General features: G+C 42.1%; 1 long non-coding RNA gene and 1 pseudogene across 1 annotated transcript; both read right to left on the minus strand.

Moving 5' to 3' along the window:
- Positions 1-30,818: 30,818 nt before the first annotated feature.
- LOC118148745 (small nucleolar RNA U3) lies at positions 30,819-30,928 on the minus strand (annotated as a pseudogene).
- Positions 30,929-34,819: 3,891 nt separating this feature from the next.
- On the minus strand, positions 34,820-43,539 carry LOC144579829 (uncharacterized). Its single transcript, XR_013528257.1, has 2 exons — positions 42,242-43,539; positions 34,820-35,388 (listed from the first exon to the last, which is right to left on the minus strand). It is a non-coding gene; the product is annotated as an uncharacterized LOC144579829 (long non-coding RNA).
- Between the last annotated feature and the right edge of the window lie 28,550 nt (positions 43,540-72,089).

Raw genomic sequence — 72,089 nt, forward strand, 5'->3', positions numbered from 1 at the left:
GGAGGTCACAGTGATGCCATTTCCAACTTTGAAGATGAAAGGGAGCCACCAGCCAAGGAATGGGGCAGCCTCTGGAAGCTAGAAAGGCAAGGAAATGGATTCTCCACTACAGCTCACCCAAGGCAGGAAGCCTTGCTCACACCTTGATATTAAGTCAGTGAGACTTATTTTGGACTCTGACCTCAAAAGCTGTAACATAATAAATCTGAGTTGTTTGAAGCTACTAACTTTGTGGTAATTTGTCACAACAGCAATAGAAAACTACTACAAATCCAAGAGGCAAAAGAAGAGATTGAGAGGGTGACAAAGAAAGATAAATTTTAGGAGCCAAAATACGTTATTCCACAACCCTGCATAAATCTCCATAAGCATTTTCTCCCCATTACATCATTTTGTGCAAAATCCTTGAAGTCAGGAACTGACAACATCATTTGCAGTCTTAAAGCCTTATTGGAGCACTCTGCATATCAATACATGATTGCAGGAGGAGAGAGAAAGAGAACAAAAAAGATCCAGAATATAATATTTAGTCAGGTATTCCATAGACTCCACGGAATACATTTCTAAGAACTAGTGCACACTATTTCATTTTATTATCTAAATGCAATAAACTCAATTTTACTATGCACACACATATAACCACGCTAGAAAACGGATGGTATGTGAGATGTTTAATCACTTTTAACCCTGAATGCATTTCTCCATTCTGAATCTTGATTTGGCAACTCCTGATACACAAAAGTACTGAGTGATGGAATTCAAAGGTAATACACATAATATCTTTAAGAAATCTCGCAACTTTAATTCGCCAGATGGAATTCAGGAGATAATGTGCAAGTGATATAATGTTATTAACAGACTTTTATCTTCCAGTAATGTCCTAATATGCAGAATAATGTATTTTAAGTAAATGCAGATATCTTTTTTAAGTATAGAGCATGTTGAGATTTTAGTAATAACAGTTGAGTATTAGAGAATCAGAGAAGTTAAAACTTGCTGCCAGATTTGGACATTTGGCTGCCGCACAGACATTACAGGCAACAGATAAATAATCCGTCAGTATAATTAAGTTAAATATGCTTCAACTCATTGAACTATCATTAAAAATATAACTTGTGAGAGTTGATGACTGGGGAAAATGTACAACACAAATTCAATGGCAGGAGACCAGAGTAACCATCTCATTTAATTTTAATTTTATTGTATTGTATTGTACCAAAGTTATGCTTAGTTCCGGATCTGTGAGACAATATTTTTAATATGGAAAACAGAACATCAACAAAAAAAAAACAAGAAAATGACTTGCAGCCTTGAAGTATGATCAGGGCAAGGTAGTGTGAGTAACCATCCAATTAAAGAAGCTAAGAGAGCCAGAACATGCTTCATGCTTTAAGTATAAAAATCAACAAGTCAGAATCACGGGATTAAACTTCTCAGGCAGTTGCTTCATCATGATGTTCATTTCTGCAAAGGTCACAAGGTGTGACCTTTTTCAGGTTGGAAGTAGAAATTCTTGAAGGTCTGACTAATATGCAAAAACAATTCTGAAGACTTTAATTGAAGAAGCACCTTCATACAGCGTTCTCAGATTCAAGGAGTTTTAAAAGGGGCTTGGATTTGGAGGAATGCAGAAGACAGAAAGATGGATGGGGAGAAAAGAGGATGGTAAAACAGGCAGAGCCTTGACTATGAGGATCAACCTTACTAATTTTACAAAGTTGGATTTCACATGAGTTATCTTTAAGTCTTCAAAGAAAGTATTTGCTTACTTTAAACAGAAAGTCCAAAAATCACTGTCCTAAAGAATGGATATATTTTGTTACAAAAGTGAGGCAATAAGAAATTTGTGGTATAATGATGTTAAGGAAGAAAACTGCCTTCTAAGCTATTGCCTACATGTCTGTTTATTTAATTCCATTATCTCTGAGCCATCCTGGTGCCTCCTGGTTATGAGAACACCCCCTTATCTTACACCATCAAGCAATCAGAATCCTGTAATTCCTGTGGTAGATTTGGGATTCTGGTTTACATAACTATTGGCTATGGCAGATGCTGTCTCAGTGTGTTTACATGATTCCTTTTGATTCTAGATTTAGATCGTGCCTTTTTGCTTCCTATGCTTGTTACTTGTATGGAAAGCAGTTTTACAAGCTAAGACCTTCTTGACTGTGGTACTATTCCATGCAGAAACTAGCTCAGCTCCTCCTGGTCACTAAGAGACCAATGCTGTAGCAATTCTGTCTCCCTATCACCTCTCTGGATTTCTATGTGGTCCATGCCTCCTGTAAGACTAATTTCAACCTAAAAACTGTGTCTCCTAATTCTGCCCTGAATGTGTCCTGAAATATGTGTCAATCTTTTCCCATCTCTCCACGGTCCTTCTCATTTCGTGCGAGGCTCTGTCTCCTGTTGACATGCCCAAGACACGGCTCAACACACTGCACCACCCGTTTTGCCTTATGTGAACTTTATTTCTGAACTCAGCAGTCTTCACAAGTCTGGAAAAGACTGACCATAGTCACACTGAGAATATGAGTTAATAGTAGTAATGTTTATAAATATTTCATAGAAGAAATGGAAGAACAGGATCAAATCCCACACGGTGAAATTTACTACTTAAGAAGAAATCATCATTAAATGTCTATCTCCAAAGTTCCACCCTCCCACTAGGCCACCTGGGAGCTGATCACCTATGCAGGGCCCAACTTCAGTAGTTTCTGTTTACCTGCTCCTGCATTTATTCCCCAATCTCACGTGCCTCTCCACTTTATTATGTGGAACAAATCATCTTGCCCCGCCTCTGTCTTCTACCTTCAAACATAATCTTCACAGTGCTAAGCAAACAAAGGGCTTTCTAGAGCCCAAAAGCCAGCCCTGTCTACATCCCATAAACTATGTGGATTATACATATTTTTTAAAGTCAGCTTCTAGGGTAGAATATGGCTTTGAATCCCACTATTACATTGTAAGGAAAATTATATGAATATTTATAATGTGTCCAATTCCCACGTAACAGTAAGTATAATTGTAATGAGTTCATACTATATCAAATACAAAAATGTATTCTTATTAAAGATGAACTTATTACAGGTACCTGCGAAGAATTCTTGACAAATTTCAACTATGAAAGGCTTGTATAGTCTAACTATGCGGTTCGCAGCTGGGATTTTAGAGACAATGTTACCTAACTAATAATGTCCCACTGATATCTGATATCAAAAACATTCTCATGGTTTTTTCTTCAAACAACACTTTTAGATTTTTTGTTATTTAAATAATAACGACACATCAGAATTGTTTCACTGTAACAGAGGATTGAAAGAAACCCTGAATGTTACTGAATGACTACACTCTTTACTGTTGGGCAGGTTGTCATTCAAATGGCAAACAGGTATCAGTGCCTTTTCAGGACGGTCTCCCCAGTGTCCTGTAGAGCCATTCACTTAGCTCTGTTGGCATCCAGGTAAATAGTCGGGTGGCCTCTTGTAGAGGAAGCCTGGCTTCCAACAGCTCCCAGCCATGTTGACAAGAAACATGCTCCAGTACAGAAGAGGAGCTCCCCAGCCTTCCAACACTCTAGACTCTGCATCTTGGGAATGGTTAACTAGACAGGACTGCCGTCACCAGAGATGTAAGGATCAAAACAGTAAAAATAAAACCACAAGCATTGCTACTGTCTGAAGATTTTTTGTCTTCCCCTACCCCCCAAAATTCATATTTTGAAAACCTAACTTCCCAAGGTGATAGTTTTAGGACATGGGGCCTTTGGGGAGGTGATTAAGTCATGAGGGTGTTGTTCTCATGGGATTAGTGCCCTTATAAAACAGGCCCACGGATCATGGCAGATGGGAGGCAGGACTAGACTGCAGCTCTGGACAGAGCAGAACGCGGTGGCTTGCATTGTAAATTTCAGCTCCAGATTGAGTGCAGTGGCTCTGTATCCCAGCATCTGGGAGGACAAAGCGGAAGGATCACCTGAGGTCAGGAGTTCAAGGCCAGCCTCGCCAACATGATGAAACCTCACCTCTACAAAAAATGCAAAAATTAGCCAGGTGTGGTGGTGAGTGTCTGTAATTCCAGCTACTTAGGAGGCTGAAGCAGGAGACGTGCTTGAACCTGGGAGGCAGAGGCTGCAGTGAGCCGAGATCATGCCATTGTACTCCAGCCGGGGTGACAGAATGAGACTCTGTCTCAAAAAAAAAAAAAAAATCAGTTCCAGATCAACTGCAAAAGCAAACCAGCAACCCAGAGAGGACCCACAGACACTCTGAAGAAAGCAGACTGCTCTTGCAGGACCTGAGAGACACCCCAAATACTGTGAGTGCCCCAGCTGCAGAAGTGGACAAGAGAGACCCTCCTCTCCAGAACATACCCCCCAACTGGAGAAGCTGAAGGTCTGTTTGCAAAAGTTTTCAACTTTACCTAGAGTTAAGTCAAGCTAGAGAGCCAAGCCTAGTAATTTGAACCAGATGAGAAGCCTTCTGGCCAGAACTCAGGAGAGGGCAGGAATCAGGCAATGGGCATACACATTTCACAGGCAGGGGAAGAATTAAAACCCTTTTCTCTGGAAGCTGGAAGCTGGATAGCCTAGGGAAAATTTTCAAGCCCCTCTCGCCCTCTGCCTGGAAACAGACTCAGGGCTGTTTGGGGGAGGGCATGGTGGGAGTGAGCCCGTTTGTCCCTTCCACCATAGAAGGACACGGTGAGAAGGCACCACCTATTAAAGAAAAAGCAAGCCCTCACCAAATACCAGATCTGCTGGTGCCTTGATCTTGGATTTCCCAGCCTTCAGATTTGGGAGAAATAAATTTATGTTGTTTATGACATTTTGTGAGAAAAGCCCAAATCGACCAAGACGAGCGTTAGTAAACCTAATTACTTTACTAACTGATGGGGGATTGGGACCATCAGAAAACAAATGAGATAATTTAGCAAGAACTTTGATAATGTTAAATGCGATGAATATCTAGTAGATATGCACAACCCCTGCCCATTGCGCTCTATAGTTAAAACTAAAATAATGTGCCAAAATTCTTTATATGGCATCTGGGACTCATTTACAAGTGATTACAAATAAGCAGATAAGTTTTCTAAAAAGTTAATCATCTAGGCCAGGCATGATGGCTCAAGCCTGTAATCCCAACACAGTAGGAGACCAAGGCAGGAAGATCACTTGAGCCCAGGAGTTCAAAACCAGCCTAAGCAACATGGCAAAACCCCAGCAAAAAATAAACAAATACACACACACACACACACACACACACACACACGACCCAGGTTGCAATATCGGGCTGCAATAATTGTAAGGATTCCCTACAGTTTAAATATCACACTGAAAAATAATCTGGCAAATTGATTTACCAAAAACACGTGCCAGAAGCAGGACTGACTACATACTGAGGAACATTGTCATGAGTATGTTTGGCCAATGATGGGCCTGGGTTGCAGGGCCAGAGGTACATCTCAATCGCCCTTAGTGCTTTGAAAGATGGAGCTGCATGCTATTTGTGATTTTTTGTTTGTTTGGTTTTTGTTTCTGGTTTTGAGATAGAGTCTCGCTCTGTCACCCAGGCAAGATCTTGGCTCACAGCAACTTCTGCCTCCCAGATTCAAGCAATGCTCATGCTTCAGCCTCCCCAGTAGCTGGAATTACAAGCATGCGCCAACACACCCAGCTAATTTTTTGTATTTTTCGTGTAGACGAGGTTTCACCATCTTGGCCAGGCTGGTCTCAAGCGCCTGACCTCAAGTGATCCACTTGCCTCGGCCAAAGTGCTGGGATTACAGGCATGCACCACCATGCCCGACTATGCTGTTTTGATTCATGACTGAAACAGGTCCACAGAGATGGGTTTATATTCCTGTAGTTAAAGCTTCAAAGTGAAATGCTAGTTCTCTATCAGGGAGACCTAACTATGGACTTCAAGACATTTCAGAAAATATCTGTGTTTATTCTGACTCTGGTCCTTGGGCAGACTTCATGGAGTAGTATATGAGTCCTTGGAACAAGGGTGAATGCAGAAAAGGCGGAGGGTGGCATGACCCTATGTCTCCGTGGGGCCTCCGGAGCCCTGGATGCATTGTTTTAGCAGTTTCTTGATAAGCATAGCGCTAGGTGTGTGGACTGGGGTGGGACTCTGTGTATGAAGGCAGTGGCGGAGAAGGCACAACTTCAGGAAACTACCTAGGGAACCAGGGTGATGCCAGTGGAAATGGTGGCACCCCCTCAACTTCACAGGCAGGGGGATCTGGATCTCCAATCTCTGTGGAGATGGCCAGTTACAAGGGCACACCTGGGAAAACTGTTCCCACAGCCAGGGTAGATAAAAGAAAGGCTCAGGTTGTGAGTGAAACCCCTCTTGAGGATGGCAGGTGGCCCCAGCACGGCACGGAGGCAGGAAAGAAGTCTGCAGGCTGCAGCTGCTGCCAGTGCTTGTGTGGGCTCTGAAAGTGCTGTCAGTAGCAAATAGTCAATGGGTCTTAGAAACAGGTAAAGAAAAGGCAGTAAAAGTAAAGAAAATGGGGAAGAAGGTAGAGAGGTGAGCCAAGTGAGAATTACTGCCCATAACCAAAGTGAGGTTGAGGCTTTGCTGAAAAATCCTCTGTTCTGCTCTAAAGGCATTTGCTTGTCTCTTCCAGAACCAGACTGCCTCCCACTTTCCTGGCCTAGGCCTTATGTCCCAAACACCTTCCTCTATAGCATGCCTTGTTTCAAACTCCCTCCTTACTGCCTATTGTTAGAGGTAGCCAAATCTCACCATGTGACCTTCACATTTATCTGATCTTCAATGAAAGACTCTTGAAAATACAAAACTTTCATCCTCACGGGTAAGTTTATAACATAGTAAGCCAGTCTTTGTAGCAGGTTGGTGAAGATGGAGTTTCCTTTGAAATCCACCCTGAAGAATTGCTTGCTACATTTCTATATTAAAGCATGTCTCCTTAGGCCAGCCCTATCTGGGATTTAAAATAGAGCTATTCAAACAGTAAGTATGTGTGTGGCTCTCACTCCTCCATCCATCTGCAATTATAGCTCATCCCGTTAGAAAGCATCCCCATCCCCAATTACTTCTGTGAGGTTTTTTGTCAGGGTTCGGGGCTCATATCCTGTCTGTGCCTGTCATTTGATTGCTCTCTTGTTCCTTTTCCCTTTAGTGAGGGACACAGCCTACTGTCTCCAAGCTGCTGATGGCCCTGCCCACTGCCTCGAATGCTGGAGTCACCTCCTACCACTGGGATCGTACTCTGTGGACATTTTAATTGGTTCTAAACCCAAAAAATATAATTAGTTCCGTGCTATTTATTTGTACCTTACCTACTTCCAAAAAGATTTAAAATTTTGAAAATACGTACAAGGAATTTAGATAACAAGTAGGAAGTGAGTTTATAGAAACATAACGTTAGAAGGGTAAAAAATGAAGCTATACCTGAAATTAATGCATAGAGTGCATGCCGTATAATCGCATGCACTTGCTTGAGGTGGCCTGAATATTTGTCTCTGAGTGTCTAGCAGCCACTACAAAAAAAGTGAATCATAAACAAAATCTATTTCATCCTCTGTATCTGAAATCTGAGAGAAACATCTCCTATGGATAGAGCTTTATAAGGAAGTTTCTCTTTAATTTAGCACCCTTAATCTTTACCATTACTCTTATAGTAAAAATAAGAATATTCATAAGGTCATTTGTAATATTGCTTCAAAGTATATTTATGACATGTTATATAAACAGAGTTCAGTAGTTTCACCCAAAAAACTATTTGATTTAAGTTTTAGGCAAAAATAAAAGTGAGTATCTAGAAAATGGCCTCCATATTTTTCAGGCATAATTCCATAAATCCTGTTTCAGAGTGCCCTAGACTCAGGATAACCCTTGACGAGTACTTAGACATGAAGATATTCTGTGTTGCCATTTAAAAGCTGACACATATATGTCAGGCTAGGTCAGCTGAGCCAGGAGTGAGGTTAACAGATTCCTAAAAGTTGCAACGGGTGCCATGGCTCACGCCTGTAATCCTAGCCTTTGGGAGGGCAAGGTGAGTGGATCACAAGGTCAAGAGATCGAGACCATCCTGGTCAACATGGTGAAACCCCGTCTCTACCAAAAATACAAGAAGTAGCTGGGCATGGTGGCCCATGCCTGTAGTCCCAGCTACTCGGGAAGCTGAGGCAGGAGAATTGCCTGAACCCAGGAGGCGGAGTTTGCAGTGAGCCGAGATCGCGCCATTGTACTCCAGCCTGAGTAACGAGAGTGAAACTCCGTCTCAAAAAAAAAAAAAAAAAAAAGAATTAAGAGGTTTTTTTTTTTATTATTTCTGAAGGTGCTCTTTCTGGAAGTGCTTTCAAAGTGAAGCCAGTTGTCAACTAATGACATTCATTGTTCATAAAACTAAACCACATGATTTGCATATAAAAAAATGCTTCGACTTATTTTCAGGGACAAAGGGTGTGAATTGTATTGAGTCCTTTTCAACTTAGGTATATTCAACCGAAAAGTAAGCATTTTTTTCTATCTAAACTTTCCAAAAAATGTAGAACCCTTGCAAGCCCAATAAAAAATAAATACTTCTATTTTAAAGCATATTAATTCTAATGTAAAAACTCTACCTTAAAAGAAAAGCAATAATAAACCCCGTAAGAAGGTGTTGGTAAGATACTGTGGTTTGACTTAGAGCTTAAGAAAATAAAAGAACGAACTTCCAGGGGAAAGAAGGACTGTGTATGTATTTTATTGTTAATTGTTTCGGTAGATGGGAGTGTTTCTTTGGTGACAAGATCATAGCCATGTGAATCTGCAGTTAGACCACTCCCTCACCAATTTCATCAAATTTGTGACCCAAAGTCAGAGACTTGATAATGCCTTCTTGGTGGGAAAAGGGCTTAACCTTTAATCTATGAACCTGCTAAATGGCTTGAGAACAAGATATATCAGCTTTCTGCCATTTGGCCCCATTTCACCATCTATCCGCCTTTACCAATGTAAAACAAAAGAAGTCAATGTATCTTAAATACTATTCCCTGGGAAAATATAAAACAGAAAGATGGAAACTGACCCTCTATTTGTGCTTCCATCTGCAAACTCTTTTCTTCTGATATCAGTTTTGGAGCCAAATTTCTGTTCATCCCAGACATCTCTAAGTCATTTCATTTATTATATGACCTTTTTTTTTTTTTGAGACAGGGTCTCCCTCTGTTTCCCAGGACAGAGTGCAGTGGTGCCATCTTGGCTCACTGCAGCCTTTGCCTCCCGGACTCAGGAAGTCCTTCCACCTCAGCCTCCAAGAGTAGCTGGGACCACAGGTGTGTGCCATCGTGCCAGCTAATTTTTCTATTTTTAGTAGAAAGAGGGTTTCACCACATTGGCCAGGCTGGTCTCGAACTCCTGGCCTCAAGCAATCGACTTGCCTCAGCCTTCCAAAGTGCTAGGATTACAGGAGTGAGCTACCACCCCCAGCCATTTATTATATGACTTTTAAAGCCAGATATTTAAGATTATGAAACTTTGTCTCCATAACAGATGATTTCAACATAATTTGTGGTTTGTAGTTTAGGAGGAGAAAATCACATAATTTAGTCTAAGAACTACAAATATAATTTTATTCTTGCCAGTAAAGAAACTGAAGAGGGAGAAATTCAAGCTCTTTCTCCAGACCCCCAAAGAAGGAAAACATTTTCAAAACAGTCCAGAATAAAGCCACCAAAATGGCTCCAACAAACATTGGAGACACAATGACAAAATAGAAAACAGTATTGTTCCTTAGAAAAGGAACCATCAGACAGCAGCTATTAAATGTGCTCAAGGAGATTAAAAAGAAAAGAAAAGAAAATGAACCCTCAGCTGTAAATATCAAATGAATAGTTTAATTTTTCTACTCTAAATTGTGTATTACAAGATGAAACAAGAATCTTGGTTGAAAATATGGATAAAATCTGGAAATGTAGTGAACACAGTATTTTGTAAAGTCATTGTAGATGAAGGCCTTCAATAATTACAACTTCCAACTCACATGCTGCAGTTAAAAATCCATGGCGGGACTAACATCAGCCATCACTGCCGTAGTTCAGATTGATATGTAAAACCCAAGACTCTCATACTCCCTTCTCAGATACAACGCATGTAGAGAAAAATAAAAGTCAGGAGCGCAGAAGACCTTTCAACTAGATAGAACACTCCATTAGAATGAGAATTATGGGAATTTGATTCTGACATGACCCCATCAAATCCCAAACCTCATTTTGCTGATAGAGATCGAAGAATAAAGCAAAAAGGTTGAATCTACACTTGTGTGCCAGTAAAAATTCCATTGCAAGTTTTACAGAGAGAACAACTGACATTTGGGAACGTATAGAGAACGTGGCTGAAATGCCAACTAGAAGTCTGCAAAATTAAACTGACTTCTGGCAGGTATGTTATAGCCATGAGCAGAGTAAAAACTCACTATTAGGAAATCCTTTGTTCCTATCAGCAGCATATCTCCACCTAAGCCATCACACTTGTTAAATGGGAATATTGTGTTCATCAAAAAATACCTAGAGCAGGTAAAGTTCTGACAGCTGAGGTCCGGTGTTCCCACAAAGACCTTAGTCTTAGTGATTGTGCAAAAGACAGTCTTCAGACTGGGGTAATATGCGGTAAAAAGAGGTCATGAACTTTATGAAAGATTTTCTAAACTAAATCATATTTCTGTTAACAGGCTCTTGGGTCTTAGTTCATTATTATTATTATTATACTTTAAGTTCTGGGGTACATGTACAGAATGTGAAGGTTTGTTACATAGGTATACATGTGCCATGGTGGTTTGGTGCATCCATCACCCCATCATCTGTATAAGGTATTTCTCCTAATTCTATCCCTCCCCTAGGCCCTAGCCCCCGACAGGCCCTGGTGTGTGATGTTCCCCTCCTTGTGTTCTCAGTGTTCAACTATCACTTATGAGTAAGAACATGCAATGTTTGGTTCTCTGTTCTTGTGTTAGTTTGCCAAGAATGAAGCTGGTTTCCAGCTTCATCCATGTCCCTGCAAAGGACATGAACTCATCCTTTTTTATGGCAGCATAGTATTCCATGGTGTATATGTGCCACATTTTCTTTATCCAGTCTATCATTGATGGGCATTTGGTTGGTTTTTTTTTTTTCTTGAGACAGAGTTTTACTCTTGTTGCCCAGGCTAGAGTGCAATGGCATGATCTTGGCTCACTGCGACCTCTGACTCCCAGGCTCAAGCAATTCTCCTGCCTCATCCTCCTGAGTAGCTGGGGTTATAGGCACCTGCCACTACACCCAGCTAATTTTTGTATTTTTAGTAGAGATGGGGTTTCACCATGTTGGCCACACTGGTCTCAAACTCCTGACCTCAAATGATCTGCCCACCTTGGCCTCTCAAAGTACTGGGATTACAGGCATGAGTCACTGCACCTGGCCAAGTTTTTAAAATGTTTCAAGAATGTTCAAAAACTTTCCAGTTTTTTCCATACTGGGTAACTTAAGACAGCAAGTTCACATATACTCAGATTGCTCTTATGGTCCTATCAGGTCCCAATAAGCATGTCAGAGTTAAATAAAGAATTTTACAAGTGAAACTTAACAGAGTCGCTCATAATTAGTATTGTTCTTAAGTAATTAGCCAAAAGAAAGAAGTGGTTGTCAGAGTGTGTTGTGGAAATATTCATTTAGCACCCAACAAACCTTGCTGCATAACTATGTGTTGGCCCCTGGCGCTCTGACAGCGAGCCCCTTCCCTCAATGGCTTAGGAGCTACTTTGCAGACAGACGCTACCCACATTCAGTGGGAATGACAACACAGCTTTGCCTATTTCTTGTAATCAACACAATTCTGTCCCTTATGAACAAAGGAAGAGAGCAAACGCAGTTAAATAGGGATGTCCTAGAAATAACATACAGAAATAGACTTAACATGATTTCCGTAAATAAAACAGGACATTGAGAGCAAAGCGCTTATTCTGGAGTTTTCTAGGAGAAGGATATAAATCTGTGCTTTCAGCCCTTTGCACAACCCCATTACCAGCTAATATTACCCAAGACCCAGAAGTTGAGATATGAAAGAACACCTTAGGAGGTAGGAGGCAGGGAGCTTCAGAAGCCGTTTGCCCAGTCGATAACGAGGAAGAGAGGAGTTAGGTATTACTGACTTCCAGAAAAATCACGGAGAGACATGTTAGTGAAGACATGACAGTCACTAAGCAAACTTATGGCTAAACCCATTTAAAATCCAATAAACACCAAGGAGGGCGATTGCACTGGGTTTTCACAGCTTCTTAGAATCTGTAACTTTTTAGCTAATTGCTTCTTCCTATCTGCTTCCCCAGAAAGGAAGCCCCCAAATGCCCCAGAAAAGACACCTAAGTGAGTGAGAGACTACGCCCCAGAAGGCACTTGGGAATTGTCCCGAATATGCCTGGTATCCAATGCGCACTTAAAATGTGGCTATCGAGTAACATAAAGACGTAACTTAAATGTAAAATATACACCAGATATCAAAGACTTAATATGAAAGAAAAAATAAAAATATAATAGAAAGAACAACAGATAGAGAAGGAAGCAAAGTAATATTTTCCCCCTCAAAGGTACATCTCTTTCGGTGTGGAATAGACAGGCAATAAACAAAAACCAGCCAGGCACAGTGACTCAAGCCTGTAATCCCAGCACTGTGGAGGCCAACGTGGGAGGGTTGCTTGAGGCCAGGAGTTTGAGACCAGTCTGGGGAAAACAGGGACACCCCAAATCTAAAAACAAAATCCCAAAACCTGTGTAGCATAATGCCAGGTGGAGCAAAGTGTAGAAATATAGAGTGGGTAAAGGAGTAGGAAACAGTGGGGTCAGGGGACACCGTTTCAGATAGCAGGGCCCAGGACAGCCTTTCTAGAAAGTTGACACTTGAGCAAAAGCACAAACTGCCCCTACCAAACACCTATACAAGGACAAATACCAAGGAAGGAAGCCTCCGTGCACCCCAGCTCCCAGCCAGAGAGGCACAGAGGTGGCCGTCTCCTTGACACTGGCCAGAAACGCCCCTGAGAAGCAACTCAGCAACTGCCTACAGCCTTCGCACTGCAGTCCTCTGGAGAAAATAACAGAGGAAGCTACAGAAACATCTCACTCTTGAAAGCACTGCCTCGTGGCCAACATTAAAACATTTTCCTGGATTTACTAAAAACAAAAGACTGACCGGAGCTTTTGGAGTCCTCTGTCCCAGAGACATATCTATGTCAAAACATTGTTCTCGGTATTAGAAATCATAAATAATTGTTATAATTTAGCTAGTTAAATTTTTGCCTAAAAAATAAAGGAAATAACCAAGCAATAAGCAAAGTTTAATGTGATATGTTCACTAGCATTATTTTTAAATAGATGTTTTTAAAATCTTGATAAAGCTAATAAATGCTCGAATTTAATAAGATAGAAGAGTTTAAAACGAAGAGCAACAATTCTCCTGCTCAGGCCTCCACAGTCTCAATTCTGTGTGTCAGAGGCACTATATTAACTAGGAAAATTTTTCTGTTTTTAGTTTTTGTGATAGTTACCTGCTCTCTAAATAGCAGGCTTAAACCATTACCATTTGATACATCAAGTCTCAACACCTATGGGCTTCACAGGTGCCCTTCATAACGGCCCGGCAGCCTTCCTCTCTCTTCTCCCCTCCTGCTGCTGAAGGTGGGAATAGCTAGTTCCTCTGTTATCTTTTAACTTAAATACTGCATATAAATATGCAAATATCTCTTGAGCTCTCACGTGGTAAAAAGGGATGATTAGTGGTCTTTTTCTTTCTTCTTTCTTCCCATCTTACCTTATAACTTCCAGAACTACTTTAAGTACCTTGGCTTACTTTTTCTTGTCAGTTTTGATAACGCTTTCTTTTTTTGTGTGTATACGTAATCAAGTCTTCTTTCCCTTGTTGTCTGGTGATCTGAACATTTGAAGATTAGCAAACAGTATTTATGATCTTATGACTATGTAGTATTATTGACTGTGCAGCCAAGTATTACTCCTACGTTCCAAATTTTCATGTTCTTTAAGTTTCTCCACCTCCTTCTCTCTCCTCCTCTCCCTTTTTCTGTCCCTTTTTCTTCCGCTTCGGTTGATTCTTTACATCGCTTGCCTTTATCGAATCTTTACTTTTCCAGTTCCTCAAAGATCCCACAAATCTCCAGTGTCCCAATTTTTCCAGATCGCTCCCTCTTTGTGCCTCCATCTAGTTTGAGGGTCTGCAGATGTGCTCCTTAGCTATGACGCAGGAACCTCGCTTCATTACTCCTCTGAGACAGACCCCATGTCTTCTATTTTCTTGACGTGCTCCCTCCTTAAGCTGGACCGTGTCCTCCGTGTAAGAAACTCTATGGAAGAAATAAACCTAAATCCTACATACGAGATCTGTTCATTTTACCCTCATTCTTGATTTAGAGCTTTGCCAAGTGTAAAATGTGAGATTGAAAATAGTTTTGCCTTGTAACCTAGAAAGTGCATTCCAGTTGGTTGCTGTGGCACACACTTGTAATCCCAGCACCTTGGCCAAGGCAGGCAGATCTCTTGAGGCCAGAAGTTCAAGACCAGCCTGTGCCACACCCAGGAATTTGAGGCTACAGTGAGCTAAGATCACATCACTATTCTCCAGCCTGGGCAACACAGGGAGGCACCAAAAGCATGGGCAACAAAAGCCAAAATAGACAAATAAGATCTAATTAAGCTCCAGAGCTTCTGCACAGCAAAAGAAACAATCAGTAGAGTGAACTGACAAGCAACAGAATGGGAAAAAAAAATTTGCAATCTACCCATCTGACAAAGGGCTAATATCCAGAATCTACAAAGAAAGAAAACAGATTCACAAGAAAAAAAAAACAAACAAACCCATTCAAAAGTGACATATATGAGGCCAACAAACATATGGAAAAATGCTCATCATCACTGGTCGTTAGAGAAATGCAAATCAAAACCACATTGAGATACCATCTCACGCCAGTTAGAATGGCAATCATTAAAAAGTCTGGAGACAACAGATGCTGGAGAAGATGTGGAGAAATAGGAACACTTTTACACTGTTGGTGGGACTGTAAATTAGTTCAACCATTGTGGAAGACAGTGTGGCAATTCTTCAAGGACCTAGAAATAGAAATTCCATTTGACCCAGCAATCCCATTACTGGGTATATATCCAGAGGATTGTAAATCATTCTATTATAAGGACACATGCACACGAATGTTCATTGCAGCACTGTTTACAATAGCAAAGACTTGGAACCAACCCAAATGCCCATTGATGATAGACTGGACAAGGAAAATGTGGCATATATACACCATGGAATACTATGCAGCCATAAAAATGATGAGTTCGTGTCCTTTGTAGGGACATGGATGAATCTGGAAACCATCATTCTCAGCAAACTGACACAAGAACAGAAAATCAAACACTGCATGTTCTCACTCATAGGTGGGTGTTGAACAATGTGAACACATGGACACAGGGAGGGGAGCATCACACATTGTTGGGGGGGACTAGAGGAGGGACAGTGGGGGGTAGGGTGTTGGGGAAGGATAACATGGGGAGAAATGCCAGATATAGGTGACAGAAGGATGGAGGCAGCAAACCACATTGCCATGTAGGTACCTATGCAACAATCCTGCATGTTCTGCACATGTACCTCAGAACTTAAAGTGCAATAAAAATATATATATATATATATATATATATATCCCAAAATAGAAAGATCCATTATCTTAAAAATAATAATAATAAAAATAAAGAAAAGAAAAGAAAAGACACGCCAGTATTTGCTAGTAATCCAGGTTTGCTGAGGGAAAAGTTCAAAGATAGTCTGATTTTTGTTCTTTTGTAAGTGGCCTTGTTTTTTTGCTTATTTATTTTCTCTATCTTTGGAAACTTCTTGTTCTCATTTAATATTTTTCTGAAAGCTTTGCAGTGGTAAGTTGAAATGAGTCTATTATCTAGTCACCATTCTGGGAAACTAGCACCATTCAGCTGTGGGAATCCTCTTTTGTTATTTCTTGAAATATTTCCTTCCATCCATTTTTTTCTGTTCTGTCTTCCGACATTCCTACTACAGGTTGAGCATTCCTAAAATCCTGAAAATCTGAAATCCAAAGTACTCTAAAATCTGAAACCTTTTGAATGCCAACACGATGCCACCAGCGGAAAATTTCACACCTGACATCGTGTGATGGGTCACAGTAAAAACACAGGCACACAACACCAAGTTTATTCAGTATTTCCAGAGGAAAATAAGACCTTCCCAGCTCCCTTGAGCGTCAATATCTTTTCCGCACACTCCCAGAATCCCCCACGCAAGCACGCCCACAGAAGATAAAGCCCTGCCTACCAGGTGGTTCACCACCAAAATACAATTGTGTTTGTTTTTAAATGTGCCAATTTTAGTGGCTATTTTAATTATAAAACTAACATTTTATATACCAGTAAAATAGAAAGGCAACAAATAAAAGGCAAGTCACTTTAAAATACTCTCAAATTAGTTGTTGGTGATTAGCTAGAAAAATTGGTGTGGGAGAGGTTCTAAAACTCTAAAAAGATTCTGCACCTAAATTCCTTTAGAGGTGCACTTATATCCTAAACATTTTAGAAATTATAAGTGAGCCATTATAGATGTATTTTATGCAAAAAAAAAAAACTATGAAACTCCTAATCAATGGACTCATCATCAAAAAAAAGCTCTGGGATTTTATCAAATGAATGACTAATGAATATAGAGTTACATGTTTGGGAATAAAGTAAAACTTTGCCAAGTGATATTTAATTAAAATATGGCAAGCATTTATTATAGTACCTGACACACCTACATTATCTAAATACTGGGCATTATTTTTAGTTAAGGTGGTTTGTTTGTTTTCTTGAGAAAGAGTCTTGCTCTGTCACCCAGGCTGGAATGCAGTGGCATGATCACTGCTACTTTTATTTAAAAAAAATTAAAACCAGCTATTGGTATCTTTTAAAATATATAATTCAAACCATGCCAGGCCCTGGACATACAGTGATGCGATTAGCAAAACAGCCCAGGACCCCTGCCTTTACGGATCTTACCATTGAGAGGGAGAGGCAGACATTGACCAAACCCTCAACTAAATCCTTAATTACAATGTATGAGAAGGACTATGAAGGAAAAGTACAGGAGGTAATGACAGCACACTTCGGGGTCCTGGTCTGCACGGAAGGTCACTAGGAAGTCTCCTTTGAACTGAGTTTTGCATCATGAGTCAGAGTTTACTAAACAAGGAAAGGGCAGGTTCCAGGCAAAAGGAGTAGCAAGTTCCAACAGCCTGCATCAGGGAAGACTGGCCCTAGGGCATCTGGAATATCCTATGACCACCCAGCCACATGCTGAAGTTTGGATCAGTTTGGCAAAACAATGAATGCAGTAGGGTTCATGCCAGCATCTTTATAGACTCTTTGTCCTTCTGACCAAAAATACATGTTTAAGTCTTATCTGCATTCTTCTTCCCGTCCTAATTATAAATCCAAGGAGAAAGTAAGGGAGAAAAAAAGAAGAAAAGACAAAAGCATGCGTATCTTGGATGTTAAAGGGTGAGTCATAATCTGTCTGCTTCCTCCCCAGGTAGAAAGAAGTCCATAGGGTTGACTGTGGTCATGTGATTTAGAGAGGTCAGAAGCATCCATTTTTACTGATTTCTAAATGTCTGTAATTCCAGCGCAGTCTGTAATCTTCCACAGTGGAATAATACTTAAGACTTCATTTGTTTTCCTTCCATTAGTTGCAGCTGTTTTTCTACTGTTCTTTTACGCAAGTAATTAACACACTGATTTATTTTGTCTTGGCAGCCTGGAGCAACAATGCTAAGAGTACACATTTTTACGTCAAACAAACACACAGACCTTTTGAAAACGAGTCGCACTGGATTCCTTCTCTCCAGATTCTCCTGAAGTCAAATAATCAGAATTCTGGGGAATTCATACACTCTTGGCTAAAAAGTTTTCACAAACAACAATAATCTGCATAAACTGTTCACTCTTTAAGACCATTCATCTTAGTCACCTCATTTTTCTCAGAACACAACCAGTGAGATAAATGTGTGCATGTTCATATTTGAGCCAGTGAGGAAGCCTGAAAATGTGTATCCCTAGAAGTGCATTTCCCACAGTTCCTTGCTGCCAGATCATAAGGAGAGGGTGTTGTATTGACAATAAAATGCTCTGAATTTTAGCTGAGACTAAGTTGCTAAGCAAGCCAGACTTTAAGATTCAGAAAATTTACTCTGGACAACAAATCTTGAACTTACAATGGTCCTAAAGGACCAGTGAGTTAAATTGAGTGTGTAGAGAACAAATTTTTTTTTATTTTAAATAAAGAACATTTGTTCAGTGTGATCCTGCCAACAGGATTTTATTCATTGTACCAGTCTTTTTACAACTCTTCCCAAGTAAACCAGCCAAATCCCTGTAGTCCATTCTAGAATCACACGGGGAACACCAGCATGAATTAATAGTAAGTCTGAATTACACAATAATTTGTGAATAGCACCCCCTTAACTGCCAACAAGAATTTGCAAAAACACTGATGGCTAACCAGGTGTGGCCTCCCAAAAAACATGTTGGTGGCTTTTAACGCAAAAATTCATGTCCAGTCTATCCAAAGGGACCTCTTTTAGGAGTTGTGTGCTGCCTTCTCAACTCAGTTTTGTGTCTTATTCTCTGTGGGCTTGCATAAATCAGTTGACCTTTTTATTCCTCTATTTTCTCATGTTTAAAATGAGGGGGCTATGCTAATGATCTATATTCTTTCTGACTCCAAAATTCCAATTTCACATCTCTACATCACTTCAAGTAGCACATGGTACTACATAAATGGATCCTGCCAAATTGATTCTAACAAAACGTTTAAAAGTTGACTTGTTTAAGTAGGTTAAACAGCCCCACACTAGGAGCTCTGAATCACATTCTCCCTATTAATTTTCTCATAAATAGCACAAAAGTAAGTTGCAACCCAGTTTTGCCTGCAATATCATAAGATCTAAATTAGTTGAATTTAAACTGGTGAAATGTGGTGAAATTTTAAGTGTTATTTAAAATTTAAATTAACCATGCATGTTCTGTCTTGGGTCCTTGTCTCTGCCCAGGAAATTGTAAATTGCCCAAGTTTCCACAGATATTCACAACTCCAGAGTGTGTAATTTCAGACGATCCTCCCCCGAGCTCCAACTAACACTTAATACTAATAGTTTCCACTGCTTGAGTGCCTCTTACAAGTCTGGGACTATGTATGATTGTATGATTCTCACCACGTCGCCTCTACCTTTATAGCACTCCCAGTGAGTAAACACTGCTACCTCTATCTTTGAGATGGAGATCAGAGAGTGACCAAAGGCACACCGGTGGTCCTTGTCAAAGCCATGATTCTTTTTTTTTTTTTTTTTTTTTTTTTGAGACATAATCTCACTATCACCCAGGCTGGAGTGCAGTGGTGTGGTCTTGGCTCACTGCAACCTCCACCTCCTGGGATTCAAGCAATTCTCCTGCCTCAGCCTCCCAAGTAGCTGGGACTATAGGCACACACCACCACATCCAGCTAATTTTTGTATTTTTAGTAGAGACAGGGTTTCATTACATTGGCCAGGCTGGTCTCAAATGCCTGACCTCGCAATCTGCCTGCGTTGGCTTCCCAAAGTGCTGGGATTACAGGTGTGAGCTACCACAGCCAGTCCAGATATCCATGTTCTTTCCACTGTTCCACAAGGGTGAACGACATCAGTAGAAAGGCATGATATTAAACCATGATTGCTGTTCCTGATCACGGTCTTCTGGGCGTAGAGAAGTGGGGATTGGAGGAAGGGCACCAGTCCAGCAAGGACAAGGTATGGAATCTGAGGTCAAGAGCAGTGGCAGGGAGGCTGGGAAGGCAGTTCTGGGCAGAGAAGGAACAGCTTTGTGGGCCAGGATTGGGAAAGTCAGCTGTCATAAAACGTCACGGGGTTGGCTAGGCATGGTGGCTCACACCTGCAATCCCAGCACTTTGGGAGACCAAGGTGGGTGGGTCACCTGAGGTCAGGAGTTTGAGACCAGCCTGATCAATATGATAAAACACCATCTATACTAAAAATACAAAATTAGCCAGGCATGTGGCATGTGCTTGTAATCCCAGCTATTCAGAAGGTTGAGGCAGGAGAATTACTTGAACTCAGGAGACGGAGGTTGCAGTGAGCCAAGATTGTGCCATTGCACTCCAGCCTTGGCAACAAAAGTAAAACTTTGCCAAAGGAAAAAAAAAACAGGTCAGGCACAGTGGCTCACGCCTGTAATCCCAGCACTTTGGGAGGCCAAGGCGGGCAGATCACGAGGTCAAGAGATCAAGACCATCCTGACCAACATGGTGAAACCCCATCTCTACTAAAAAATACAAAAATTATCTGGGAGTGGTGGCCTGCACCTGTGGTCCCAGCTACTTGGGAGGCTGAGGCAGGAGAATTGCTTGAACACGGGAGGCGGAGGTTGCAGTGAGCCAAGATCGTGCCACTGCACTCTAGCCTGGGCGACAGAGCGAGACTCCACTACAAAAAAAAAAAAAAAATCATGGGGTTTTCAAGAGGGAGCAGGGGGTGATGCCCATCATCTGATCGGAATCCATGGAATCGATTTCATATTTAGAAGAAGCATCTTGGAAGTCACTTCAAAATTGTTCTGGGAGTTTTTATAGGGGTCTTGCTCTGTTGCCCAAGCTGGTGTGCAGTGACACTACAGCATCTAACTCCTGGGCTCAAACTATCCTCCCACTTCAGCCTTCAGAGTAGCCAGGACTACAGGTGCATGCCACCACCCCCAGCTAATTTATTTATTTATTTATTTTTGTAGAGACGGGTTCCCACCATGTTGCCCAGGCTGGTCTAGAACTCATGGGCTCAAGCAATCCTCCCACCTCAACCTCCCAGATTGCTGGGATTACAGGCATGGGCGACCATGTCAGGCCTGCGAAGCTTTTAAAGCTGAAATTGGATTATCTTCCATGCCAGATTACTCCCTGACTAGGGTCAAAGTCTTCCCAGTGGTGGCATGACCCTGCCTGCCCCCGCAGCCCATGATCACTGACCTCATCTCTTTCTAAAGCCTTCCTCTTCCCCTGTTCCACTCTTACTGGCCTCCTCCCCTCTCACATCCAGCAGGCACACTCTAACTCAAGGCCTTTGCACCATTTTTCCCTCTGCCAAGAGCACTCATCTTTCAGGCATTTGTGAACCTCACTCCCTTGCCTCTTTCTGGATGCTGCTCAAATGTCTCCCCTGCAGTGAACCATATCCTGGGCCACCTTATTGAAAACTACAAACCTCTTCCTCTCCTGTGCCACACACAGATGCCCTCCTCAATACGCTATTGCTGCTTCTTGCTTCTCCAAAACCTCATTACATGCTCACAGACCGCTGTGAGTTGAATTAAATGTCTCCAAAAGATGTTGAAGTTCTAACCCCCAGCACCTGTGAAGGTGACAGTATTTGGAAAGAGGGTTTGGATGTTTGTCCCCCAAACCTCATGCTGAAGTTTGATCCCAGTGCTGGAGATGGAGCCTGGTGGGAGGTGTTTGTTTCATGGGGACAGGCTCCTCATGAACGTTTGGTGCTGTCTTCACAGTGTTGAGTTCTATCTCTATTAGTTCCCATGAGCACTGATTGTTAAAGAGAGCCTGGCACCTCCTCCCCTCCCTCTCTTGCTTCCACTCTGGCCATGTGAACTCCGTAAGGCTCCACTTTGCCTTCCACTGTGAGTGGAAGCTTCCCAAGGCCTCACCAGAAGCAGATGCTGACGCCAGGTTTCTTGCACAGCCTGCAGGATTGTGAACCAAATAAATCTTTTTTCTTTATGAATTACCCAGCTCAGGTATTTAGCAACACAAAAGTGGACTGAGACAGGGTCTTTGTAGATTATGAACTAAAGATGAAGCCCCAATTCAATACAATTAGCATCCTTATATAAAAAGAAATTTGGATACGGGACACACAGGAAGAACACCACACAAAGATGAAGGCAGAGAACAAGGTGATGCTCCTAAAAGCCAAGGAACACCAAATATTGCCCGCAACCCACCAGCAGCCGGGGACAAGCCCTGAAACAGATCCTTCCTCCCTCACTCCCCACAGAAGGAACACACCTTGCGGACACCTTGATCTTGGACTTCCAGCTTCGAGAATTAGGAGGCAATAAACTTCTGTTGTGTAAACAACACATTTTGTGGTACTTTGTTATGGCAACCTTAGCAAACTGAAACATATATATCATTTTCCTGGGCGCTCACCCCACTCCACCTCCCACCTCTACATAGGTTGGGATTAGTTTGTTTCTTTTTGCTCTTATAAACCATCAGTAAATATTTGTTGAATGAACAATTGTCCCTCAGACCACGTTTCTATCCTTTTCTCCCATTTCTCCCCACGACAAAGTCATTTCAACTCTTACCCTAAATATCGTGGACTTTGACACCTCCTTAACTTTGCTGATGTTTTCTCTGCCTGGAATGCCCGCTTGCCCTTCTCTCCCTGTCAGTGTCTCCTTATCATTTAAGACACATCCGTGTCATTCCTTCAGTGACACTACCTTCCATCCCCTTCTCTGTTCTGTTATCCACTGTGGTTGTAGCTCTTTGCCGGTAAACAGTGGCCTCCTTGAGTTCTAGGATCATATTCTATTAATCTTTGTAGCCCCAGAACCTGGCCCAGTGTCTGGCACACCAGAGGTGTTCAGTAAATGTTTGCTAGATTGAATTAAATCTGTATCCTGCAGATTTCACTCTTGCTGCCCTTCCCTAGACTGCTAGCCACAGCAGGGTACAAGAGGATTAGAAGGGACTTTGCGGAGCAGAACTCAGATTAGAGCATTCGAGCGCTACAGGGCTGCTCCTCTCTGCAGAGTCTTTGTCTTCATGCAATCTCGTGAGAGTTTCCTAAATTGGAACAGTCAGTGATGTTGTATCCAAATCATTCAGCTAAGCCCTCAGAGGCGTTTGCCAGAAATCACACCAACATAAAAGAGATCAATCAGAGGAGGGGTGCAAATCCTCATCCTTTTTATAAAGTGGAGCAAGTATCCTGTTGGAAAAAACGAAAAAGACAATCATTTGAGACAGCACTTTCCAGGCTACTGGACAAGAATATGCTGGCTATGACTACAGGTAATGGTCCTGTCTGTTTTCCTTTCTGCCCTAGTTCTTTCCAATGGGTGGGGTCAAGACCCAGTGTTTTCACCCATCTTTGCAAAAAAGGATGAATCTGAGCCATCTCCAGAAATGAAGCATGCATTATGGGATCTGTTGGCTTTTGAATTTTTTTTTTTAAGAGTTAGGATTTTGCTGTGTGGTCCAGGCTGGAGTGTAGTGACTATTCACAAGTGCTATCATGGTGCACTGCAGCCTCAGACTCCTGGGTTCAAGTAATCCTCCTGCCTCAGCCTCCAGAGTAGCTGACATTGCAGGCACCTGTCACCAAGAAGGTGAAGGGTGTGTTTGGCCAACAGTCATTTAGCCTATTTGAATATGCATGAGGGTATGATCTGAAAAGCCTAGAATAGGCTCAGCTTCCCAGAAATTCTAACTGAGTGGAACTAAAATAGTGAACATATATTCTAAGGACTCACTAATGGTTGTCAGAGGGTTACCTGCCCCTCTCTCATTAGCTCTCGGAGTCTTGCTGTCATTACTAGAACAACAGAATAGTCCCTAGGAGACACAGAAAATGCCAAGTAACATAATTTATATCCTCACTCCTTGTGAGTACTATCATGGTTAGGTTAGCCTCAAATTTGTAAGAATAAATAACTTCACTAACTCTCATTACATGCATTTAGTTGTAACCTGTTTTAAAATGCCCAGTTAATCATATTCGGTGGGTCTTTCAGTTACAGAAACAAACTTAGTACATATTCAGTGCTAAGGTCTCTGCTTTTCTTTAAGTCTCATAAAAGGATGGTGGCTTACACTTATAAATCTTAGCACTTTGGGAGGCCGAGGTGGGAGGATTGCTTGAGGCCAGGAGTTCAAGACCAGCCCCAGCAACATAACAAGACCTCGTCTCTACAAAAAATTTTAAAATTAGCCAGACGTAGTGGTACATGCCTGTAGTCCCAGCTACTCAGGAGGCTGAGGTAGAAAGATTGCTTGAGCCTACAAGTTTGAGGTTGGAGTGAGCTGTGATCACACCAGCCTGGGTGACAGAGTGAGACCATGTCTCAAATAAAAAGATGGGGAACTCCTGTTTGTGGCTCATTAAGTAGAAACTGTACCTTGAGTACACATACAACCATACTATTTCTCACTTCCAGTAAAAATTAAATAAATTGCATGAGATCTTCAAGACTTTATTAAAATTAGGCTTTGTGTTAGCTGGTTTTGCCAACTGTAGGCTAATATAAGTGCTCTCAGCGTGTTGAAGGCAGGCAAGGCTAAGCTATGATGTTCAGTAGGTGAGGAGTACTAGACGCACTTTCATCTTACAGTATGTTCAACTTACGATGAGCTCATTAGGAGACAACCCATCAGAGATTAAGGAGCATCTGAATATTTTGCGTTTATGGCTAAAGAACTGTCCTCAAATTCTTAATAATTCAATTCAGCCCTCTGTTTAGTCCTCTAAATTCACTGTGAGACAGATATTTGCATGTATAATCAATCAGTGTATGTTGGTCCCATAACACATTGAGTTACTACTACAACCACTATTATTATCGGCACTACTATATGGCATGGACAGGGCTTTGTCCAGTGAAACTGGTGATTCTTAACATGTAGCTAATTGCAGCCATCTTTCAGATCAAAGAAATCCAGGTACCTTCTCTCCAGGAAAGCTTCACGTGCTTCACACATTATTTTACCTACAATTTTAGGAGGTGCAAAGAATTAATATCCCCCTAAAGCAGCTGTCAGTAAACTTTTTCTGGAAGCGCCAGATAGCAAATACTTTAGACTTTGTAAGTCAGGAGGTAAAATCTTGAAGAGTGCGTGTGTACTTATATAATAAGAGAGAAAACAAATTCCCGCAGACTTTACTTGGTAACATTCAAAATACAGTAATAGTAATTGAGTATCATATTTTTGTAATACAGGTCTACTAATGGGAAGAATGGACTTGGCAGGGAAGGAAAAACATTTCACCTAATTGTGATTGAAAGTCAGCATTTCCTATCATCAAATCCAGGGCAGATGTTTGTTTCTAAGACCATTCTTAGCTTGAGGGCCTTAGGAACCCAGGCAGTGGGCTGGATTTGGCCTAAGGGCTGGTCTGCTAATACCTGCTCTAAAGAGCTGGAGATCAAGGCCGAGGCTGTTTTCAGGAGCCCTGCTGTGACTGTGCATAGGGCTGACCCCAACTAGAAGGTGCTCTTGGCTCTGGCCCCTGGCAGCAGGAATCAGCTCTACACAGCAGTGGCCTCCTGAGCCAGCAAGGATTCCTGGTACAATGTTCTCGCAGCAGGGCGGGCTGGCTGCTAAATTGGGGCCACATTCCCACTGCTTGGAGCTGCAACCAGGAACACGAAGTATATTAAATTCTATTAACCTACATTCTATGACCTCAATAAAACTTTCTCCATAATCAGCAAGAATAACAATGCATAGGGAAAGAAATTCCTTTGTCCGGTGTTTGAAAATTGAGTTGTAAAAAGCGCATCAATGGATAAGGCTTTTTAATGAATAAAATTGTTTTCTTAATCTGCAGTTATCTTTCAATCAATAGTCACTTTCAGAAACAAAAAAACCTCCATCATCTTGAAAATTTTCAAAAGCTTAGAATACATCACAATAAACTAATCAAGAGCCAGTGTTCAGCCAAAGCAATTATGTGAAAACGTTAGTCTTGTCCTCACACAGTTCATCTCTTCCTACTTAAAACATTCCATGGTAACAGTCAATCATGAGAGAAATGTAATTCTATATAATGTTTTTCAGGCCTAGAATGTATGAAAAGCTGAGGCCACAAAGAAGAATCATAAATTCATTTCATTGTCGGCTGGAACCTATCATTTTATTTCAGTAATGGTTAAATAAATAAATAAATGCGACGCCTTTGACTCTAGATGGGCCGCACGGTTTCTGCCAAACCTGGTGCAAGTTCTCCACCTAGTGGATGTTTTGAAAAGTGTAATAAACTGCAAATGTGCATGCCTGTTTGTGACACAGACACAGCGATAAAGACACCAAGGGTAGTGGTGACCCGACTCCATATCAGTCAACGACATCCTGTCAGATGTTTATCTTTCTTCTTTGCTATTTTTCCTCTTCCGTCGAGGCGCTACAGAGTCCAAAGTAATCCCCCCCTGCCCCAGGCAGCCGCTTGGCGGGATCGCCCCATGCCGGGGCCCAGCCCTGGTCTTGAGTCTCGAGAGTGGGCCCATGCGTTGCCTGGAATCGGGCACCACGGTCCATCTGCCACGCCACCAGCACTAGGGTGGCCAATGACAATGCTGGCTGGCTTCTGAGGAGTGAGCCCTTCGCTCTTCCTGCTTGCTCAGTGCTTCGGGCATGGTGGAGGCGCTCCTGCAGGCTCTAGTGAGAGAAACAAAGACCTTCATGCCGGTGCCCAGCCACTCACTTCTGACCTAGACCTGCCTGTCGGTGATAATCCAGGCTTTCTCCCTGCAGGCCTACGCCAACCAGCCCAGCCACCTGCCGCATCTCAGAAATCCCTGCCATTCTCCTTAGCTCTCAGTGGATGATGAGGTGCACCACCCAACTCACCACCCCTTGGCGTTCCTGTCACCTCTGTGTCTCAGGGCCAGCCTCAGAGAGGCTGCAGTGCAGCAGTCGTCCCGTGTGGCCTTGCATCTTATCCCACGCTGACCCACCCGCAAACTGCTTGACCTTTCTCCTCCTCCTCCACCAGCGGATCAAGAAGGACCCCCACCATGCAGACATAGGAAAAGGGAAGAACCAGATGCCCGTGGTGGAAGAATGGGCGTCTGAAATCCCACATTGGGGGTTTTTTTCTATTCTTTATTTTTCTCAAAACTTTTGAAATGAAATCTCACCTTTTGTATCTCAAACTGATTCTAGCACTAGAACGCCAATGTTAGGTGATGAAATAGAGAAGAGGTGTAGGAAGGACAGGAGAGGAATCAGAAATGATCGAAAGGAAGAAATAGCTGCACTGGAGGATGTGCACGGGCCGTACCGGATAGAGGATGAAAGAGTAAAAAATCCAGAACTTTCTCCACTTGCCTTCCATGCTTCATGCTTTTTAAATTTTATTTTATTTTATTTTTAGAGACAAAGTCTTGCTCTGTCACCCAGACTGGAGGGCAGTGGCTCAATCATAGCTCATTACAGTCTCCACCTCCCAGGCTCACACCATCCTCCCACCTCAGCCTCTTAGTAGCTGGGACTACAGGTGCATGCTACCACATCTGGCCATTTTTTAAAATTATTATTTGCAGAGATGGGGTCTCACTGTATTGTGCAGGCTGGTACTGAACTCCTAAGCTCAGTCAATCCTCCTGCCTCTGCTTCCCAAAGTGTTAGGGTTATATGCAAGATCCACTGGGTACAGCACACCATGCTTTCTTTTTTTCTTTTTCTTTCTTTTTTTTTTTTTTTTTTTTTTTTTTTTTTTGGATACAGAGTCTCGCTTTGTTGCCCAGGCTGGAGTGCAGCAGCATGATCTCCGCTCACTGCAACCTCTGCCTCCCAGGTTCAAGGATTTTCCTGTCTCAGCCTCCCAAGTAGCTGAGACTACAGGCACAGGCCACCACACCAGGTTTTTGTTTTGTTTTGCTTGTTTTTTTAGTAGAGATGGAGTTTCACCATATTGGTCAGGCTGGTCTCAAACTCATGACCTCACCTAATCCACACACCTCAGCCTCCCAAAATTCTGGAATTACAGGCATGAGCCACTGCTCCTGGCCGACACCATGCTTTCTGATTTTCCATATTCCCCTTCTCAGATTCCTTTGGTTCCTCAGGACCCTAAGGGCTGGAGTGTCCCAGAGTGCAGTCCCCAGTCTCCTTTCCACACTTGGTGATGTCAGCCCATCTTGTGGCTTTAAGTATATTTTCTAGGCTTGTAAGTCCTCAGTTTACATCTCCAGCTCAGACCTCCCCTGTCCTGCAGACTTGCATACCCCACTCCCTCCTCGCCTTGTCATCTGGATGGCCTGCGGGCATCTCACAACTCAGCCCTCCACAACTAAGCTTCTGTTGCTCCCAGTCTTCTGTGTCTCAGTAATGACTTTATTTTTTCCAGTTGCTCAGGCAAGAAATGTAGAGTCACCCTTGATTCCTCTTTTCCCCTCACCCCCACATCGGATCAATAAGCAAATCTTGTCACCGTGTCTTTAAAACACAGGCAGAATCCAGTCATTTCTGCGGCGACCATTGTGGTCCAGTCATCATCCACTCCTGTGTGACTACTGCGTCTGAACAGATCTTCTTGCCTCTCTCTTTGCCTTTTTTGTCTGTTCTTCATGCTGCAGCCAGCATTGTGCTGTTAACATGAAGTCAGGTTGTGTCAGGCTGGAGTGCTGGTGCCTACCTGTGGTCTCAGCTACTCAGGAGGCTGAGGCAGGAAGGTTGCTTGAGCATGGAGGTTTAAGGCTACCATGAGCTATGGCTGCACTTGTGAATAGCCACTGCAAGGCTGGGCCCGGTGGCTCACTCTTGTAATCCTAGCACTTGGGAAGGCCGAGGTGGGCAGATCACTTGAGGTCAGAAGTTTGAGACCAGCCTGACTAACATGATGAAACCCCGTCTCTAATAGAAATACAAAAAAGAAAAAATAGTCACTGCACTCCAGCCCAGGCAACATAGCAAGACCTCATCTCTGCAATATAAAAGGAAAAGAATTTTTAAAAATAAAATTTAAAAAATTTTTTTTGAGAAAGGATCTCACTCTGTTGTCCAGACTGGAGTGCCGTGGCACAATCATGGCTCACTGCATCTCAGCCTCCTAGACTCCAGTAGTCATCCTGCCTGAGCCTCCAGAGTAGCTGAGAATACAGGTGTATACCACCACATTCAGCTCATTTTTTTATTTGTAGAAATGGGTTCTGCTTTGTTGCGTAGGCTGGTCTCAGACTCCTGAGCTCAAGCAATTCCCCTGCCTCGGCCTCCCAAAATGCTGGGATCATGGGTGTGAGCCACCATGCCTGGCTTAAAATAAATGTTTTAAATCCTATGTCATTACCTGGGCCTGTGATGCACCTGACCTCGCCTCTTTATTCCTGAACAACACAGGCAAGCCCTTCACACCTGCCCTTCCTGCTGCCCGCGTGCTCTGCCCTGGGAGTCTGCAGATCCTTTTCTCCTTTCAGATTTTTATTCAAATTTCACCTCTGAAAGGCCTCCTGATAAGGTCTAACTTTAAATTGAAAAAAATCACCCCACTGTTCTTCTTTGTAGTGGGTTGAACGGTGCCCCCCAAAACATATATCTACATCCTAACACCCAGAATCTATTATTGTGCCCAAGAGGATCTTTGTAGATTAAATTAAGTTATGGGTCTATGGGTCTTGAGATCATGTCAGATTATCCAGGTGAACCATAAATCCAATAATAAGTTTCTTGATAAAAGGCAGAGGAGAAGACAAAGAGATCCAGAAGGAGAGGCCATGTGAAGATATATTACTATCCAGCATCAAGTTTATTGACTTTCTACCCTACTAATCAATAAGTTAAAGAAGGCAGAGATGATTGGTTTTGTTCACTGCTGTATTCCCAGCATGTAGAACAGTGTCTGGGACCTAAGATGTGTTCCATTAACATTCATTGATTAAAAAAACAAATAGATGGGCTGGACACAGTGGCTCACGCCTATAATCCCAGCACTTTGGGAGGCCAAGGCAGGCAGATCACAAGTCAGGAGATCGAGACCATCCTGGCTCACATGGTGAAGCCCCATCTGTACTAAAAACGCAAAAAAAAAAAAAAAAAAAAAAAAAAACCTAGCTGGTGTGGTGGCACATGACTGTAGTCCCAGCTACTCGGGAGGCCAAGGCAGGAAAACCACTTGAACCTAGGAGGCGGAGGTTGCAGTGAGCCAAGAATGAGCCACTGCACTCCAGCCTGGGCGACAGAATGAGACTCCATCTCAACAACAACTAACAAGAAAATAAAAAAGGAAAGAAAACAAATAGATGAATAAGTTACAGGTCCCAAATACTGTGCCTGAGTACATAGGAGAATTGTGGTCTATTGATAAACAAATAGGAAGAAATAAAAACAGGATTGAAACCAGGGTAGCTACACAAGGTTCGTTTAGGAGTTGATCAGTTTGCTGTGACAGATGTACCAGTGAAAATATATCTGCTTTCCCTCATTCAGGATTCACTTGTCCAGCCAGCTCTAACAGAATTTTGAAAGATTTACACAATTACCTTAATGAGATAATTAATAAGAAAAAAACAGAAGAAACGTGACAGGTATTGGAGATACTGAATGGATGTTTGGGTGAAATGTCAGTGTCAAAGATACATAGATTAGTAATTAAATTTCAAGGGCAACTCCTTCAAAATCCTATTTTAGCCAGCCTCTCTTGCACGGGCCATTTTATTCTCTGAGTTCAAAATTGATTTGTTGATTGACGGATGGATTGATTTGACCGCCAATGCTTTCCCCTTTCTATCTATTGTGGCAAAGTAGTGATCAGGAAGGCAGCCAAGACTCAAATTACATAAAGGACAAGGGAAGGTCTAGAAGGCCAGCAAATCCAGAGAAGACACCGAAACTGCAGAACTTCCCCAGCAGCCCTGGCCTCGGAGCACATGTCCTCACCAAGAGCTGCCCACAGCCTGAGCCCTGCAGCAGAAGGGGGACTCCAAGGGGCCTGCGCGCACTTCAGGGCATTCAGGACTGGGTGTGGGGTCAGGATGCACTTCCACCCAAATTCCCCCCACTTGTCACTCTCTATTTACACTCTCAGAGAAACATCTCTAGTAACAAACTGTAGAAATGATCCCTGAAAGTATAGTCTTGTCACTCTCTATTTAACGAGGTACTTCTACTAGCGAGGATGCTTTCCAAAATAATTTTTTTGCCATTTTATAAATGTTCCCCTTGTCGGAAAAAAATAAAGAATCTCATAATAATTCGTAGGTCTTTGTTTTTTTTTTTTTTTTTTTTTTTGAGACGGAGTTTCGCTCTTGTTACCCAGGCTGGAGTACAATGGCGCGATCTCTGCTCACCGCAACCTCCGCCTCCTGGGTTCAGGCAATTCTCCTGCCTCAGCCTCCTGAGTAGCTGGGATTACAGGCACGCGCCACCATGCCCAGCTAATTTTTTGTATTTTTAGTAGAGACGGGGTTTCACCATGTTGACCAGGATGGTCTCGATCTGTTGACCTCGTGATCCACCTGCCTCGGCCTCCCAAAGTGCTGAGATTACAGGCTTGAGCCATCGTGCCGGGCCCCTAGTTTGTAGGTCTTAAAGGTGGAATAGCTCTCACCTTCCCGCATGCCTTTGAAGTTTTAGGACATCTTTGAAATGGTACAGTGGCAGTGAGAGAGATACATATGGGAATCCATTTTCCTTATTTACTTTGTGTGATCTGTACAGTCATAGTGATCTCCTTACAGAAGCCAAAAGGCCCTGACTGTTAGCATTTGATCCCACCCCCATCTCACAGAGGTGTGGAAACACAGGAGGCACTGGCCCCGGCTGGGCTCAGAACACCCCATCTTCTCGGCAGCCAGTAGAAAACACCCCGTCTTCACCATACAGCTTCCACCTGAGCCTCAAAGTGTTTTTGAAACCATCAGAGCTGAAAAACAGTCCTCATAAAATCTGAGAAAATATTAGCTTCATGGATGAAAATCTGTATTTCGTATTGAGTTTTTAATGGGCATTGAGTGATGAGATGAAACAGTTTCCCACAGAATCTGGTATATACTTTATATCTCAATGCTCTGACATATAATAAAGCCGTTTTCTATTTTTTTTAACTTTTGAGTTTATTTTATTTCTGCAGTTAAACTCAAACAAAAAGGTTGAATTGTTCTTAATGACTGTATTTTTCACCATGAGTGCTAGACAGCACTTGTATATTTCACATAGGTTTAAGAACACTCTAGTTATTAACATCTTCTTTATGACAGAAATGTTTTTGCTTTATTTAAATAAAATGCCTAGCACCTATCGTGGATGGAAAGTGACTTCTGAATTCTCAAAACATTTACAGGTAAAAGCAGTCAGTGCAGACTGCTCCTGTACCCCTCTGGAAAGAAAGAAGCATTCCTGTGTCACCATAGACCTGATGACAAATAAAACCCCCTTGGGACCAAATTGTGGGAGTAAGTTTCCACAAAGAAAAGAAAATAGATATATTTCATTATGTATATTTTTCTTTCTGTGGAAAATAAGTTCTTTATATGTTACATAGTCATATTAAACCTGACTTCTCAGACCACATTTTGAAAATAGATTGCAGTCGTTTTATTGCACGTGCTCTGTATTCACAGGAGTCAGAATTTTGAGTGTTTTGTTTTTAAATAGCTTTTCGTTATTTTTTTTTTATTTTAGGTTTTGGGGTACCTGTGCAGAACATGCAAGATAGTTGCATAGGTACACACGTGGTAGTGTGTTTTGCTGCCTTCCTCCCCTTCACCCACATTTGGCATTTCTCCCCATGCTATCCCTCCCCAGCTCCCCCCCCGCTGTCTCTCCCCTATTCCCCCCAATAAACCCCAGTGTGTAGTGCTCCCTTCCCTGTGTCCATGTGTTCTCATTGTTCATCACCCACCTATGAGTGAGAATATGCCATATTTCATTTTCTGTTCTTGTGTCAGTTTGCTGAGAATGATGTTCTCCAGATTCATCCATGTCCCTACAAAGGACATGAACTCATCATTTTTTATTGCTGCATAATATTCCATGGTGTATATGTGCCACATTTTCCCAGCCCAGTCTATCATCGATGGACATTTGGGTTGGTTCCAGGTCTTTGCTATTGTGAACAGTGCTGCAATGAACATTCGTGCTTTGACCTACAGGAAAGCAAGACTGTGAAGAGACACCTGATTCCTGAGCAGGCGCTGCAAGCGAGGCATTGAGAAAACTCAGAGCTCCCTGTGGCTCCAGGCATAATCAGGACCTACACTATGGAGCTAGAGTTTCATCTCTCTAGGCATTTGCTAAATCACACTAATTCACACAATGCTGCTAATGGGTGACAATTAACTCACTGTCTCTTCCAGGGCATTTGTATTGCTTACAATGAGTGGATCTCTAACTGGCTTGACATTAATCCCAGGTCTATACCTAAGCCTAGAGGAGAAATTCACAGACAGGACATCTCTAGTTCTTGATGAAGGTTTTCTGGCCTGACTTCACCACTGCATCTGACCACAGAATCATTACTTGCCACCCTGAGAGCTAGAGCCATGAGCTAATCTCAGAAAAAGGCAACCACAAGGTACCTTTTTTTTTTTTTTTTTCCTTTTTTGAGACGGGGTCTGTTTCTGTCGCCCAGGCTGGAGTGCAGTGGCACCATCACCGCTCACTGCAGCCTCGACCCCCTTGGCTCAAGGGATCCTCTCATCTCTCAGCCTCCTGAGTAGCTGGAACTATAGGCATGCACCATCACACCTGGCTAATTTTTGTGTATTTTGTAGAGATCAGATTTCACCATATTGTCCAAGTTGCTCTCAAACTCCTGGGCGTAAGTGATGCACCTGGTTTCCCCAAGTGTTAGGATTACAGGCGTAAGCCGCAGCACTCAGCCCTAAATTTTATTCCAGTTAAATTGGGGGTTTAGAGTGTCAGATTAGTGTAATCTGTAATCCACTTCCATGTGGCCATCAGCTGCTGAATCTTAAATCTGGTCATCGGACAAGTTTTTGATATCCCTAAATCCGTTTTTTCTTGTGTAAAATGGGGATAATATTGGCAGGAATTTTGTAATTAGAGTAATGTTAAGATCTTAGCACAGAGCCTGAAACACAGAAGAAGCCCAATAAATGGTAACTAACATCACGAGTTGAATAATTTGTTCTAGAGTCATAACATCTCAGGCTAGAAGGGACCTTCATAATCTCCCAGTCCAACCGCACAGCCAAGCAGTCGTGTCTGTGCAGGATACCTTCCAAGATACTCAACATTTGACATAAAACAGAATCTTCCATTGGGATTATTGCCAATAGAGGTGAGGAGGAGGGAAAGTGGTGTGAAGGCATATTTGCCAAAATGGGCTGTAGGAAAATATAACCTGACTTTTCTTGCACGGTTGGATTTCTGAGCACAGAAGTTATCCTACTGGAATGAAATGTAAACTCCAATCTGAGGTGTTACTTTGTGAAAGGCACTTTGAAAACAAACTCCCTCTCAAATCTCTTATAAACCACAGCTATTAAAATCCAGAGGTACCCAGTTAGGTAGTAGAGATTTCTTTCCAACACAACTAATAAATGAGAGCCTGCTCTGAAAACCTCGGCATGCATCACTGAAGCCTGGGAGTTGCACAGTGACACTCAGCTGGTGCCTGGCACTGGCAGAGACTATCACTGAAGCATTGAAGGTTATGCCAGGAATCACAACATTGCCACCTGCGTTCTGGCTGGGAATCACAAGCCTGCCAGGAAAAGTGGATGCAAGCCCTCCAAGTCCTTCCTCAGCGCCGGGGGCTGGAGGGCACTGTTAGGGGTCGGCTCCACCCCCTACCTGCCATTCGACCTTGTTCCTGAGTCATTGTCCTCGGAGCCGCAGTGTGTTCACTCACCAAGTGGTGACAATTGGGAACACCTGCCTTCCCTGCCTGATTATTAAGGGCTTTAATGAATTTCATAAAGTGCTTTTATATCCTTGACAGAACATTTCTATCCCAGTGCAGGGGAAAAACCATCATCATTATTGACCTTCGAGTCAAAGACAGATATTTTTCAGGCTTCTTTACTGATCAAATGGTAGTATCAAATGTATATTTGTTTTTCATCACAGACACAAACACGAAATTTTAAAGTTCACAATTTTGAAATATGAATTTGTTGCATTATTCAATGTTGCCAGTTACAGTCATGTTGCTCTATGATTCTAAGTGCAGATGGCCAGAGCTGGCCTCAGGTTCTCAGTTCATTAAACAGTCCTTCCTTTGACCAACAGGCCTCTCATTGTAAGGCAGCCTGGGTCTCAGCTGATGTCAAAAGCCCCATTCTACCCCGGGGGGATTGTTTGCATAAAGGATGCCCCTGCATATTCTGTTGCAGATAGGGATGGGGCTGGTTCTGCAGATGGCACTGCCACCAGCACTGTCACTGTTGCTCATCACACGATCTTGGGTCTCTTTCCAGGGGCTTGCACAAAGCTCGATTCAGAGTTTCCCTGTGACCGATGCACACTTGGCCTGAAGATGGACAGAGGAGGAGGAAAAGGCGTCCCAGTGTTCTTCCCCGCTTGCCTGGGAAAGCTTGGGAATTCTTGGCCTCTTTACCCGCTTTGACTCAGGCTGAAAAACAAATCAGAAAGTTGCCAATGGTTTCATTCAGTCTATAAAGCTGGGTTAATGTGACTCTGTGAGTGAAACCATCAATACACAAAAGTCAGGAAATCCAAGGTTACCATTCCCACCAGCCACGGAGGCTCTCTGCACAGGTGACCCTGTGTCCCTGCTGGGGCTCCAAACTGCATCCTGGGCAAAGCACAGAGCCACAGGGTCAGTCATCCTAGGAGCATGTCAGCCTTCAGGGACTCAGCCATGGGGAAAACGTCCTCTGCATTCATGACACTAATTTCAGCTCTTAAAAATATTCATTTGTTTTTGAATTCACTTTTAAGTGTAGTATCATATATTTACTGAAAAGTGTACAAACGCTCAGTGAGCAAGTCAGTGAATTTTCAACAACATGAACACACCCATGAAATCAATATCTAGGCAAGAAATCAAGCATTGCCAGCACGCAAGGAGGCCCCAGTCTGTCTTTCCCACCTCTAATATGATAATAAAACCAGACTATAAATATTAACAAAGGAATGGATGTAAATAGACTCTGGAATTCTAGAAAAGGTTGGAAGATCTTGTTTGAAAGTATCTCCTGAAATTCAGATTCCTAGGAACACTGGCAGACATTGCTATCATTAGAATTCTCACCCAGCTAGCAGAATAAAGCTTAAAATTCCACAGGCACTATCTCCAGAGATGGTTGTATAGCACCTGTGCCCTTTCTTCAGATAGGCAGATGGTCCCAGAAGAGGCAGCATACGTGACAGGTGTTCCCAATCAAGGACTCCATGAGACGCTCTGCAGAGCAGGTCAGTGCTGGCTCCACCCTGGGCCTCTGAGTCAGATATCAGGCCTGGCCATGTAAATTTCAAAACTTCCCAAAGAGATTCTGAAGTGCATCCCTGGGTAGAGAATCACTGTCTCAAAGTGTTATTCATTTTCTTCTTCCGTTACACACTTTCCAAACCCATTCCCTCTGACAACAAAATAATGAAACCCAGCAAAGGCACAGGAAGGGGGGTCGAGTGAGTTTCTTCTCCTTTTTCCTTACTTTATCTGGGCTTATTTTGCCTAATCGAATGCCACTTGGCTTCAATTACCCACAGATTGGACAAAATCTCAACCTCCAGAGATGAGCACCTTTCTGTATATAACCCCAGGCCGTTGCGCGTGTCTAAAATGCTCTGTTCCTCTTCTCCGCATAGCAAACTCCTACATGTTCTGCAAAATCCAGACTAATTGTCTTCACTCTGTGTTTCCTGACTTAGTCCTTCTGTGCTCCCTAATATCCCACTAAAGGCCTCTTCACAGCTGTCAATGGCCTCGACGGTTCTTGGCGCACCACATTGTAATGACCTCTTGTGTTGCCTGCACCACCAAATAGACTGAGATTTTCCTCTTTGCACCTCTGCATTCTCATGGCCTAGAATGGACCCTGGAATATGCTGAATTTATAAACAATGGATGTGTGCATGGATGGATGGAGGGATGGATACTTAGAAGTGCTTTGTAAAGTGCAAACCATTTCATTTCCATTCACTCTGTAACTAAAACACACAAATGGCTACCTGGAGCTCAGACATCCCTTTTCCCTAGACTCCATCCTTCTCACCCTCCAAGGAGAGAGCAATTCTTTTCCATTTCAACAGAAACTAGACACTCTACACCTTCACTCTGTATTATAATTGCCAGCAAAATTTTATCTTTCTTTCCACCATCATTATTCTCTGAGACTTACTTCCAAAGCATAACATTACAGTGGGCCTTTTGCCTCTCTCTTTTGTCCTAACAAGCAAATATAGAGCAAATAGGCCCCTTGGGTTGGGGGTGGGAGGGGTCCTACAAAGCGTGCCTGAGAACATCCACCCAGGAACAATGGCATCAAGGCCAACCCATGCCTGCACTGTGGCTCAGCAGGTGGTTCAGTGCCTGTTGGGTATATATACACAGCAATGGATTTCTTGGGAAGACTAAGCTTCAGCTAGCCCAGGAAGTGACAGTGAGCTGAGAGTTCTGCACACAGAGCTGCCCCACAGTGGCTGGTGGTATCTTTTATGGAGAAAACGTTTTGGAATCCCAGTTCTAGCATTTGATGGTTTTCCTATATGCCAAGAGCAGCCATGTGGCAGAGGCATGTTCAGAATAAGGCATTTGAGTACATGAAGAAAGTGGAATAAAAACTGTAAAGTTAGGAGAGAGAATTGAACAGGTGGAGATACGTGATACTAACAAAGATGTGTCTTAAAGTCATATGAATTAGGATGTTCCTTACCATGGGAAGCAGTTTGGGAAGCTTTAAACAGGCACGGTGGCTCACACCTGTAATCCCAGCACTTTGGGAGGCCAAGGCAGGTTGATCACTTGAGGTCAGGAGTTCAAGACCAGCATGGCCAACATGGCAAAACGCCATCTCTACTAAAAATATAAAAAAGTTAGCTGGGCATGTTGTCAGGCGCCTGTAATCCAGCTTCCTGGGAGGCTAAGAGGGGAGAATCACTTGAACCTGAGAGGCAGAGGTTGCAGTGAGCCAAGATCACGCCACTGCACTCCAGCCCAGGTGAAAGAGTGAGACTCTGTGTCAAAAAATAATAATCATAAAATAAAACAACAAAAAAATAAAGCATGTAAATAGCATTATTAACAATGTGTTAGAATTTCACATTCTAACACAGAATACTAAAGACCACATACATCAAACCCCTAATTTTATATAAGGCAACTGAAGTACCAAGACAACCATCAACAACTTTCACAGCAGGGTGGATCATGACATCCACTTTATAGTTCAATTTAAATGTCATCCAGACCTACCCAACCTCAAAAATTCCCACCTGGTGTCTGTTATGATGTCTCATGTATTCCCACCATTTTTTCTTTTCTTTGAGGAACAATATTATGTTTCCAGAAAGTGCACATTAAAAACAAATCTTGTCAAATGGACTGGCAGTCCACAAAGTAAATGTCCTGTACTATAGAAGTCGAGGTCATAAAAATTAAAAACAAAAAAGGCTGATGAACTGTTTCAGATGGAAAAAAGAGAGAGATAACAACTAAATGAGATGTGGGACCCTGGGTTGGATAGTGGCTCCTGGACCAGGAAAAGAACTATTTTCTTTTCCTAAAAAGAACGTAAGAGAAATAGTTAATACAATTCAGATGAGATCTGTGGATTAAATGTGTAAGTTTCCTGATTTTATCAGTATGGAGGAGGATGGCCTTGTTTTTGGAGAGCACAAGGGGTGAAAGAGCACAGGCCATGCATTTTTTTTTTTTTTTTTGAGACAGAGTCTTGCTCTGTTGCCCAGGCTGGAGTGCAGTGGTGTTATCATGGTTCGCGGCAACCTCCATCTCCCGGGATCAAGCGATTCTCCTGCCTCAGCCTCCCGAGTAGCTGGGATTACAGGCACCCATCACCGCACCCAGCTAATTTTTGGATTTTTAGTAGAGACAGTGTTTCACCCTATTGGTCAGGCTAGTCTAGAACTCCTGACCTCAGGTGATCCTCCCGCCTTGACCTCCCAAAGTGTTGGGATTACAGGCATGAGCCACTGCACCCAGCCAAGCCACACATCTGAAAGTCACCTTTGTGTGTCTCAGCAGGAATAACGGGACAAGTACGGGCAAGGATAGTATGCCCAACTGGGAGGCAGTGCAGAGCCTCAGCAATGCAGCTTCCTGTGCTGTCAGATTCCCCCCTCGTGATGGGCATGCAAGTGTCTACACATTGCTTAACACCTCCACTGTCCTTCGTTTCATCAGCTGAGGGTGTGAAGAAAAATACTAGTGGTCAACACTTACGAAAACCTTCGTCAGTGCCAGGCACTTTTTCAAGCACCTCACCTGCACTGCCAACAACCTTTTACAAATAAGAAGACTGAGGCACAGAGAGTGAAGCGATTTGCTCAAGGTCACATAGCTGAGTGTAACCAAAACTGAATCACTACCTTGCGCCATGTCTCAGCTCCTAGCATTTCTATGAAACATAATTGAAATCTGTCAAGCACTGAATTTAGTGCCCATGGGCAGGAAGTGCTCGGTAGAGGTTAGCTTAATCATCAGTGTCCACTTCTCCACCACCATGAGTGAAAGATACGCTGAAGTACCCAGGCATCAGCTGAATCCTAAGTCTTCAGCACTAAGGTTCATTTCCTCCCTAACTGCTGTGTAGAGTTTCATCAAATCATGCAATCCATAAGCTAAACCCCAGACAACTCAGAAGAGCTAAAGCAAAACTAGGAGTAACAGAAGTGAATATTTTCTTTCTTGGAACAATTGATAACTTTGTAGGTTTGTTTCATAAAACTTGGCTGCATGATTCATTTAGAACTGAGGATATTTTCCACACTGTTTGGATTCCTTTTCAGGACACCACAAAACTGGGGGGAAAACATTTATATTCAATCATAACTGTGGTATAGACATTTCGGGCAGGTATTTGGGTTTTTCTCTAGAAATCATGCTAATATATCTTGTCTAGTGAAAGATACTGGATGCCATTCACAAGTCACTTTTCTGTTTTTTAGATTTTTGATTCCATACAGAGTGGACTTTGATGGTGTATTAGTTCATTTTTACACTGCTATAAAGAACCACCTGGGACTGAGTAATTTATGAAGAAGAGGTTCAACTGACTCACGTTTCCACAGGTTTAACAGGAAGCATGACTGAGTGGCCTCAGGAAACGTACAATCATGGTAGAAGGGGAAGGGGAAGCAAGCACATCTTACATGGCAGAGCAGGAGAGAGAGAGCAAAGAGGAAACTGCCACACACTTTCAAACATGGGGGTTACAATTCAAGATGAGATTTGGGTGGGGACACAGAGCCAGACCATATCAGATGGGTTTTTTGGTTGTTTTTGTTCATTTGTTCGATTGGTTTGGGGTTTGGGTTGTTGTCTGTCTTTTGGGTTTTTGTGAGACAGGGTCTGGCTCTGTCACCCAGGCTAGAGTGCAATGGTGCAGTCTGGGATCACTGTAATCCCCACCTCCCAGGCTCAAACCATCCACCCATCTCAGCCTTCTGAGTAGCTAAGACTACAGGCATGCATCACCACATCCAGCTAATTTTTGTGTGTGTGTATTTTTGGTAGAGACAGAGTTTCACCATCTTGCCCAGCCTGGTCTCTAACTCCTGGGCTCAATCAACCCTCTACCTCAGTCTCCCAAAGTGCTGGGATTACAGGCATGAGCCATTGCACCCAGCCTGCTTTTGTTTTTTGAGGCAGGATCTCACCCGGCTACCCAAGCTGGAGTATAATGGTGGCAATCTCAGTTCACTGTGACCTTGACCTCCTAGGTTCAAGTGATTTTCCCACCTCATCCTCCCAAGTATCTGGGACAGCAAGTGCATGCCAACACATCCAGCCAATTTTTAAATTTTTTTAGAGACAGCGTATCCCTATGTTGCCCAGGCTGGTCTCGAATTCCTGGGCTCAAATGATCCTCCCACCTTGGCCTCCCAAAGTGCTGGGATTACAGACCTGACACATCACGCCCAGTTGCTTTGATGGTTTCTACTTGGTTGGTGCTGATACTGAATGAATGAGTCATCCAGTCATGCTCCTAAGTTCAAAAGGACACTGGATTTGTCAGCTAGGGTGGCTGTAACCAAGCTCCACAAATCAGACGGCTTAAACAACAGGAATATTATTCTCTAAGTTCTGGAGGCTAGATTTCCAAAATCGAGACATCGCAGGGTTGTTTCTGCTGAGGCCTCTCTCCTTGAGTGGTACAGATCCATCTTTTTCCCACGTCTTCCTACGATCTTCCCTCTGTGTGTGTCTGTGTCCTCATTTCCTCTCTGAATAAAGACACCAGTCATGTGAGTTGCAGCCCAAAATAGCAGCCTCATTTCAACTAATCACCTCTGTAAAAACATCTCCAAATACAATCAACTTTCTGAGGTACTGGGTTAGGACATCAACATATGAATTTGGGGTGGAGACCAAATTTCACCCATAACAGAGACTTAGAGGGGAAGACAGAACCCATGCAATGTATCTTCAATTCTAGGAATGAATATTCCCTGGAAGCTTACTATTTGCAAAATACTACTTCTAGCTGCTGATGCCACCTATCTCCTTCAAATCAACCTCCCTTCGAACTAATTCAACAGAGGGTCCATCCTAGCAAAGTTTTCAGAACCTTCCCTTGCATCTCTGTAAACTCCTTCTTGAAGTCCACTGTACCCCCCTTGGCATCCCCGCCCAGCTGACCCTGTGCCACCATCTTCTAGGGAACTTCCAGTGCCCAGGAATACATGATTCTTGTGCTTAATATGTTGGCACCATTGCTGCATTCAACACTCAGCCAATATGGCTAAGCAGCTTGGAAACAGTTCACCCTCTTAATAGCTGATATAATTTTAGTACTTTATTTACTACAAACATGGAATTTTTCCTTCAGGCCTCACAGAGAACAGCACTGACAACTTCCAGAAACATATTTGAAACGCCTGACATAGTGTACACAGCTGATGAGAAATGTTCAGAGTGTGCTGTGACAAAAATGAGAAAAGTCGAGAGGAAGCCACTAATCCGCAATGAAAGCTCTCCCAAACTCCCTGCCTCACATCCCACTGCCGACTGAGGGACCCGTGACCTCACGCCTGCGCCGCCACTGACCCCAAGGGACCGCGGGCCTCTGTCTCCATGTCAGTTACACAGGAGGGAAAAATAGAGCATTCTCCCCTGCCCAAACTATATAAGGAGGGAAAAATGAGATGGAACTGTAAGAAGACTTGGGCAAGAGTCAAAATAGGTTAAATAAATATAATTTCAATTCCTCATTGTCAAAACAGACTTAAATCTATTGACTGTTGTTTTTATTCTGGCATTGTTTACCAGGTTATGCTCTTACCAGATAAAGATGAGATGGCTCCCACAGTAAAACGTCTGTCTTCAACTTCGTGAAAAGATTTAGAGCTGTGATTTTATTGCCCTTATTCGATCCTTACCGAATCTCCGTGGCTCGGGACTTCTACTGCACGACAGAAAGTAACTGGGCCACTGAAGAGAAACTCCTTTCACGTGGGGGCCGTGTGTAGTAAAATCTGTCGCCACCAGGAGGCAGCACAGACCTGGGCTGCTGTAGACTTCGTCGCTGGGTGTTCGCAACGGGGTCTCTCCAGCCGCAGGGTGCTCCCTCCCAGTAAAACTTCTCTGCGCTGCAGGAATCTGGAATTGCCCAGGAGCTGCGGCCCAGAGCCCCCTGATAGCAGACCCTTGCCCTGAGGATGCCTTCCTCCTGCCCAGTGCTGGGCATGGGCCTCCGCCCTGGAAGCAGAGTCAAGGCCGGACTGAGCTGCCTTTGGTGCTGAGGGCGGTCCCCGAACACGGGCCTGGGGACAGAGACCAGGCCCAGGATCCACAGGCCACGCAAGACATCCGAAGCAGAACTCAGGGTTTCCAGGCCTGGGGCTCCTTCTGAAGACTCGGGGGTAGGAACCAGGCAGCCCAGGGCAGGGGCATCAAAGCCCCTGGTCAGGAAGGAAGAGGAAGCGCATGGGCCTTGGGGAAGGTTCTAAGAGCAAACCAGGCTCCATCTTGACCTGCTGCACCCGCAGAGCGTTTTCTCCTCCTCATTCACTGTTAGTGTGTAAGCCCGGACCAGCGCCTCACACCACAGATGTGAGCGATCCAGGCACCGCCAGACGTCAGCGATCCAGGCAGAAAGCGCTGAGGGAAGGGGCAGCCTCTCAGGGTGGTCTCCCAGGCTCCCGGTTTGTCCTGAAACACACGCAGCTCTCCGACAGCAGACCATGCTCATGGTAAACACAAAGCCCTAGCCCGGAACCAAGTCACCACCAGAACCAGGTGACAAGGTCCTGTCCCAAGGGAAACAGAAGCTCAGCCGGGCTCGCGTGGGTGGGATGTGCGGGCTCATGCTTCGGCAGCCCTCTTCACTTACCTGGTAACTGGCCCAACTCGTCCTGTCACTCAAAACTGGAGGTAGAGTGGGGGGAGGGGCAAGGAAACGCGGCAGGGACAGCCACGGGGTGACAGGGCTGGGGTGGCTCTGCGCCCAGCTCCCCCTGCAGTTCCCACACACGGCCTTCTAATTCATCCGGTGATTGATGCTCCTGGAAGCGCCTGGAAACTCTGTCTGGGAGCTAATTATTATGGGGAATGACCTGCGTCCTGGTCAGGAGTGAGTAGGGAGATCATTAGGTGAGAGCTGGCTATTCACAAGAGGGCAGCCTTTGATGCGAGCCGAGCAGAAAGTTTGGCCGAAACTCAACACCTCTTAGAAGTACAGATTAGTGGAGAGGAAGAAAGGAGAACGCATTGTGGAAGTTTTCAAGAAGGAGACAAAGATGCCTGTGTTTTGTATCGCTCAGCTGCCTCAGGAAAATGTCCATTTGTTTTCTTTACACTCCTTTTACATTTTAAGTGGAATCTAGTGAATGTGTCTTTTCAGCGTTCCCAATTTCACCATTTCCACTACACCTCATGTTGCCATTTTAATGAAGCATCATTTTTCCAGAGGGTGTGGGAACAAAACCTATTTAATGACCTCTCAGAGCAAACACTGAGTTCTTCAAATATTTCCCTGAATTAAAATCCCCACCTCACAATTCACTTCCTTGTTGAAATGTCAGTTTGCCAACTACTGCATACCAATAAACAGGGCTTTCCTTTACCCGCAAGCCAGAGGGCTCCTGTCAGGCCTCGCAGCCCAGGGGTTCCTGAGAAACCTCTGCTCTCCGTGCCTGGCTGCTGCTCTCGGTGCCTGGCTGCTGCTCTCGGAGGGCTGAGTGAATGCAGCAATGCCGCTGGAAGCACGACATCATGCACCTGGCATCTCTGCAGCACACGGGTTTAGGGGACTCAGCCAAAACCTGGGAGGACCTGGGAGATTCTCTGGTCTAGCTTCTCATTCTACAGATGGGGAAACCAAGGCAGGAAGAAGCGGTATACACTGGCCACACAGGGCATCACCGGTAGAGCCGGAAGGCCATAAAGAATAAGCAGGGTTGGCCCCATGTGGCCTCAGGATCGCTTAGGGCAGTTGTGCAAAATGTATACTATACCCGTCCCAAATCTACCTATGTATTTCAAAAACTATGTATTTTCAAATACATAGTTGTCAGATTCACTATGATGTACAGTCCACAGAATTTTTTTCAACTAATTTTTCAAGTTTATCATTATCTTTTCAGGAATTCTGAACATTTTTGAGCAAATACTGTGAACTGCCTAGTTTTACACTGAAGTGATGCTCCAGCCAAAAGCTCACGAGAATCACTGAGCTAATGTGATGACAGCCCATTCTGTAAGGGGAGGAACCTTCCATATCTCCAAAAGCCTTGATGGTCCCGTTTGTCTGTCTGTCTCCACTGATTCAGCAGATAAAAGAGTTTTATACTCAAAGCTAGCATATTTATATATACTAGCATATACATATACACACAGCCCCTAATATATATTATACAAACTATTCTTTGACTAATCTCTTTGTGCATTTCATATGCACTACTACCGTTTAATTTATTATATAACAAGAAGATGATGAGCTGGGTGCTGTGGCACACACCTGCAGTCCTAGATACTTAGGAGGCTGAGGCAGAAGGATCCTTTAAGTCCAGGAGTTCAAAGCCAGCCTGGCAACATAGCAAGACCCTGTCTCCAAATAAAGAAAAAAAGAGAGATGCTGATGCATTTTCCAGCTGTAACATTTGATAAGTTTCATAAGTTTCGGATTACCTTACAGAGGTCCGATAACAAAAGCGTTATTGCTTGGGGATTATATTTGTGCACAGTAATTGCATTTGATACCTTTACGGTGAAAACCAATTCACCTCTGCAATACTGGTGTCTGGTTTGCTAGCTCCCTAGTCTACTAGCTTATTGCACTAGGAACTGTGAAATATGCTAAAATTTACTATTTTAAATATACTTCTAAAATGTTTCATTTTCCACCCAAAGTACTATATTATATGTTCAGGAATATTTTACTTTGTCGGTTTTAGCAAAGAATGTTCCAGGATGTGGTCAAACAACCAGCGCGCCCCTGAGCGTCAATGATTATGCAGCAGCTGGCAGAGCGTGTTCAGCGCTGGTGAGCCAGGCCCACATGACAGGAGCAACCAGGGTGGCCCAAGAGGGAGACCAGGACCGACCAGGGATGAAGCTGGGATGTAGCATTTGGGAGCTCAAGTAGCTCCACGGACAGGTCTGGGTCCTTTGCTTCAGCTCAGGTGCATTCATTTGGGACTTTTGCAGGGCGAGAACATAGCGGTGGTTTGATATTTGCTAAAAAAAGAGAGGTGTCGGCTGAGTGTCTTAAGATATTTATCCTGGACAGGCACAGTGGCTCACGCCTATAATCAGCATTTTGGGAGGCTGAGGCAGGCAGATCACCTGAGTTTGGGAGTTTGAGACCCGCCTGACCAACATGGAGAAACCCCATCTCTACTAAAAATACAATTAGCCTGGCGTGCTGGTGCATACCTGTATTCCCAGCTATTCGGGAAGCTGAGGCAGAAGAATCGCTTGAACCTATGAGGCGGAGGTTGTGGTGAGCCAAGATCACACCATCACACTCAAGCCTGGGCAACAAGAACGAAACTCCGTCTCAAGAGCCAAAAAAGATATTTATCCTAAGGAACATTCCCAAGAGGGGGCAAACAGGAGATGCTAGGAATTAAGGGCATTTAGACTTGGACACACAAACCAAAACCCCTCATTTTCACTGCACCGAATGCAGAGAGACAAAAGCAGTAGCAGGAGGGAGCTGCCACCCAAGAACAAGGGGAAAAGCTTGTCCTCAAAGTGCTAAATCAGCAAGTCCATATGTGATATAAGAGGCTCGTCGTCTGGTCTCACCAAGACTGTTGAAATGTGTTTGAAAACACTCAAGAGGCAGGAAAGGGGACCCAAGAATCGTCACCGGAAAGTGGACTTAGATTGTGACTGCAATCAGGTAAGCAGGAATTTGGTCAACTCTGTTGAATTCTGTGAGGGGAAACGTTGTTTGAACTTGAAAGCACAGGCAACTTCACACACAGAATCGGTAAACTTGAAGACCTGGGCAGGTTAGTACCCACACAAACTTGATGAAGGGAGGAGGTGGGGTGGCCTACGGAGCCTAACACTACAGTCAGTGGACATAAACAGATATGGCCTCTGAAACTGTGATTTATTGTCTAAATTAGACAATTCCTTCACTTTGCTCTGATTCCATATTCATCAGGGAGCCTCCTGAGTATAATTTTGACTCCACTAGGAAAGCTGTTGAGAGAGATAATGTACTCATCATATTGCCTAAAATATCTCAGTCAAAAGGATGCTCAAGGTTCTTATTGCAAAATGATACTGGTACTTTGATTTATACATCAGTCTCTTGTCATGTTGGTTAATGGAAGTTTGCCCCTAGAGAACTGGATTCACACCAGGTATCCTTAAAATTTGTAATGTTTGAAGCCACAAAGCTGAAAAGCTGACCTGCTACAGTGTAGAATCTGCAGAAGGTAAATGCCAACTGAGGAGCTATGTAAGCATTGCCTCCCTTGATAACACCCCAACATTGCCACATGCCACCTTTTAAACAAATAACAGTATAACAGTGTTGGGAGTGTATTCGCCAGTTCATTTCCAATGTTCCACACTGTAAAACAGCTTGAAGCCTATAAAACTGAGAAATTATTGTCTTTGGCCAGATCTGTGCTGCTGGAAAGGATTTAGGGTCTTTGAACTATAAATAAACTCAGTTAACATTGGGCATTAAATTGTGAACTGCTACAGCATAGCTTAGATACAGTGAGTCACAGAGCAATCGGTACAGTTTTCTACATAGCTCCAACTATATTTCCTTCAGAGCCAGAGCACTTGGACACTTCTGGGACTTTTACAGTTTCTTAACAACGAACGATGTAAAACTTGTGTACCAAAAATCAATTCGTATTCTGGCCATTAAGCAAATGACCCACAATATGAGATAACATTTTAAAAATCAAGAAATAGGAGACATTATAACTAAAGAGACAAACAAATTTGACCCTGTGAAAGGTTTAAATTTCTGTGAATGTAACTATCAAAATTAGAATTTAAAAGGCAAACATATTGGAAATATATTTGCAGCAAATATGACAATAAGAAAAAAATTATTGAAAAGCATTTGAATTGCCTAATAAATAAATGAAAATAAAAAGGAAGAAATCCTATTATATGCCTATTAAAAAGTAAGGAAAACATTAAGAGATTAATATCCATTGCAAGCACAGTTGGGAGAGTTACATTTTTTTTAAGAGTTACATTTTTACACTCTGCTGTTAGCAACCCATATGTACATACATTTTTTTATTATACATCAAGAGTAATGGAATCATTTACATTCTTTTACAACTACTCTGACTTTAAGATATTTATGCTAAGAAAAATATTTATTTATTTGTTTGTTTGTTTGTTTATTTGCAAAAGGGTCTCACTCTGTCACCCAGGCTGGAGTGCAGTGGGAAGATCACCACTCACTGCAGCCTCAACCTCTCAGGCTCAAGTGATCCTCCCACGTCAGCCTCCCAAGTAGCCAGACTACAGGCATGCACTACCACACCTGGCTAATTTTTGATTTTTTGTAAAGACAGGGTCTCACAATGTTGCCCAGGCTTGTCTTGAACTCCTGGGCTCAAGCAATCCTCCCACCTCAGCCCCCAAAGTGCTTGGATTGTAGACATGAGCCACTGTACTTGGCCTGCACATACTTAATTTTTAAAGAGCTATGTGCATTGACATGATCATTTTCGTATTATGCAAAAGAGAAAAAATAAAGACAACCCGAATTGCAACAACTATGAAACAATCAAGCCAATTATGATGCCCAGCTTAGTAGAATGTGATGCCTCCTCATTTAAAATCATAATGCTTAGGCAGCTGTAACACTTTGGGGAAGTGTTTAGAATACGTTAAATAAAAATCTAAGTACCTGCTTATCAAGTGTGATGTATTTGAATCCCAGCTCTGCCATTTACCAGCTGTGGGACATTGGAAACGTTACTTAATCTCTCCGTGCCTCAGTTTTCCAGTTTATAAAATAGAAAAAGTAACAATACCTACCCAGTAATGTTGATGTACAGATGAAATGAGTCACCATACATGAAACTGCCTAGAAAACTGGCACATAGTAAGTACTATGTGAATGTTTCTGATTCTTTGTCATTAGAATATTTCCCATCATATCATTATCATAAACTTTTTAATAAATAAAAATTAGAAAGAATTTAAAAATCTCCTTCTTAGATATTGTTGCTAAAACGTATTTCATATTCATTAAGAATATCCCACAGTAGGCCAGAGGTGAGTGGGTGACTCATTCCAGTAATCCCAGCACTTTGGGAGGCTAAGGCAGGCGGATCACCTGAGGTCAGGAGTTTGAGACTAGCCTGTCCAACATGGTGAAACCCATCTCTACTAAAAATACAAAAATTAGCCAGACATGGTGGCAGGTGACTATAATCCCAGCTACTCAGGAGGCTGAGTCAGGAGAATCGCTTGAACTTGGGAGGTGGCCGAAATCGTGCCAGTGCACTCCAGCCTGGGAAACAGAGTGAGACTTTGTCTCAAAAAAAAGGAGTATCTCACAGTATCCTCAAGAACATTTTAGTTCAATGATACATATCATGCACTTGCTAGGTATCAAGCACCACGTGGCCCCTGCCCTGAGGGAGCTTACAGTCAGTTAAAGCAGAAGGAGCCACACAATCCCAGCAGTCCCGATGGCCTCAGCTTTGCACATCACCCTCCCATCCTAAATTGCAAATGCCAGTTCATCATTTTATCATTTTTGCACTGTTAATGTACCCTGAAGATCTGTTTTACATTATATATATATATACCCAAGGTACATAAAGTGTTCCTCTGTTTCGAATAGGCTTCGATTCTTACTAGATTTGAATGAGTGTAGTAGTTTCAATTTCTTGTCATTATTTAACAATTCCCATTCCATGCAGGTATCATTTAGGTGTTAACACAAAAAAGTGGGTTTTTCAAAACATGTTTAAATCTCCATATTTTTAATCTCTTGTCCTTCTAAATCAACATAAAATCTTCAATTCTGTAAAGATACAGTGTCTTCCATTCCAGCTTTCATGTTTCCAATCATTCAACGAATGTTTACTGAGTACATGTTATGTACCAGACACACACAGTGCTAGACACTGGAGATGATAAGACAGTTCCTGTCTCAAGATCTGCTCCATCAAAAGGGGGAAGCTCACATCACAATGTGAGGAATGAGAATAATAATGAGAGTGTGTCCTGGAACTATGGAGCAAGGAGTTGGAAACCAAAGGAAAGGATCCTGACCCATTTTGAAAACAGTCAGGCCTTTCAAAGAATAAGTAAGGCATCTGAAACCAGTCCTACATGCCATCTGATGATAACTCAACAGAAAAAAATCCTTCCAGGAAAATAATGTAGACTACGCAAAGGTAAGAAAGCATAAGACAGCATGATGTGTTTGAAAAACTCTAAGGTTCAGCCAGGTGTGGTGGCTGATGCCTGTAATCCCAGTATCTTGAGAGGCTGAGGTGGATCACTTGAGGCCACGAGTTTGAGACCAGCCTAGCCAGTGTGGAGAAATCTGTCTCTACTAAAAAATACAAAGATTAGCCAAATATGGTAGCAGCCTGTAATCCCAGCTACTCAGGAGCCTGAGACTCGAGAATCGCTTGAGCCTGGGAGGCAGAGGCTTCAGTGGGCCAAGATCATGCCACAGCACTCCAGCCTGGGTGACAAGAGTGAGACTGTCTCAAAAACAAAAACAAAAAATCCTAAGTAGGTTAAGTGGAAAAAACCATGGGTAGAGGGTGTTAAATAAAAGAGGAAGCAAAAATCCCTTACAAATCCTACTGAAGACATTGAGCTTTATCTTTCTGTGGAGAGAAAGTCATTTAAAACAAAACATAAGTGTAGGCCAGGGAATAGAATCTTCAGATTTGCATCACAAAAAAGTCCATCTGATGAAAACATGAAAGAGGAGAGACTGCAAAAGAGTTCAGCCAAGAGGCTTGTGAAGTAATAAAACAATAAATCGAGAGGACCTGAACTACGACAGTGACCACAGCAAACACTGGATAGTGGGTATCCTTAAGGCTATACAGAAAACTATGCTTAAAAGAAAAGCCCACGCCCAAATACTGCATAGAATATAGCAATTCCTTGAATGCACGGAATAGCTCATGAGAACGGAAAAGGCTCCTACACCTCAGGAAAAGTAAAGATTGGGGGTTGGGGGAGAGAGATCATCAAGATAAATAGCTAATGCATGCAAGGCTTAATACCTAGGTAATAGGTTGACAGGTGCAGCAAACCACCAGGGCACATGTCTACCTATGTAACAAACCTGCACATCCTGCACGTGCATCACGGAACTTAAAATTAAATTAAATTTTAAAAATGTAAAAAGAAAAGGTGTTCGTGTTGACAACAACAAAAAGAAAAGTTGGCCGGGCGTGGTGGCTCAAGCCTGTAATCCCAGCACTTTGGGAGGCCGAGGCGGGTGGATCACCAGGTCAAGAGATCGAGACCGTCCTGGTCAACATGGTGAAACCCCGTCTCTACTAAAAATACAAAAAACTAGCTGGGCATGGTGGCACATGCCTGTAATCCCAGCTACTCAGGAGAATTGCCTGAACCCAGGAGGCGGAGGTTGCAGTGAGCTGAGATCACGCCATTGCACTCCAGCCTGGGTAACAAGAGTGAAACTCCGTCTCAAAAAAAAAAAAAAAAGAAAGAAAAGAAAAGAAAAGTAAAGACTAGAAAAACCTGCCCACAAACACAAGAAGAGGACACCGAAGTTGGTCTATCCTAACACAAGCTCTGATGGAAAAACCCTTCCCTGAGAATCTGAAGCAATAGGCCTGCCCTCACCTAAGCTTGTGGTTACAATGTACACTACGGGAGGGATCTGGAACATGGAGCCTAAGAAAATAACATAAACATGGGACATTATGGAATAAGATCTATGGTGAGGGAAAAAAAAGGAAGATACAAAACAGTACAGGTAGCAGAGTACCACTAATGTAAAAGGTAGTAATAGCCAGGTGCATATATGTAGCATGTGCACAGACCATCTTACCTAAAATGGTGTGTCCCAGACTCAGTCTTTGATCCTCATCTCTTCCCTAGTGATACTCACTCTATTAGTGATCTCACCAAGTCTCAAGGCTCATTGATCATTTTAATTGTTGCTCTCAATTTATACCTCTGGCCCAGACCTCTCTCCCTCATCCCAGACTCAGATATTCAATGGCCAACTCAAAAGTGCTACTTAGATGCATGAGACGTCTAAAATCCAAAACTTTTCTTATATCCTCTCAAGCCTGTTCCTCCACCTCCTTCCCCATTTCACTGACAGTAAATCCATCCTTCCAGCCACTTGGTCCTAAACCCTTGGAGTCATCCTTGAGTCTGTGCTTGCGCTCATATCCCACATCCAGTTCATCAGGAAAGACCATTGGCTCTATCTTCAAGATATGTCTGGCATCCTACTGTGTTACACCTTCTCCACGGCCACGACCCTGGACAAAATCATCATCGTAAGAATTCCTATGTATTGCAAGTTTTGAAACGTCTTATTTTCCTTCTGCCTCAACATCCCCATGAATAGACTGAGAGCATTCCACCCAAGCAACCAGGTGAGCCTATGTGATAAGATTGATGCAAGACACAAGTTCTCCTTCTTGCTTTCCCCTGACTGTGACCAGTGATATTCAAATGCACCAATGAAATCACCTTGCAACTTTTCTTTCATGCTCTACCCTGACCCCTAATTACTTGGCCCAGGGTCCTCACTCCCCACTGCTTGGCTGAGCTTATTCCTTTTGTGCCCTTCCTATGTGACCCTCTCATGGTAAGCAGTGACTCTATCTCTCTAAGACCTGTGAGGATAATAAACGATGTTTTCCTACCCCTCTTTTGTGTACCCTCTTGTGACCTCCTCAGACCGACCATCTCAGGAAAGAATGGAAGACAACCTGCACCACTGCACCAACTTCTCACAGGTCTCCCTGCTTCTACCTTCCCCCACCACACTGACACACTCTAATTTAAATTTAGAAGCCAGATTCAGCATTTAAAAATATAAGATCATGGCTGGATGCGGTGGTTCACGCCTGTAATCCCAGCACTTTGGGAGGCCGAAGCAGGCAGATCACTTGAGGAGAGGAATTTGAGACCAGCTTGGCCAACATGATGAAACCCTGTCTCTACTAAAAATACAAACGTTATCTGGGCATGGTGATGCATGCCTGTAGTCTGAGCTACTTGGGAAGCTGAGGCACAAGAATCACTTGAACCCAGGAGGCGGAGGTTGTAATGAGCTGAGATTGTGCACTTCAGCCTAGGTGACACAGCAAGACTCCATCTCAAAAACAAAACAAAACAAACAAACAAACAAAACAAAACAAATATATATATATATATATATATGCCCACACACACACAAAACAGTGAAGGTAATAGAGCACCACTAATGTAAAAGGTAGTAATAGCCATGTACATGTATGTTGCATGTACACAGACCATCTTACCTAAAAATGGTATGTTCCAGGCTCAGTCTTTGATCGTCGTCTCTCCTCTAGTGATACTCTATTAGTGATCTCACAAGTCTCAAGGCTTATGATCATATACAAACACACACACACATATATATATGTAAAATCATGCCACTATTTGGCTCAAATTCCTGCAATGGCTTCCAGTGTCACCCAAAATAAGAGCCAAAGTCCTCCCAATGGCTTACAAGAATTTGCCTGATCTGAGGTCACGTACCTCTAGATATTTCACTACTCCCCATTCCTGCCCTTTACACCAGCACTTTTGGCTTCTTGCTATTTTGTGAGCATGCCAGACATGTTCCTTCCTTGTACCCCTTGGTCAAGCTGCTCCCTTGGCCTGGAACACATGCATCCTCAGTTGTCTACTTGCCTACAACTTGCCTTTTAAAGTCTTTGATCAAGTCTCACCAAGTCAAGGAGACCTACCATAAGGATACCATGTATTTAGCCAGCTGGTCGCTGGCCCCAGCACTCTTATTCTTCTAACACTGCTTTACTTGACCCATTCACATATAACTCTCACTGTCAATCACATTATACAGTTTAATTATCGGCGGTGTTTGTTGTTTATTTTCTGTCCCCCTCCCAGTATACACACACACATGCTCCCCTAGAAGGTAACCTTTCTGAAGGCAGGAATTTTTGCCTATTTTGTTCATTGATGTACCCCACTAGAACAAGGCCTGGCAGATAGACACTCTGCATGTATTAAATAAATGGAGAAAACAATAAGAAACTGCCAATAGCAGTTCCATCTGGGAGGGTAAACTGTATGAATGGAGTACAGAGATGGAAAGTTCTTTCACATTACAACTTACATTAACTATTCAAAAGAATTAAAAAAAATAAAAGCTCTAAAACACACCGAAAAATAAATGTAGTCCTAGGTTGGTGATACTTCCTTGAAATCTAGTATAAGTAAATAAAACCACTCTTACGGATGACTTGATCCAGATCTCACAGTATTCCCACAGGCAAAAGCCTGCTGAAGATGAGCTCACAATCCAACATTACAGAACACAAAAAAAAGTCTGCCATAAGTAACTTTTAGCATTGAATAGTCCCCATAAACTTCAGATAACATAATCACATGTTAACCACTATATATGCTATAGATATTTTGAAAACAATTGTGATATAAGAAGAAAATGACACTGAACAAATATTTTAAAGGTTAAAAATGGAAACTTTTAGAAATGTAAAATGCTGTTATCAAAATTTTAAGCACTCAATGATACGCTAAACAGGAGATTTGACACTCTTTCCAGATACTCTGTAAACACATCTGAGAAACTAATCCACAAGGCAGTAAAAAGTGACAAATACATGAAAAATGTGAACATTCCAAAAGCAGAAATCAGAAAACATAAAAGAGAAAACGTTTTCAAGAAGTTAATTGTTGAGAATTGTACTAAATGAAATCCAATAATTCAGATTTTAAAAGTATAAAAATTCCTGAGCCAGATAAGTAAAAATAAATCCATATCTAGACATATCATAGTTACACTGTAGAACACCAGTTAAAAAGAAATTTTAAAAGCAAACAATAAATATAAATATGATAACAAAGGAATAACAAATCAACAGTATGTTTCTTTTTTTTATTGCATTTTAGGTTTTGGGGTACATGTGCAGAACATGCAAGACAGTTGCATAGGTACACACATGGCAGTGTGTTTTGCTTGCTTTCTCCCCTTCACCCACATTTGGCATTTCTCCCCAGGCTATCCCTCCCCACCTCCCCCTCCCACTGGCCCTCCCCTTTTCCCCCCAATAGACCCCAGTGTTTAGTACTCCCCTCCCTGGGTCCATGTGTTCTCATTTTTCCTCACCCGCCTATAAGTGAGAATATGCGGTGTTTCATTTTCTGTTCTTGTGTCAGTTTGCTGAGAATGATGTTCTCCAGATTCATCCATGTCCCTACAAATGACACAAACTCATCATTTCTGATTGCTGCATAATATTCCATGGTGTATATGTGCCACATTTTCCCAATCCAGTCTATCATCAATGGGCATTTGGGTTGATTCCAGGTCTTTGCTATTGTAAACAGTGCTGCAGTGAACATTCGTGTGCATGTGTCCTTATAATAGAACGATTTATAGTCCTTTGGATATATACCCAGTAATGGGATTGCTGGATCAAATGGAATTTCTATTTCTAAGGCCTTGAGGAATCGCCACACTGTCTTCCACAATGGTTGAACTAATTTATACTCCCACCAACAGTGTAAAAGTGTTCCTTTTTCTCCACATCCTCTCCAGCATCTGTTGTCTCCAGATTTTTTAATGATCGCCATTCTAACTGGCGTGAGATGGTATCTCAATGTGGTTTTGATTTGCCTCTCTTATGACCAGTGACGATGAGCATTTTTTCATATGATTGTTGGCCTCATATCTGTCTTCTTTCATAAAGTGTCTGTTCATATCTTTTGCCCACTTTTGAATGGGCTTGTTTGTTTTTTTCTTGTAAATCTGTTTTAATTCTTTGTAAATTCTGGATATCAGCCCTTTGTCAGATGGGTAAACTGCAAAAATTTTTTCCCATTCTGTTGGTTGCCGATTCACTCTAGTGACTGTTTCTTTTGCCGTGCAGAAGCTGTGGAGTTTGATTAGGTCCCATTTGTCTATTTTGGCTTTTGTTGCCAATGCTTTTGGTGTTTTGTTCATGAGGTCCTTGCCTACTCCTATGTCCTGGATGGTTTTGCCTAGATTTCCTTCTAGGGTTTTGATGGTGCCAGGTCTTATGTTTAAGTCTTTAATCCATCTGGAGTTAATTTTAGTGTAAGGTGTCAGGAAGGGGTCCACCTTCTGCTTTCTGCATATGGCTAGCCAGTTTTCCCAACACCATTTGTTAAACAGGGAATCCTTTCCCCATTGCTTGTTTTTCTCAGGTTTATCAAAGATTGTATGGTTGTAGATAGGTTGTGTTGCCTCCGATGCCTCTGTTTTGTTCCATTGGTCTATATCTCTGTTTTGGTACCAGTACCATCCTGTTTTGATTACTGTAGCCTTGTAGTATAGTTTGAAATCTGGTAGTGTGATGCCCCCCGCTGTGTTCTTTTTGCTTAGAATTGACTTTGGCTATGCGGGCTCGCTTTTGGTTCCATATGCAGTTCATGGTGGTTTTTTCCAGTTCTGTGAAGAAAGTCAATGGTAGCTTGATGGGGATAGCGTTGAATCTGTAAATTACTTTGGGCAGTATAGCCATTTTCACAATATTAATTCTTCCTAACCATGAACATGGAATGTTTCTCCATCTGTTTGTGTCCTCTCTTATTTCATTGAGCAGTGATGTGTAGTTTTCCTTGAAGAGGTCCCTTACTTTCCTTGTGAGTTGTATTCAAGGTATTTTATTCTTTTTGTAGCAATTGCAAATGGCAGTTCATTCCTGATTTGGCTTTCTTTAAGTCTGTTATTGGTGTAGAGGAATGCTTGTGATTTTTGCACATTGATTTTATATCCTGAGACTTTGCTGAAGTTGCTTATCAGTTTCAGGAGTTTTTGGGCTGAGACGATGGGGTCCTCTAGGTATACTATCATGTCGTCTGCAAATAGAGACAATTTGGCTTCCACCTTTCCTATTTGAATACCCTTTATTTCTTTTTCTTGCCTGATTGCTATGGCTAGAACTTCCAGTACTATATTGAATAGAAGTGGTGAAAGAGGGCATCCTTGTCTAGTGCCAGATTTCAAATGGAATGCTTCCAGTTTTTGCCCATTCAGTATGATATTGGCTGTTGGTTTGTCATAAATAGCTTTTATTACTTTGAGATACGTTCCATCGATACCGAGTTTATTGAGGGTTTTTAGCATAAAGCGCTGTTGAATTTTGTCAAATGCCTTTTCTGTGTCAATTGAGATAATCATGTGGTTTTTGTTTTTGGTTCTGTTTATGTGGTGAATTACGTTGATAGACTTGCGTATGTTGAACCAACCTTGCATCCCCTGGATGAATCCTACTTGATCATGATGAATAAGTTTTTTGATTTGCTGTTGCAATCGGCTTGCCAATACTTTATTGAAGGTTTTTGCATCTATGTTCATCATGGATATTGGCCTGAAGTTTTCTTTTCTTGTTGGGTCTCTGCTGGGTTTTGGTATCAGGATGATATTGGTCTCATAAAATGATTTGGGAAGGATTCCCTCTTTTTGGATTATGTGGAATAGTTTCAGGAGGAATGGTACCAGCTTCTCTTTGTGTGTCTGGTAGAATTCGGCTGTGAACCCATCTGGACATGGGCTTTTTTGTGTGTGGTAGGCTCTTAATTGCTGCCTCGACTTTTGACCTTGTTATTAGTCTATTCATAGTTTCAGCTTCCTCCTGGTTTAGGCTTGGGAGGACACAGGAGTCCAGGAATTTATCCATTTCTTCCAGGTTTACTAGTTTATGTGCATAGAGTTGTCTGTAATATTCTCTGATGATGGTTTGAATTTCTGTGGGATCTGTGGTGATTTCCTCTTTATCATTTTTTATTGCATCTATTTGGTTGTTCTCTCTTTTCTTTTTAATCAATCTGGCTAGTGGTCTATTTTGTTGATCTTTTCAAAAACCAGCTCTTGGATTTATTGATTTTTGAAGGGTTTTTCGTGTCTCAACCTCCTTCAGTTCAGCTCTGATCTTAGTTATTTCTTGTCTTCTGCTAGGTGTTGAGTTTTTTTGATCTTGCTCCTCTAGCTCTTTCAATTTTGACGATAGGGTGTCAGTGTTGGACCTCTCCATTCTTCTCATATGGGCACTTATTGCTATATACTTTCCTCCAGAGACTGCTTTAAATGTGTCCCAGAGATTCTGGCATGTTATGTCCTTGTTCTCATTGGTTTCGAAGAACTTCTTTATTTCTGTCTTCATTTCATTGTTTACCCAGTCAACATTCAAGAGCCAGTTGTTCAGTTTCCAGAAAGCCGTGCGGTTCTGGGTCGGTTTCTGAATTCTGAGTTCTAACTTGATTGCACTATGGTCTGAGAGGCTGTTTGTTATGATTTCAGTTGTTTTGCATTTGCTGAGCAGTGCTTTACTTCCAATTATGTGGTCAATTTTAGAGTAGGTATGATGTGGTGCTGAGAACAATGTATATTTTGTGGATTTGGGGTGAAGAGTTCTGTAAATGTCTATCAGGTTTGCTTGCTCCAGGTCTGAGTTCAAGCCCTGGATATCCTTGTTGATTTTCTGTCTGGTTGATCTGTCTAATATTGACAGTGGGGTGTTAAAAGTCTCCCACTATTATTGGGTGGGAGTCTAAGTCTCTTTGTAAGTCATTAAGAATTTGCCTTATGTATCTGGGTGCTCCTGTATTGGGTCCATATATGTTTAGGATCGTTAGCTCTTCTTGTTGTATCGTTAGCTCTTCTTGTTGTAAAAAAAAAAAATTCCTTTTTACCATTATGTAATGGCCTTCTTTGTCTCTTTTGATCTTTGTTGCTTTAAAGTCTATTTTATCAGAGATGAGAATTGCAACTCCTGCTTTTTTTTTGCTCTCCATTTGCTTGGTAAATCTTCCTCCATCCCTTTATTTTGAGCCTTTGTGTATCCTTGCATGTGAGATGGGTTTCCTGGATACAGCACACTGATGGGTTTTGGATTTTTATTCAATTTGACAGTCTGTGTCTTTTGATTGGTGCATTTAGTCCATTTACATTTAGGGTTAATATTGTTATGTGTGAATTTGATACTGCCATTTTGATTCTAGCTGGCTGTTTTGCCTGTTAGTTGTTGTAGATTCTTCATTATGTTGATGCTCTTTAGCATTTAGTGTGATTTTGGAATGGCTGGTACTGGTTGTTCCTTTCTATTTGTAGTGCCTCTTTTAGGAGCTCTTGTAAAGCAGGCCTGGTGGTGACAAAATCTCTGAGTACTTGCTTGTTCGCAAAAGATTTTATTTTTTCTTCACTTCTGAAGCTCAGTTTGGCTGGATATGAAATTCTGGGTTGAAAGTTCTTTTCTTTAAGGATGTTGAATATTGGCCGCCACTCTCTTCTGGCTTGTAGTGTTTCTGCTGAGAGATCTGCTGTGAGTCTGATGGGCTTCCCTTTGTGGGTGACCCGACCTTTCTCTCTCTCTGCCCTTAGTATTTTCTCCTTTATTTCAACCTTGTTGAATCTGACGATTATGTGCCTTGGGGTTGCCCTTCTTGCGGAATATCTTTGTGGTGTTCTCTGTATTTCCTGCGTTTGAGTGTTGGCCTGTCTTGCAAGGTGGGGGAAATTTTCCTGGATAATGTCCTGAAGAATATTTTCCAGCTTGGAGTCATTCTCTTTGTCCCCTTCTGGTACACCCATCAAATGTAGGTTAGGTCTCTTCACATAGTCCCACATTTCTTGGAGACTTTGTTCATTCCTTTTTGCGCTTTTTTCTCTGATCTTGGTTTCTCATTTTATTTCATTGAGTTGGTCTTCGACTTCTGATATTCTTTCTTCTGCTTGGTCAATTCGGCTATTGAAACTTGTGCATGCTTCGCAAAGTTCTCGTATTGTGTTTTTCAGCTCCTTTAATTCATTCATATTCCTCTCTAAGTTATCCATTCTTGTTATCATTTCCTCGAATCTTTTTTCATATATTTTTTCAAGGTTCTTAGTTTCTTTGCATTAATTTAAAACATGTTCTTTTAGCTCACAAAAGTTTCTCATTATCCACCTTCTGAAGTCTAGTTCCATCATTTCATCACAGTCATTCTCCATCCAGCTTTGTTCCCTTGCTGGTGAGGAGTTTTGGTCCTTTCTAGGAGGCAAGGTGTTCTGGTTTTGGGTGTTTTCCTCATTTTTGTGCTGGTTTCTTCCCATCTTTGTGGATTTATCCACCTGTCGTCTGTGTAGTTGCTGACTTTTCGATTGGGTCTCTGAGTGGACACCCAGATTGTTGATGATGAAGTATTTCTGTTACTTGGTTTTCCTTCTACCAGTTTAGCCCCTTCGCTGTATGACTGCTGAGGTCCACTCCAGGCCCTGCTTGTCTGGGGTGCACCTATAGCAGCTGCGGAACAGTGAGGGATGCTTCCAATTTCTTTTTCTGCTATCTTTGTCCCACAATGATGCCTGCCAAATGTCAGTCTTTTGGATATAGAGGGGTCAGGGATCTGCTTGAGGAGACAGTCTGTACTTTATAGGAGCTCCATTGCTGAGCTGTGAGCTCTGTTGTTTATTCAGGGCTGTTAGGCTGCTATGTTTAATTCTGCTGCAACAGAACTCATAAAAAAAAACCTTTTTTTCTCAGATGCTCTGTCTGGGGAGGTTGGGGCTTTATTTTTGAGTGTCCGTTGCACTGTCCTGCCCAGCTAGGAGGCAGTCTAGTAACTATTTGCCTGCCGAGGCTCTGCCCTGCTGGTGTGAGGTTCACCGTGTTGCTGCAGGCTCTGCCCTTCTGCTGCGGTCTCCACCCTACTGCCACGGGCTACACCCTGTGGCAGAGTCTCTCTGTTGTAGCAGGTTGCCTCGGCAATGGCAGGCTGCATCAGCAATGGACGTGTACCTCAGTAGGGGCTGATTGCCTCGGTAACGGCGGACGCCCCTCCCCCATGGAGCTGCGCTTTCAGGGAACCTCCCTACCAGGAGGGTTTGGAATCACCGTTTTGTTTGTCACACTGCGCTACCCCAAACGTGTGTCCCTGGAATCTCCTGGGCTGGCTCACTGTCCAAGTCCCATTCAGTCTCAAGTTCAGCCCTCTCAAGTCTCAGGTTGCCGGTTCAACAGGGCACCCGGACCAGTGTGCTTTGTGCAGAGCACTGTGGAGCGCCACTGTGCTACAGTGTGGGCTGCCGCCGCACCAGCTGCCAGCTACACCAGCCAAAACCTCTGCCTGGTGTCCTGCGTCTCTTTTATACCTGGGAATTTCCCTGTTCTGTGGGCAACAAAGATCCGTCTGGAAATGCGTCCCTGACTCACCCTCTCCGTGCATCCACTGAGAGCTTCAATCCTGGGTTGTTCTCACAGCGCCATCTTGAGTCCTCCCCAACAGTATGTTTCTTATTAACAATAACGAAAGATAGAAGACTACTAAATAATGTCTTAAAAAGTCAAAACACACACACACACACACACACATCAAACTCTCTTTAAAAAAATTAGGGTGAGGCTAGTCACCATTGCTCATATCTGTAATCCCAAAACTTTGGGAGGCCAGGGCAGGAGAATCACTTGAGCCCAGGAATTCAAGATTGGCCTGCACAACATGGCAAGACCCCATCTCTACAAAAAACCTTACCAAAAAATTTAGCTGAGTGTGGTAGTGCTCACCTGTAGTCCCAGCTACTTGGAAGGCTGAAGTGGGAGGCTCACTTGAGACTGAGAGGTTGAGGCTGAATGAACCAAAATTGCACCACCACACTCCAACCTGGGTGACAAAGAGAGACTCTATCTCAAAAAAAAACAATTTAGAATAAAATAAAGGCATTTTTGGAAAAGTGAAGACAAAAACAATTTAACTAATAAATCTTTAAAGAAAACATTAACAGTGGATATCTTAGGAAAGAAGGAACTGGAAAGCAAAATAAATGTAAAAAGAAAAGATGAATATGGAAATTAATAAATACTGCAAACTTTGTCTAATACAATAATAATAAGTCATGAGAATTATAAAACTAAGATGGATCTACCCAACTGGACAAAAATAATCTGTAAATTTGTGGTGGACAGTAATTGAAGTTAAAGGATTCCTAGAACCCTGTATTGTTTCACAGGAAGGTATATAGAGATATTAATAAACACAATTTTATTAAGTTAATAAATGATAAAATGTACACTTCTGAAAAATGGAAATAGGATTCTGATCAATTAAATTTACAAACCTCTTAGAGGAAAAAAAGACAAGAAAGAAACAAAATAAAGTAGGATAGAAAAAGAATGTCATTTTTAAAATTTCTAGCTGAAATGTGTATTGTACAAAAAATTTTTAATTGTATCTTTTTTTTAAATTTTTCGATTCAGGGGATACATTTGCAGGTTTGTTACATGGGTTTGTTGCATGATGCTGAGGTTTGAGCTTCTAATGATCTCATCCCCCAAGTAGTGAACATGGTACCCAATAAGTAGTTTTTTATTCCACGTACCACCACCCCCCCCCCCGCAGTTTTGGAATCCCCAGTGTTTATTGTTCCCATCTTTGTGTCCAATGTTTAGCTCCCACTTAAAAGTGATAATATCCACTATTTGCTTTTCTGTTTCTGCATTAATTTGCCTAGGATAATGGCCTCCAACTGCATACATGTTGCTGCAAAGGACATGATTTCATTCTTTTTCATGGTGGCTGTGTGGTGTTCCATAGTGTATATATACCACATTTTCTTTATCCAATTCATCATTGATGAGAAGCTGTCTTTGTTATGGTAAATAGTGCTGCAATAAACATACAAGTGCAAATATCTTTTTGGTAGAATAATTCTATTTTCCTTTGGGTATATACCCAGTAATGCGATTGCTGGGTTAAATAGTAATTACATTTTTAATTCTTTGAGAAATCTCCAAACTGCTTTCCATAAGGGCTGAACTAATTTGCATTCCCACCAACAGTGTATAAGCTTTCCCTTTTCTCTGTAACCTCACCAGCATCTGTTATTTTTGACGTTTTAATAATAGCCATTCTGACTGGTATGAGATGGTATCTCATTGCGGTTTTGATTTGCATTTGCCTAATGTTGGTCACTTATATGTCTTCTTTTGAAAGGTGTCTGTTTTTGTCCTTTGCCTACTTTTTAATGGGGTTCTTTGGGTTTTCCTTGTTTATTTGTTTAAGTTCCTTATAGATTCTGGATATTAGTCTTTTGTCAGATCTATAGTTTGCAAATATTTTCTCCTGTTCTACAGGTTGTCTGTTTACTCTGTTGATGGTTTCTCCTGCTGCATAGGAGCTCTTTAGTTTCATTAGGTCCCAGTTGACAATTTTTCTTTTTGTTGCATTGGCTTTTGAAGACTTAGTCATAAATTGTTTGCCTACACCAATGTCTAGGAGAGTATTTCCTAGGTTGTCTTCTAGGATTTTTATAGCTTGAGGTCTGTTAGGTCTTTCATCCATCCTGAGTTAACTTTTGTGTATGGTGAGAGGTAGGGGCACAATTTCATTATTCACCATATAGTTAGACAGTAATATATTTTATTAATTCTAACATGATTATTTTTAGAGAGAACAGTATAATGAATTCACATGTAATTGTACAGATTTGACAGTTATCACACTTTGCTGTCTTTGTTTCAACTAATTCCTCTGCCACCTTTTTTTTTTAATTTTGCCAAATTGTTTTAAGGTAAACACAGGCATCATATTATGTCATCTATCAATACCTCAGAATGTAACACTGACAATACTAACAAAAAGACTTTTCAAAACATAAACCACAGCATCATTATCTCAAACAGCAAAATTAACAAAAATGTTTCAATATTTTAAAATACTCAGTCTGTGATCAATTCTGCCTAAACGTTTTTTTTTTTTATGTCAGGTGTGGTGGTGCATGCCTGTAATCCCAGCTATTTGGGAGGCTGAGGCAGGAGGATGGCTTGAGCCCAGGAGTTCGAGGCTGCAGTGAACTAGAATCACACCAATGTTCTCCAGGCTAGGTGACAGAGGGAGACACTGCCTCTAAAATAAGTAAATAAACATTCTGCATGATTTTCTGGGGGCTTAAAAAAATAACAAAAAAAGAAAACTAAATAAAACTCAGATGTTAACCTTAAAATGATAAAAATAAATTTTTTGAAGAAAACCTATGAAATACCATTCTAGACATAGGCCCTGGCAAACATTTCATGATGAAAATGCCAAAAGCAATTGCAACAAAAACAAAATTTGACAAATGGGACCTAATTAAACTAAAGAGCCTTTACACAGCAAAAGAAACTATCAACAAAGTAAATAGACAACCCACAGAATGGGAGAATATATTTGCAAATTATGTATCTGATACAGGTCTAATATCCAGAATCTATAAGAAACTTAATCAAATTAACAAGCCAAAAACAAACCACAACGTCATTAAAACAAGTAGCTGGTATTAAAGATGTATACCACCATACTCAGTATAAAAAATGTTTTGAGACACTTAGGGAAAATTGAACACAGACTGGGTATATTTAAAATATTGAAGCTTTCTTTTATAATTTTGCTATTTGAAGTAATGATGTTGTGGTCTGTTTTTTGCTTGTTGATTTGCTTAATCCCATTAAAAAGCAGACAAAGGACATGAATTGTCACTTTTCAAAAGAAGACATACAAGCAACCAAAAAGCATGTAAAAAATTGTTCGACATTACTAATCACTAGAGAAACGAATATCAAAACCACAATGAGATAACATCTCACACCAGTCAGCATGGCAATTATTAAAAAGTCAAAAAAAATAACAGATGCTGGCAGGATTGCAGAGGAAAGCAAAAGTTTATACACTGCTGGTGGGAATGTAAATTCATTCAGCCAGCATGGAAAGCAGTTTAGCAATTTCTTGAAGACATTAAATAGAACTATCGTTCAACCCAGCAATCCCGTTATTGAGTATATACCCAAAGGAATATAAATTGTTCTGCCATAAAGACACATGCACGTATATATTCATTGCAGCATTATCCACAATAGTAAAGACATGGAACCAACCTAGATGCCCATCATTGGTAGATTGGATAAAGAAAATCTACTACACATACACCATGGAATACTATGCAACCACAAATAAGAATGAAATCATCTCCTTTGCAGAAACATGGATGGAGCCAGGCCATCATCCTAAGCAAACTAATGTGGCATCAGAAAACCAAATATTACATGTTCTCACTTATAATTGGGAGCTAAACATTGAGTACACATGAACACAAAAAAAGGGACCAATACACACTGGACCTGTTTGAAGGTCAAGGGTAGAAGGAGGGTGAAAATCAAAAAAACTACCTATTGGGTAATATGCTTATTACCTGGGTGATCAAGTAATCTGAAAAACCAAACCCCAGTGACACATAATTTACCTATATACCAAAATTGCCCAGGTACCCCTGAACCTAAAAAAAAGTTAAAAATAAATTTTTTCATATACTCAGTTTGTTCAAATGTTCAAAATTTTTTAAATCCATGCATTGCATTCTACTGATGTCTTTATATCTCTTTATACCCATCACAGTTCCCTCTCTCTTTATTGTTTTTATTTTTTATTTTGTGTTTATTTTACGGTGCATTGTATTGTTATTTATTATTTGGAGAAATGTATAGAATTTCTCATTTTTTGGATTCAGCTGGTTGTATTCATGTGGTATTGGTTAACATGTTACTCTATCTCCTGTATACCCTGTCAATTCTCATTAGATCTAAAGATTTAATCAGCTTTAGAGTAAATGTTTCCTTTTTCTTTCTTTCTTTTTTTTTTGCAGAAGTACTTAATAGACGATATTGTGCACTTCCTACTTAATCTCATCAAAAGACATATAATATCTGATTGTCCCACTATTAAAGAAGTAATGATTGATCAATAGGTTCAGGTGATGTCAGTCTGATTCATCCCTTATAAAGTATCCAATCTACTGTATGCATGATAGTGTTAGTAGCCATTGAGGGTCATTGCCTAGATCCATTATTCCAATAGAGCTATAAAACAATGCTTTGAAAGTCATCTCATTTCCCAACATTTATTAGTTGAAGTTTTTCCATAAGGAATTTTCCTCATCAACTATTTGCTTACCCTGAAACAGAGGTAACCTACAAAAGACCGTATACAGCCTTAATTATTTTTATGTATCGGTGTTTAGAATGCTAATTTGGTATCCTAGCAAGTTCAAAAAAAATGATAAATAAAATATTTACTTTCAATTTCAATGAAACACAATGGGTAGGGAAACTCCCTCCCCTAGCCAAGAGAAGCCATGAGGGACAGTGCCATGAGAGACTGAGCTATCCAGCCTAGATCCTATGCTTTTCCCATGGTCTTCACAACCCATAGACCAGGAGATTCCCTCAGGTGCCTGCACTGCAAGGGCCCTGGCTTTCAAGCACAAATGTGGGCAGCTATTTGGGCAGCCATCGAGCTAGCTGCGGGAGGTTTTTTCATACCCCAGTGGCACCTGGACCGCCAGCGAGACAGAACCATTCACTCCCCTGGAAAGGGGGCTGAAGCCAGGGATCCAAGTAGTCTAGTTCAGCAGATCCCACAAACATGAAGCCTAGCAAGCTAAGATCCACTGGCTTGAAATCCTCGCTGCCAGCACAGCAGTCTGAAGTCAACCTGGGACACTTGAGGTTGGTCGGGGAGGGATGAAGCTTCTAGAGGAAGGAGCAGGCAGCAATCTTTGCTGTTCTGCAACCTCTGTTGTTGATACCCAGGCAAACAGAGCCTGGAATGGACTCCCAGCAAACTCCAGCAGACCTGCAGAAGAGGGGCCTGACTGTTAGAAGGAAAACTAACGAACAGAAAGCATTAGCATCAAAATCAACAAAAAGGATGACCACGCAAAAACTCCAGCTGAAGGTCACCAACAGCTAGGACCAAGGGTAAATAAATCCACAAAGATGAGGAAAAATCAGCTCAAAAAGGCTGAAAATTCCAAAAACCAGAATGCCTCTTCTCCTCCAAAAGATCACAACTCCTTCCCAGTGAAGGAACAAAACTGGACAAAGAATGAATTTGACAAGTTGACAGAAGTAGGCTTCAGAAGGTGAGTAATAACAAACTCCTCCAAGCTAAAGGAGCATGTTCTAAACCAATGCAAGGAAGCTAAGAACCTTGAAATTAAGGTTAGATGAATTTCTAAATAGAATAATCAGTTTAGAGAAGAAAATGAACAACCTCGTGGAGCTGAAAAACACAGCACGAGAACTTCTTGAAGCATACACAAGTATCAACAGTTAAATCAATCAAGTGGAAGAAAGGACATCAGAAACTGAAGATCAAAATCAATGAAATAAAGTGAGAAGAGAAGATTAGAGAAAAAAGAGTGAAAAGAAACAAACAAAGCCTCCAAGAAATATGGGTCTATGTGAAAAGACCAAATCTGTGTTTGATTGGCGTACCTGAAAATGACAGGGAGAATGAAATCAAATTGGAAAACACTCTTCAGGATATTATCCAGGAGAACTTTCCCAACCTAGCAAGGCAAGCCAACATTCAAATTCAGGAACTACAGAGAATACCACAAACATACTCCTCAAGAAGAGCAACCCCAAGACATATAATCATCAGATTCACCAAGGCTGAAATGAAAGAAAAAAACATTAAGTGCAGCCAAAGAGAAAGGTTGGGTTACCCACAAATGGAAGCCCATCAGGCTCAAAGTGAATCTCTTGACAGAAATCTTACAAGCCAGAACAGAATGGGGAACAATACACAACATTCTTAAAGAAAAGAATTTTCAACCCAGAATTTAGTATCCAGCCAAACTAAGCTTCACAAGCAAAGGAGAAATAAAATGCTTTACAGACAAGCAACAAATGCAAAGAGATTTTGTCACCACCAGGCCTGCCTTACAAGAGCTCACAAAGGAAGCATTAAATATGGAAAGGAACAACCGACATCAGCCACTGCAAATGCATACCAAATTGTAAAAGTCATCAATGCCATGAATCAACTGCATCAACCAATGGGTAAAATAACCAGCCAGCATCATAATGACAGGATCAAATTCACATATAACAATATTAACCTTAAATGTAAATGGGCTAAATGCCCCAATTAAAAGACAAAGAACAACTGGTACCAGCCACTGCAACCAGTACCACCCACTGAAAAAACATACCAAACTGTAAAGACCATCAATGCCATGAATAAACTGCATTAACTAATGGGTAAAATAACCAGCCAGCATCATAATGACAGGATCAAATTCACACATAACAATAATAAACTTAAATGTAAATGGGCTAAATGCCCCAATTAAAGGGCAAATTGGATAGAGTCAAGACCCATTGGTGTGCTGTATTCAGGAGACCCATCTCCCATGCAAAGACACACATAAGCTCAGAATAAAAAGGGATAGGCTGGGTGCGGTGGCTGATGCCTGTAATCCCAGCACTTTGGGAGGCCAAGGCGGGTGGATCACGAGGTCAAGAGATCGAGACCATCCTGGTCAACATGGTGAAACCCCGTCTCTACTAAAAATACAAAAAATTAGCTGGGCCTGTAATCCCAGCTACTTGGGAGGCTGAGGCAGGAGAATTGCCTGAACCCAGGAGGTGGAGGTTGCAGTGAACCAAGATCACGCCATTGCACTCCAGCCTGGGTAACAAGAGCGAAACTCTGTCTCAAAAAAATAAAAAATAAAAAAATAAAGGGATGGAGGAAGATTTACCAAGCAAATGGAAAGCAAAAAAAAGCAAGAGTTGCACTCCTAGTCTCTGATAAAATAGACTTTAAACCAACAAAGATCAAAAGAGACAGAGAAAGGCATTATATAATGGTAAAGGGATCAATGCAACAAGAAGAGCTAATTATCCTAAATATATATGCACCCATTACAGGAGCACCCAGATACATAAAGCAAGTTTTTAGACACCTACAAAGAGACTTAGACTCCCTCTCAATAATAATGGGAGACTTTAACATCCCACTGTCAATATTAGACAGATCAACGAGACAGAAAATTAACAAAGATATCCAGGACTTGAACTCAGCTATGAACCAAGCAGACCTAATAGACATTTACAGAACTCTCCACCCCAAAGCCACAGAACATACATTCTTCTCAGCACCACATCACACCTACTCTAAAATTGACCACATAATTGGAAGTAAATCACTCCTCAGCAAATGCAAAAGAACGGAAATCATAACAAACAGTCTCTCAGACTACAGTGAAATCAAATTAGACCTCAGCATTAAGAAACTAACTCAGAACTGCACAACTTCATGGAAACTGAACAACTGGCTCTTAAATGTTGACTGGATAAACAATAAAATGAAGGCAGAAATAAAGATGTTCTTCGAAACCAAAGAGAAAGAAGACAACGTACAAGAATCTCTGGGACACGTTTAAAGCAGTGTCTAGAGGAAAATTCTGAGCATAGGACTAAGAGTTCAACACAGAAAACTAGAGAGTAAGTGCAAGCAGAGTTCAGAGGGAGGAAAGAAGTACATTATTTAAATATTATTCAACAGTGTTTTGTAGTGGATATTATTTAAAATACGTAACTACTTTAATCAATAGTGTGTGCAGCTTGCCTTTGCAAGCCAGGCTGTGTTGTATGTGGGTTAGTCCAGCTTTAAGTGCTGGGAAATTGAGTGAATAATTATTGTTCTTTGCTCTACTTTTCATTCCCGACATCTGGACAGGCTCTCCTGAAGACAGCCTTTGTGTAGAGGGACTCTAACTAAACTCTCTCATGGCAGACAAAGGGGACAGCGCTTCCAGTAGAGGCTGCGGCAACATTCCAGGGCAGATTAGGGAAGAAAACTCAACTCTTCAGCTGACAGCCAAAGGCAAGGGAGAGAGAAGCTAGGCCCAGTATTAAGAAACAGACACACAGGATTTTTGGTGGCAGTTATTAGCAAAGAGAGTCCCCACAAATGTAACTAAGGATTTAAGGAAGTGTCATTGTCAGGAAAAATAAAACAAGTCTCATGAAAAAGAGCTCAAAATTTCTTAACTTCTAAAGCAATCTCAAGGGCCACGTATTGCACCAGCAGAAAGTAGACTGCTTTGTTTGTACAGACCCCACGTCATTTAAGGGCCACTTTCAGATGGCCCTGAAAGGCACTAGACAAGAGCAATCTGGCAGTCAGAACCTGAGACAGCCAAATCAGTTGGCCAAGGAACACTCCCCTGCCAGCAATCAGATGACCAATGATGCCTTTGAGATTTTGAGATCCTATAATTTATTAACAATAGAAAACATGAACTCTGGATCTATTACCAGATGGCTCTTCCCCTTTTGCTGCTTTCTAAGAGGTTTTTATTAAACTTATTCCAGTCTTCCCTCTACCATTTCATATCGGATGTGTTAGAAGTATGTATCGATTTTATTTTATTTTATTTATTTTATTTTATGACAGGGTCTTACTCTCTTGCCCAGGCTGGAGTACAGTGGCTCAATGATAGCTCACTGCAGCTTCTAATTTTTTCTCTTTCTTTTCCTCTTTCTTTATTTCTTTTTTTCTTTCTTTCTTTTTTTCTTTCTTTCTTTCTTTCTTTCTTTCTTTCTTTCTTTCTTTCTTTCTTTCTTCCTTTTCCTTCTTTCTTTCTTGCTTCTTTCTTCTTTTTCTCAAGGTCTCACTCTGTCACCCAGGCTGGAGCGCCAGCTAATTTTTTGTAGAGATGAGGTGTCACTATGTTTTCCACGCTGGTTTTAAACTCCTGAACCCAAGCGATCCTCCTGTGTTGGCCTACCAAAGTGTTAGGATTACACTTAGGATTACAGGTGTGAGCCATCATACCCAGCAAGAAGTGTGCGTCTTTAAATAGTCTATGGTCTACAAGACAGTGAGATATCACCTGTAGACAGAAACAAGAGTTAACTGAAAGAGGTATAGAATTCACCAAGAAATCCTGAACTCTAATCCTGAATAATTCCTCCATAAAAGCTCTTGGCCAGGAATGGTGGCCCATATCTGTAATCTCAGCTACTTGGAAGGCAGAATGGGGAGGATCACTTGAGTCCAGAAGTTCAAATTCAGCCTGGGCAACATAGCAAGACTCTATCACAAAAACAGCAACAACAAGCCTCTTTTGGATGCAGTGGCAGAACATAAATTTGGGATATCCTGCCTAAGGAAGAGGTGTATAGTGAATAAATTGATATTTATATCAATTGTATCAGTTAGATCATGTTAGTGGGGAATCTTTAAATGCAAAAGGTAAAAAACAAGGTGTCTGTTTGTGCCAGGCAAGGAGAATAGTCTTGTAGTTTGCCCAATTCAAATTCATTTACCCAGCTCTGGGAATGCCCTGTCTGTACCTCTAATCCCATTGCCATCTGCATGGCCAGCAGGACTCCTAACAGCCATTTTTGTAGTGTGATCCCTCCCCCAAACTATGTTTGATTGGAACAAGGGTGCACATGTGTCGCAAGCTGAGCTAATACACCCCTTCTCAGAAGAAACTGGAAGTGCAATTAAAAAAATTTTAAAAATCTCACTTCAGTGTGGCTCTCTCCTGAATGGAGGAAGCAAAACCCCAGGACTGTGGCCATCTTTTGTCATATAGAGAATGAGAAGCAACAGAAATCAGTGCAAGAGAGAGGAAAGAGCAAGACCAGCGTGGGCCGGCACAGAGAGATCCGCCACGGCTTTCCACTCCCAGCTTCCAGCTTGAGCGTAGGTTGTATTTCTGCACTTGAATCTCCTGAGACACTCTCTTACCTTTAAAACAAATGTCCCCCATTTTGCTAAAGCCAGCTCAACTCAGTTTCTGTTTTTTGCAAGGATTGGAGTCCTGCATCATAAAGAGATCCATCCCAGGATTTTCAATATTCCTTTTCTTCTTATAGGCAACCTCCATTCTGAGACTTTTCTGCCCGCAGGAATGATTTGGTGTTGGTAAACACAGATGAACTGAAGAGACTGAATAACACATGGATCACTAATTAGATCATTTCTCATTCTGGCCATGTCTATATCAATCTATTTCTGTCAGGGAATCAAAATTTCCTCACGTAGTCAGCCACTGTAAAAGCAGATCTCACTTTTCCCCAAAACAGTTTTCCTTAGTGCTGCCATGAGAAAAGGGTGAGATTTTGTGGGTGGGGAATTGATAGGTTTGGTCCCACACAGCTCTGAGCTTAGTTCAGCTCTTCAGCGATGTCCCAAGCAAGGCTGCTGGGCTTCAGAGTGGGATTTCAGTAGCTGCACTTCTCAGGAAGTGTGTACACAGGAGGGAGCAGTTCAAGAAGTTCATTCTGGGAAGGCTGAAGATGCAATCTGTAAGCAGCGTGGAACACAGAAATGCAGAGCCCTTGCAAGACTATGCATTGAGCAGGAAAAAGCAGAGGCCTCCAAACACATGAGGCGCAGAGAGATGCCCTTACTGACTGCCTTGGAAGGTGTTTCATTTTAGAAGCCTGGTAAGCAAAAGGAGACATCTAACTTGGAAAATCACAGGGAACCCGAGTGAGGAAGAGTTTGATGCACAGCATCTATGGAGAAGCACAAGGTAAACTGGGAAGGTGAGGATCCTTAGGGAGGATTCAGTGTCTCAGGAGTTTGTCCCAAGGAGCATTTTGGGAGGGATTTAGTCACACATGGAGGGTGTCTTCCTTCCTTCT

Source organism: Callithrix jacchus, chromosome 16 (assembly GCF_049354715.1).
Source record: "Callithrix jacchus isolate 240 chromosome 16, calJac240_pri, whole genome shotgun sequence".
In the NCBI taxonomy this organism is placed as follows: Eukaryota; Metazoa; Chordata; class Mammalia; order Primates; family Cebidae; genus Callithrix; species Callithrix jacchus.